Here is a 72,089-nt window from a genome sequence, read left to right on the forward strand (position 1 = left end):
ATAAACATTCTGGTAACTACTGCATGTCTCACCAATGTGGTTTTTTTAAGGTGTTGGGTTTTTAACACAAATTTTAACACAGTGAACCCTGGATCTTTACAGGAGCACAAAAACATAACAGGTTCAGAAACAGTTTCAAACAGCTATTTTTTATATTTTCTGTACTACCCAAGCATATATTTCAGTCTGGAATATACAACAGTAATTGAGTAAAAAGAAGGTAACTGTACATTCTAAGTCCAGGAATGCCCAAATAAACCAGGATGATGATGATTAAAAGCACAGAAGCTACCTTAGATGTATCTAATTTCTATCAATTTCTGATATGATTCTTTGGGGTTTGTTTTTTTTTTTCTTTACAAATCAGGGTGCCACTGAAAGACACCTTGAAGTTACTGCTATTCAGGAAAGCAAAAATCCCCATGTTTACAGCTAAAATGAAGTTATTGATTTCAGTTCCATAAGCAGAAACACACAAATGGCAGAGCTCAGCATTTTCCGAAGTGTACTCAAGTCATGTTCCCAGCAATCAAGAGAGACCTAATCAAATTTTTTCCTCTCAAAAATAACGATCTTGGCAGATTTTTTTAAATAGCTTGCCAGGCTTTGCTGTTCCTGTGGATATCGGGTGCTTTTGGTGATCGCTGGGTGCTGAGATGTTTCTGTGCCTCACCTGCTGCATTCCCTCAGTCCCTGTGCTTGCGTCTGCCAACTGCTGAACGAGGTATTTCCAAGCCCACTGAAATTAGAGTGATGTGGCACCGCTGCCCCCAGGGAGCGAGCCCTGCTCACACCTCAGCTCTGAGCCTTCACCCAGGTTCCTGGCCAAACGTTTCCCAGCTGCTCTCGGCTCACACAGCTCTGCCTGGGCTGCCTCCCCTCCCAGTCCTCAGCCCGTGTTGAAAGTGCTCGCTCTCTCCTCTGCTTCTTTCCACGTGAGGTGAGACCACTGGAAGACAGGCCACCCGACCACTCGCTCTGCCTCATCTCAGCAGACTGCTCCTTTCTGCATTTCACATATTTTCCTACTCCTGCTTCTAAATCTTTCTCTGGTGGTCTAGTATATCTAGTTATTGCCTTGTGTGAAATGTTTTGTAGTCCTTTGCATGAAAATTACTGCAGGATAATATATTTATTTTATCATTTAGGAAGAGTGGAAGATGTCAAAAATTCAGAGCGGCATTTTCTATTTTAGTTGCCCATAGCTGGGTATCTAAATTAAGTAAGTTTAAAAATAAACAAACCCAAAACCACACCACAAATGAGACTGTCAGTGGTGCTGAGAACACCCTATCATGATTGCTTTCATTATTTTTGGAAGACGGCACTTGATGGAAAGTGCCATATAAGGAACCAAGAAAACTACAGAAAGTCTGACTGAAGACTATGCCATCTGTCCGTGCATCCTTATTTCCAGGTGAGTAAGACATCCCAGTTGGGAAGAAGGCCAGATCAGAGTCCTGGTTCTTGCTACTAGAGCGTGTGTGGCCTGTGGGTTCCATCAAACTGCAATACATGCACACGTGCCAGGAAAGTACGTCGAGGACATGGACAAGTAACTCCCTGTGAAATTTGAGTTGATTATTCAGAACTTATTAACATGGATTGGCAACATACTTGCTACAGCGTCTGAACAAGTGCTCACAGGCACCCACACAGCCACTGTGGATGGGGGCACTGAGAACAGCAGTTGTCCTATCCAATAACTGATAGAGGACTGAGGTTAAGTATCCTTCACGTCATGTTAAGAAACAGTAACTCAAGTAAAGAGATTAAATAACCAATTTCACCTGCAGAGTCAGGGGCAGCACTGGGCGCAGGGCCTGTCTCTTGTTTTCTAGTCCACCCTTCTCCTGGCTGGATCCAACTGGTCCGTCTTGGGTCTGCAAGACGAGTTTTAGCTCTCTCATGCCCGTGCCTCAGACACCCACAGGGCAGCCTTCCTCTCAATTTGGCCAGCTCTGACAAACTTGGCAATGGTCTGAATGATGTCATTCAACAATTAACTAACTGGGGTCAGGGCCACTGCTAATCACAATTTCCCATTCTGGTGCTCTGGCTTTAAGCACAGGTGTTGCAGGTCAAAAGACCTCTAAGAGGCTTTCCTGTTTCAGCAAGACACATGTGAAGGGAGAGACTCCATCAGGCCACATGTTTGTTTAGACTTCTATCCAAAACTATCATTTAAGTACATTTTAAGAGGTGCCCTTCCCATTAGTTCTTCTGAAGCATGGCCTTATTGATCCTATTTCAGAATAACAGATCTCCATGCAAGGGATTTATTTGACTGCCAAACCACAACGCACCAGCAACCACTTTTGTGCTCATAAAGCTTCACCTGCTTGAGTAGGTTCCATGAGTTAATTGGCCAAGAGAGGGTATAAAACTTCTCTGTGCTCTTGAGAGCTTACCCTTCCACATTTCTTTCTTTATAAAGCTAAATATTGTGACTGCATTTTAAACCTAAATAGTTTGTTGGTATCCCTTTAACTGGTTAGTGAACTTTAAATACTGGCTATACTTTTATCCAATGCATTGATTATGTTTTCAAATGAGTTGTGGTGTTTGCTATACTACTCCAAAATATTTTCCCCTTTAACATCAGTTAGGATTATATTTTATATATTTTTGCCTTTCTCCAAATACAATCTTTATATTCATTTCTTAACCTCTGTGTTTATGTATTTTATTGAATTTGTGGAGATTGGATTCATTTTCAGCATTTGATTTGTTGCAGTGACTTTGGGCTGGCTGCCCAACTTAAACATGGCTGCTACTCTTGGATGATGGCCTGACTATTAATTATTTCCCCGCTGAAACTGCATTACCACAAAACAAATTTTGTTATAATGACATTAAGTAAAGACCATAGAAACCTGCCCAGCATTAGAAATTTTTTCTTGGCAGCTGTTTTATGCTTTTTCCTCACATCATCTAAATCAAGAATGAGGTATCATGAATAAACAGGCCCTCTATTTTCCTTGATGTAAATATAACAACATCAGCATTGAAGTAATTATCAAGTCACAGGCATTATCCTGCAATCTTTATAAATTCAATCTCCCAAATAAGACAGCATGTTCAAACAAAAGGGTAGAATTTTATAGGACTAAGATTCACAGTGTCACCATCCTTGTTTTACAGGATGTGATAGTTCTTATTTCCTTCCCCCTAGACAAGCCTTGATACATAAAAAAGGTTTAATAAAATACATATTACTTATCTTTACAAATAAGGTAATTCTTAGTGACAAAACAGTTTAAAAACTAGTCAGGAATGGAAAAAAGCATCTTGGGATGAAAAGCAGGGAGCAAGAGGAAAACATGTTTGATTAAGAATGAATATCCTATAGGTTCACTGTTACCAAAACTGAATGACCAACAACATGTGTTTTGGTTGCTAATGTCACAACTATGAAATTATGCTAATACACAGTAATATCTTACCCTTGAAAAAAGTTGCTTTCCTCTGTTAATTTAGGAAGAAGACGAGTTATGAGCTCATATGGTTTGGTTTTGCTGTTGGTGATGTCGTTGTGTCCCTGAGCAACAGAAAAAGGATTAATTCTTATACTTCCACCATTTCAAAGTCTGCGCCCTCAGAGCATCCCCTTTCCCTTTAAGCTATGTACATGTGGAAAATTTTTCCAGCAGAATATTTTTAAGGCAATAACTGCAGAGCTGTGGATTTACCCCTGAGAATATAAACAGTTAGAGTCGGAGACAGTCATCTATATCATGTCCTCTGCTACATTAATTCAATTCCATTTTAGCTAAGGGCAGCCTGATGTTCATTATCCTTCAAGAAGGTAGGGCTTGCTTGCCAAAGATATGCTCGTACAGTAGTTATTATGCTTCTGAATATTATTTCATAGTTTTCTGTTACACAGTTTCAGTGTATTTTTTTTAAATAATCATATTCTTATTTTTTTTAACTCTATCATTAGTTTGAAATCTCTCACTGCAATTTAATGATGAAGAATAAAAGAAGCAGCAGGGTAATACAGTTATGGCACATGTCCTCGATTACTTCAAATCAAAATTTTTTTCTCAATTCCAGACCAGTAAAATCAGTGGGTTTTATAAAATAGTACTCAAAAAGGTCATCATAGTAGGTAACGAAGTAAGTCTGACTTTTTGCCTTCTTGTTTTAAATAGGGGTTTTATTACCTGCTCCTGCACAACCTACAGCCTATCTTTTCTCTTTATCTTTTGCCCACAAGGGCTTGGCTGGCAGTCTCAAATTTTCATTCCACCACAGAGCAGAGACATTGTTTTGCACGTGGTTTCGTGTAACACACACAACTCACTCGCCAGTTGTGAGACTTTTCAGCTGCTCTGGAGTACAACCTGGTACAAAACCTGCAGCACCAGCCACATCCAGAGCTTCACTGTGCTTGATGCTGCACAAACAGAAAGGGAAGACCGAAAACTTACCACCCGAGCAACTCGAGCAGACAAGTTCCAAAGGGAACAAAGTTCAGTGTGAAATAACAAGCAAGAAGCAAGGGAGAAAAAGAAGTATTCAGCAGTCATGCCAGTCAGCCCAGTCTCCTTTCACCAGGCTGCGTTGTCTCCCTAAAAATGTTATGCAGAAGATTATCATTAGTATTTTTCTGATTTCAAGAGGAAAAATACTCACGAAACCACAACACTCAAAGCCTGACCCATTCCTCAAGGTGCTGTTTGTTACAAAATCACTTGTGAGAGCTAGGATTGTTTAGCTCCTTTATGTACATAGCCCTGGGAAAAATATGTATACTAATGATTGGCCTAATAATGACACTGAGATACTCTAAGTACATGGAGCTATAAATGGTCCCGTTCCATGTAGCAAATTCTATTTTCTTTTTTCATTTAACAGAGGTAAAAACCTGCTGTAACAGGGCGGAGAATATCAATGCTCATAACAGTAGAAAAGCGTTTTCCCCAACTGATGTTTTTCAATGATAAGTTATCAAAATATTTCTACCTGGTTCCCACTACTGCGTGTTCATTAGTTTGGCTTCTTGAGCCCACTTTGAAATAACCATTGTTATTTATCTGTTTCTAATTCTTTCTATAGCAGTTGTTCTTCTCTAAATTTTGTAGCAATTTTATGACTAAAGTAGCAAGAAAACATACAAGTATATAAACAACAGACTGCCTTCATCCTTTCATCCAAATTGCATCAAGAGGCTAGTCTGTGGAAAGAGTTAATGATCCAATCAGCATAAGAACATATTACAAATTGGAATTCTAATAGATAATCTCTAGATGCAAATTTATCATGTAATTATACAGTTGGAGAAATTGAGTATTTTTACATGAGTGTTTTTTTCTGTTGCTGTAGCCTCTTGCAATGATCTCTTTAGCATTTAAATTCCTAGTTGCATTCAACAGAGAGGGCTTTGAATGAATGTTACTCGAGAGGGTGGCTTTTATTGAGGAAGGCAGGAAGGTGGCAATGAGAGAAAAAGGATGCTACAAATAGGTACAGAGGGACTGTGAGCCATGGGATCCCTTTGCATTCTCTGTTAACATGATGCTGGCAAGTTGTTTTCATGTAGTTCCTCGGCTAATGCAATCTGTATATGATATAGTCCCACAACAGTTCAGCAGACAAGCAAAATGAAATGACAATACACATTGAATTAACTGTCCCTTGCTAGGGCTTTCTTAAATGTGGGGCTTCTGTAGCATTTGAATTCCTGCCCTACAAATGAAACACCAGTCTGTTTCCATTGCCAATAAAATCAGAATGAGGAAATAGCTGACAGAGCATGGCTATACTTACTTAGTCATAGACCCACTGGTTTGTGCCATGTTATGTGCTGTTCAGTCCCAAGAGCCCTAAAAAAGAAATATAGCTACCTGTGAAACAAGGGCTAAAACAACAAGTGCTTGTCCCAATAGATATTACAAGTTGTATCTGATGGAAAGGACTGTCTGTTGGGGATGCTTGGAAACACATTGTAAGCTTAGGGTTTCAAATATATCTCAACAGAAATGTAAAACTTAAGTGAGTTCTACTCTCTATGTCTTATTCCATCCTCCTCACAATTTTTACTCTAAACTCAATCAAAACGGGGTAACTCCTGGGCCTTTCTGGGTGCTCAGCTCTGCACAGTTGCATGAGAGCCCAATAGCCAGACAGCAGCACCCACACACTCCCTCTGCTCTCTGCATCAGGCTAGGAGAAACATCCCTTTTTTTTGATCTTTGGAGATACCAGAGGTGCCATACCACCCACACACCTTTGCTGGCTGGTTTATTGGAATTTCCTTCCAAGAGCCTATCAAAACTGACACAGCACAACAGGCAAGAAATGGGCTGTTACCATTAAAGTGGTTGGTCCCATTCCTATATAGAAATATCAGCCATGACCCTTTTTGCTATTCACGAAACTAAGAGCCAAAGACACAGGACAAAACGGACTGCTGGAATTGTCACTATGCTTTTATTTAATAAAGAACTTTTCTTATACATTTTCTAAACAGGTAGTGTTATTTCAAAGCAAAACATCAGAAACAAAGTCATAATCAAAACCACACCTATATAATAACTTAAATAAATATTTTTCCTTTTGAAGATGATCGAAGTATAGGATAAATAAAACATATTCTGGACATTCTCCACAAACAGTTCGTATCTAATAGTTTCTTCATTAAGTATTCAGATAATATATATCAGCTAAACTACTCTGGCACTGACTGGGTCTTTAAAGGAACAATCTGGCTGGGGAAAAAAGAGATTTCACTAAAAGCAAACCTATAGAAATTAGGTTTCTTAATGTTTATGCATCCTTAATTCTCTATTCCTTAAGAAATGCCTTCTCTCCCTTCTCTCTTGGACTTAACCTAGAGCAAATTGGTTTTACCTGAGCAGGGCTGGAAGCTGTTGGTGCCACTACTTAGTTCAGCTAAGGGCCTGAGCAGCACTGGAAGACATCAAGGATCATCCACAAAGGTAAGATCAGCCTACTGAGGCTAAGCTCCTGAGAAATTCTCCTCAGAGTTGATCTTTGCTCCTATAGAGGTATGCATTGAGTTGATTCACCCCAGAGACATCCCAACATTAGCTTCAAGCAGCTGAATCTAACATCGATGATCCCAAGGGTCTCTTCCAACCTCAATGATTGATTCTATGATTCTATGATTCTATCAGCGAAGATCCACACACTGCTTGCACAAGCAGAGATTTTTGCTATAGTGAAGAAATTCATCTAGGTCAACAGCATGGAGGCTGTGGGGTCAATCATGCACAAAGGCTTATCACACAGTTCCTATAGGTCCTATTTTAGCCTGGTGGTTACCACTTAGATCAACTTGGCACCTAGGGAGCCCACCGTACAGCACTGCATAGACCAGAAGAGCAAAATGTATCTTTGACTTAGAGATCTCACAGCCTAGGATAATGTAATAAATAACAGCCCTTCCCTGCAGCAGACCAAGACTGCAGCAAGTGGAGCCGTTTCCTCTCTTCATGCCACCTCTCAGCATAATCCCAATGTCATCGAAGAATACAGCTGTAAATAACCATATTTAACAGTAACTAGACAGGCAAAGAGACCAAATTTTAGTTCGCTGCATTAGACATTAGCTTTTTCTTTCAGAAACTGAATTGAAAAATCAGTTTCCTTCTGGCCTTTCTACAAAATTAACAGAAAACACTTCAGTTATATACACTCCACCTAAAATAACTGAGCAGCTTTGACAGTGATCAGCTCCATCCTAACCTGAGCCTTAATACAGTCAACATTTGTACCTGTTTTTCTGAGAATGCCTTCTCTTTCTTGTCACTAAAATATTGCCAACTCTATTTCACCTCACATCTTATTTAGTGTCTACCCTAAAACCTTAGTTCCTGTAGGCAAGTACTTAAAAGAAAAATCTTAGTTTCCCTTTGCAGAGTTTCTAGGTCTCATACTTGTGGCAAAAGACTTGAAAACATGAATCATATCAGCTTAAAGAAAGCAAATAAAAAATCCTCAAAGGCACTTTTCTAACAAAATTCTCACAACTTCTATGACAAGCTTATAATCTGAAGAGGAGAGGCAAGCGTCTGACTCATGATTTCTAAGTCCTTGGTGTTCAAATGTAAGAGTTTTCACCTTCCTGCTCCTCTGCTGCTTTTCTACCCTTGCACTCTGCATGAGGAACGCAGATGCCCAAATTTCTGGTAGAAATCATCTTCAGCACGATTCAGGGCTTCCTCATCGATGTAGACAGCTGGTCTCCGGGAGGCCAAAAAGTACTGCACTTTCCGCAGGCTCCATCCCACCACGTACTTCAGCCAGCCACTGACAGCAGCTGTAGACCTGCCAACGCCGGCGTTGCAATGAACGTAGACCGTGTGTCCATTCTCCAGTAGCCCGTGCAAGAGGCAGACAGCTTGTGGCAACATCTGTATTCTCCCTAAGGTTAAAAACGAGACACGTTCATTTGCATTTGAGAAAGCTGGGTTCAGGGTTGAGATTATGTCTGTGAAGCCCGATGCACTGTGAATCATAATGGCAAATCTGACATATTTTGGTTTTTTTCTTGTTTTTGTTTTTTCAAATGACCTTCTACCCTAACCTTGGTTTCTTCCAGCTACATAGATTCAGATCACACAAAATCTGTAAAATGTCCCAAGTCTTCTCTAAATATACATTCTGATTAACACTGAACATGTGTGGCATATTAATTTTCACAGAGACTGAGATAAGGCAGAACGTTACCTCAAACGGTACATCTTAGATAGCGTTAAAGTTAGCACGCCAAAAGTGCAATGTTTTTTAGTACCAGAGGTCTGTGAAGCTATCTATCTACTGCTGCTTTCCAAAATGTAATGAAGGCCATTATGTCAAGAATAAGGGAGGGAGAACAGAAGAGTATTTTCCTGTACAACTTAATACTGTAATGATTTCATTGTCTGCTAAGCATATGGTTAAACAAGACAGAACAGTCATTCTCACTCCCAAAGGGATGACTATTGCATATTTCCTGATGCCTTTCTCCCTGTTACCCTGGGAACTGAAGCTGCAAACATCAGAGCCTAACTTTTCTGCATGGCACAGATGAGCACTGACATTAAGCCCTTTCAAATCCCTGTTTTAAGGTCTCCTATCTTCCCTGATGTTCTGTTAACTGATACGACAGTTCTCCATTCGTGGGCAGCAGCATCTCACTCTACTGAAAGCGCTCTCCTGGTAGGCAACTCACTCAAAACTACAGACACTTTCTAATCTACTGGTTCAAAATAAGATTTTGAACTCAGCATTCCAACAGAGAAATAAAAATAATAATTTATGTCATGACATGAAGTGCTATGGGCATTCCAAATTAATTACAAATAATTATATAAATTACTCTACTGAGATCATTTATCCCAGCATCAGACTTGAATACTACAGTTAAAGAAAAATGATTTGCTGGGGGAAGGGACTAGCAGAGATGGGCATACAGCACTGTCTCTCCATTTTTAACCAGCAAGGATGGCAACTTGTCCTGCTGTGCGAGTTTACAGTCTTCCACCTCCACAGCATATTTTCATTATACGCCTGAATTGAAGCTGAAAGCAAAAAGAGTCAAGCGGGTATCAATGTCAGCTGGCTTTAAACTCAAATACACATATACTGCCAGACACAAAGTCCTTTAGATGGCCTTTCCGCCCACAAAAAAGATGACTCATTTCTTAGAGACAACACATACACAGAAATTACACCTTGTGCATTGGCTATATTTTTACGCAAAATTTACGCAGAAAATAAAAAATAATCCAGTAATGAGTGATGGATTAGTGACTCAGAACGTTTGTTATTATTCATTTATCTGCAAGATAATTGATTGTTACCTTCAGTGCTCATGTCTGGCGTTGGCATCCAGACATAAGCAAGACCTTCCTCTTTATACAGCTTCATGAGGGTTTCGGGGCTCATGGGTTCAGGGTAGCGGTTGCAGCCCCAGGAATTCTGAACAATGTCCCACTCGGTCTGGAAGTTCATCACAGCCGTAACACCCAGCTCGTGCTTCAGCTTGACAGTCACGTGCTCCAGCTGCCGAGGGCAACTTCCCAGCCAGATGTTTGGCAGAATTCTAGCATCGAGAAAACATTGCAGGGGGATCGATTAAAAATAGCTTAACAAAGGAACTGCCAAGTTCAGCTGCGTTCTGGCTCCAAACCTGCTTAGCATCATCACACGAACACTGCAAAGCACAGCTTTTTCATGTCATGCAGTAAGCAGCTTCTTATTTCAGTACAGTCAGTAATGCTTGATGCTGGCCATCAAGTTCCTAACCTACCACAAAGAGCCAGACAGTCTGAGAAAAAATTCAGAGCATAATTAGTAGCACAGGTCTCCAAGGCATCCGTCATTAAGCCTGCAGTGGAACCTTACTAACATCACAGATTAGAATAAGAAAGCTCTGAAGATTCATGCAATTTGCACAAAAAAAGAGACCTAGAAGATTCACATGATCCAGATCTGAACCACTTTAGTAATAAGTCACATGCACAGAACTCTTCCAGCTTTGTAGCTACCACTATAATGAGGAAAGCAGAGAGAAAAAAAGAGAAAAAAACCCTAACTACACTTCTGTGAGGAAACTCAAAAATGAATAAGCAATTTTCTTCTCATTTTTTCTCTGTTCTTGTGGAGTCTAATGGGAACCAAATGTAGAATTACAATACCAGTTTAGGTTCCCTCAAGGCCTAAAGAAGCAGAAATTTTGCAAAAAAAAAATAAATGCTACATGTGTAGGATGGGTAAACATCCATTATTTCTGGTACTTATCTAAATCAAACTTCAAGACTTCCACGGTTTTCCCATTGTTAATTATCATAAAACTATTGTATGTCTCAACAGATTTTGACATAAATATAAACTGAATATTAAGAAGCTTGTTTTCAAATGAGGATTTTTAATGTGCACATGCAATTTAACTGATGGTACCTACAACGGATTATTTACATGCATAAATTATTAGTGATCTACTTTTAAATTTTTTTTGTTTCCATAAATTTCTATTTTGAACATGCCATCCACAAACTACACAAAATATCCCTGCAGTTGAACATGTAACGTTGCAAACATTATTAACTGCAAATAAATGAAGCCAATCTACAACAAAAGCAAGATCCTCAAAAATAAAATGTCTTCCATGCATTTCTTATGGTCTTATTTTAATCTCAGAAAAAATAAGAAATATTTTATGTTTATTCAGGAGCACTTACTCATACAAATAGCCCTTAAATCATCAGGCAGCTACTTCTATTCCACTATCACAGTAATAGATGTTTACTAGCATTTAATTAAGATCTGTAATTGACAGTGATTAAATCCTGCTATATTACTACTGAAAGATTGTCAAAAAGAAAAATTCAAATCCAGAAAGTACTTCTTCTTACTGTTTCCTCTATTTGAGCTGCCTCCACAGAGAGTTACATACCAGCCACACAAACATAATCTTTGGCTTTACAGCCCCTGTTTCATTGAGACAATAAACTTAATCTCAGTGTACGGTAACTGAGTCCCAGCTTTCTGGATCACAGAAAATGAATGAAAACCTGAAGATTTAGACAAATCTCTTACATTGCAAATCACCATTTCAACTGTGTTGCTCTGACTGTGAGATTATTTGATTTCGTTGCTGTTTCACATCCACATCCGGGTCTAGAATGCGGTGAGAAACTGCTAATAAAAAATACAATTGTTCCTACGCAGGAAGCAAGCTTTAAACCAATATTTCAGAAATTAAGATATACCCCTTGAAGTCATTTCCTTTGTGACTTTTCTCACACTTCTGAACACTACCTTTCTAAAGGAGAGAAAACATGGGAAGAAAGAAGTTCTAACACACAGACTCTGAATATCTTAAACTATAAAAATAAATTCAAGCTGTTTATTAAGAAATACCAATATTCAGTAGACTCCACAGCAATCTGAAGGAAATGCAATAAACCACAATTGTGCATTACCATTATGTTTAAGTACAATCCCACATGCCAGTCCAGGAAGGGAGCTTCACAAAATTGCCCAAAATCCAGCATAACCAGCTTGAGCATTCCCACTGATCAGAGGGATCAGTGAAGGCCCACCGCAACAATTACTTCACTGCCCCATTTCCCACGCGCCAGGCCCACAGCAAACCCAATTTTAACCTGAAAGTGACCCCTGTCAGGCTTCTGCCACAGGAATCCATTGCAATGATTAGAGCATTTCAAGGAGGCGAATGCAAGTTAAAGCGCCCTACAGAAGCCGATACACGGCTGGAGATGAGTAATGCCCACAAAACTCCATAGCAGGGAAAGAAAAATGGCAATAAGACTAATATCTGGTGGCAATATGAGAATATTCTTTCAAGAACAAGAACACTAGTATCCTTCCTTCAAAGGCTTTCCTGGAGACTCATACATATGTAATTCTCTTGATACTTTGGGAAATATCTAATACAATAAGTTACCTTGACAGGAGAGCAAAAGCGTATTTTCTAGCATTTGATTGAATCAGGAGTGACTAAAGGGTTCCTGAGATAAATAAAATTCTGGGTAGTACTCTTGCTTACAGATAAATCAATGCTTTATAATTTTTTCCTCAATGATTATTTAGTGGGCAAACATCACAGCTGTGCTGTCTGCAAGCCCACTGGGATATACATCATGTGTTTATTCTGGTTTTGTACCCTACAGAGTCTTGTCCATGACAAGGCCTCCTGTATTTCACAATAGCAATTACATTTACTGAAGAATCTGGTGGGTCTACCAAGTTTTTATCACTGTCTTTCCCTGTAATTAAGCAAACTATTGGTGGCATTCAGAGACTGACCAAAACAACATATTTAGGACAGCCAATTCTTGTTAATTATTTTTCTGATCATGTCCTAGAGTTCAGCCTTTGAAAGTATCATGATGCAGGCTTGACCTTGGTCTTCAAGCCCCTTATTTATCCACCTCTAAATGACTGTAAAGTCTTGGTCTTGCTAGACAAGGCTTAACACCTCTTTTACCAGAAAAACAGTCCATTCAGAAAACAGCACTGCAGAGCTGTCCTACTGGCCAATTTATCTAAAAATCCTGTGATAATCCTACTGCATATGTCCATTTATCTTTATCTGTCTCATACCTTGACTTTGTCTTACATCAGAAGGAAAGAACAAAAGGGTCAGCACACATGCAAATACAGAAACCGATGAAGAGGATAGCACCTCTATTTTATATATAAACTTTTGATAGCCCTACTGAGGGCTTCGTTACACTGAGCACCAGGGAAAAGTACATATAAAACAAAGACAAACAGTGGTAATTTCATTTTTACATCTCTTTCCTTAATAATATGACTTTTAGTTTTCCTTTTCCAATGAGGCCCTTCTTCTTTAAGTTGCCACCGCACTTCAGTGGGTAACTAGATTTCAGCCACAAGAGCATTTGGCATGGGAAAGAGACCTCTTTTGCTTTTCCCTCTCAACTGTCAAGTAATAGTGCTCTCAGATCTTTGACAGCTGCTGCTTTCCAGCTCACATGTAGTTGTTTTCCAGCAACAGCTTAAGTGATTCCTACATGTAGTTCAAAAAACATTTAGGGATTACATGTGATCAATAAACCTATAAACTTTTCAGCCATTAACCCCTACCATATACCCCAAATACCACAACAGGATGGTGTTTTAACAAAATTCCACTTAGAATTCTGTTTTAATATAAAAATGTCACTTTGTCATTGTACCTGTTAACTCCCTGTGTTACTAAGGATAACAAACCATGCTTGGTCCCAGGAGACATGGCCAATTCAGTCACAGGCAGTTTATCAATGAAGAAATAGCCTAGAGTAACATGAAAAATATTCAGCTAGCTTCAGAGATTAAAACTTGCAGATTACCTAAAAGTTCTTTCTTTAAAGCTAGTTTCTGTAAAGTTATTTTCAGCCTGCCCTACACTTCAGTTATACACTGCTAATAAAGAGAAATTATTTATGTACCTTAAGGGGACTTCTGGGGATTAAATGAAGTAATGAATGTGAGAAGCTTGAATTTGTGGTAACAAGGATCAAATGTTAGGCAGGTATCTGCTCAATTTACTTGATTTACAGATCCCTGACTGAAGGCTGATGTGCTAAAAACCTGCCTTTTGACTTGTAAACTGAGAAAACCAACAACCATTTATCATTACCAGGGAATAAATATGGAACACCCTGAAATCACTTGTACGGTTATTTTCCAGCTGTCATCACAGTTAAATTATTTTTAATGATGCAGATATATATTGCATTTGGTTGTTTCCCCCCAGGACCCTGCACAGCCTAGATTAAATTATAACAATTCACCATGAATGCATCTGAAACAACAAATGCATTCCATTTAGTCAATGCATATGCAAATAGTCTTCCCATCCTTAAGGAGTAAATGAGTCTGAGGCAATGAAAGATTAGAATTCTCACACTTTTTTTTTTTTTTTTAATTGCAGATTGTAACTTTCAGGCTAGGGGAAATGTTCCCAAAGTGTGACGCACTGAACCTTTGAATCTTAGACCTCCATAAATAGTACAAAACCAGTCCAGCACCTGTAGCTTATGGATCCAATTCACAATGAGGGTGACCTGCCCTATGGGAAGATACTGCATCTGGCTGTCAGCTCCTCCTCCACAACACAGATGGAGATGCTGCTTCTTAAGCAGCTCCTCTGTTACCTTTGTTGATAGTGGTTTAAGACAAATGGGCACCAAACTCACATTTCCTTAAAATGCTGAGCTGTAAACTGGGATGACTCCAGTACTGTTTTCAGATCGGTTCAATCATCAGTGTAGTAGGAGCAAGACATCTTACAATCTCTCCTAAAATCAGCCAGCCCTTCCAAGCAGTCACAGCTTTTACAGAAAATGGCAAGTTCAAGCCTTTGGAAACACATTTCATCAGAAGATTTATCAGGGACAATATTTCAGATGTCCTTTTATCTCTACAGTTGCCAGCTCTAATCAAGAAAGGGGACTTCGCCAAATTAAGGAAAAATACTAAGGTATTTTTCATTGGTTATTGGAAACTGAGTGATCCATCAACCATTCATTCTGTTTGTACTGGTAATATTTTTGACCAAGGTCCAGCATATTATTTTAAATGAAAAGCGATGGATTTATCCTTCAGCGCAGGGTCGAGATGTAGCATGATGTTCCAGCTTGCAATCACTTCAGTTATTTGCACCAGTGTTCCTTAGCTCCCACTAAACATCTGATGACAGCAAGATGAGGGCTAATATATACATATAACAAGACAGAGTAACTTAGCTGAAACAACAAACAAAATAATGATTAAATCGGCTGTGTCCTCCCTTAAGCTTTTATGTCCTGAAGGTGTAACATGCAACTACAGCTACACGTAACTTGCAGCAAAACTTATTCTGCATTCCCAGAAGAGCAACATACATAATTCAGTCAATTTACCCCCAGCATTTTGTGATACTTGTATGCATACAGAGTGGTTTTTGTACTGATGTAGTGCTATTACCCTGACACCGCTACAAGCAAGCAGCCCAAGGGGAATGTAGGCCTGAAGTACAACCCAGATGGAGATGTTTTTGCAGCACTGTAACTACTGGAGACTGCTCCCAATTACAGTGCATTCCTATTCCCTTCCCTGGTGGCACTGGAGTAGAAACTGGTTCAGAATTTTTGATAAGGAGGATTTTTAATGAAAAATGATCTGTCAGAACCAAAAGCTCACATTGAAACTTGCTACCAAATTTAAACCAGTTCAAAGACCAAATGACTCATGAGAAATAAAGGGAGACAAAGGGATGGCAGCAAAGAAATCCTACCTCTCTTTCCCTCTCTCTCATTTGACACAAAAGAGATTTCCAAAAGTATTGCTTTGGGCATATGCAAAATGAGAATATAGGAAATCCTACCAGCTGTAGCTGAGATGCTCTTTCATCTTTTCTCTACCTTCTGCCTGTGACAAGGCACATCACTTTAGATTGGTGATACCAGTGGATTATGATGACCCAGAACTATCATCCTACATGTGCTCCTTCTTTTGCCATTGGCATCATTTTAACAAAATATAGCAGCTTATTCTTAGGTACATGCATGCCTCTTCTGGGCTTTCCATGTTCTTTTCTCCTGAACCTGTGACAGTGGAAATACTAAGAGCACTTGCTAGAAATCAGATAAGGTTCCTGCACCTTTGTCAGAGCAATCTACAAACCCGACCTAGATTGCCATATAATGTCCTGAAATGCACTTACAAACACAGAAAGATTTTCAAGTGCCCAAATTCTGCTCTCCAGTAGAAGATCTGAACACTTTCAAATATCGCTTGATATGTAGAAAGTGCACTGGTGACTACCCTTGCCCTCAGAAATTCTTTCCTAATGTCCAATATGAATAGTGCAGGTCACGGTGACTTCTTGTCTCCATAATGGACACAAAGAACAGATCATTCCTTTCCACTCTGCAAGATCCTTTTACCTATCTGAAATTACTCACACACACATACCCTTAGCCTTGTATTCTTCACACACACACACTTGCTTGTTATATATTAAAAGCATCTGATGACCATTGTTTGCCTTTGGACTCTCCAGCTGGTCAACATCCTTCTTAAGATGTTATGCCCAGTGCTGGAAAGAGGTCTCAACCTTTCAGAGCCGAACTGAAGATAACCTCAAAGGCTATATCCTTCTTTACCGTTCCCTCGCTGTCTCTTTACAACATGACACTGTTGACCTATATTCAATATGGAATTCTGCTTCCAAGTTAAGATCTCTCACAAGAGAGAAGTCTACTCAAGGAGAGGGTAAATCTGCCTGAAACAGAATTATTTAAGATTTTATTAGTTACAACCGCCAGTTGTATCAAATAAAACTAAATGAATATGCAGCAAAGGAGTAGATGAGATTCTCAGTTGATGAATACATCTCAGAAATACATCTTGGAGTAAATAATCTCACACACATCACTGGGTTTTAAGTTAACTATAAGCAATTAGAAATGGAAACAGCATATACTTGTAGTGATGCTTGGTGAAAGCGCTGCTTTATAGAGAGGTCAAAGTGGTAATATTAGCCTGTACATAGAAGGGAACTGAAAATAACAGAAAATTTATAGTAAGCTTCTAAAAATCAATGATTCCATTTTATGCACTCCAACTTTGAACCTAACTCTGAACTATTTTGCTGTATCAGAAAAGATACAGGAAAATTATAACATCCAAAATATAGGAGATGCCAGCTGTTTCTTGTGAAAATACTTTTTAGAGTAAGAGTTCAGCACATTTAAGAGGGAAATGGATGACTGCTTAAAGATAAAGCAGCGAGGGGAGGGGCAAACCAACTGGCCCTATCTACATAAAAGAGGTAAAGAATATCAACTTCCACATAGTTTCACCTCTAAGCAACTACTAAGAGATGAGAAAAATGGCAGTTTTTATTTTATCGTTTTTTAATTCTTGCATCTTCCTTCAAAATACTGGCAACATAGTCAGATATCAAAACAGAGGACTCCGTGGTTTGGTCTTGTACAAGAATTCTGGTTTCATTAAACTCTCTTTAAATAACGGACAGAGAGATCTCTCAGCAAAATGCCTCCTTACCAATGAATTAATAACGTAGAACTAAGGGGTTACGGCACTGACATTTCATTGCACGTTGCACAGGGCACATGGGTAAATTGCTGTGGTCTTAATCCCTTCTCCTGCTGACTTACTGATAAAGCCTCCTTGCAGAAGGGAAGCTGACGGAGGCTTTGTGATGAGAGACTTGACTAAGTAGGATTGACTGAACACAGTCTGATGCACTCAACTGCCCAGCACGCAGACAAGCACTACTGGCCCGAGCAGGGGAGCAAGGTTTGATGATACTGTGGTCTAACTCACAGAATACCAAGATCTAATAGCCAGGCTTAATAAGATCACGCTTATCAATAAAGATGGATTAAATGGCCATAACCTTAGCAGAAGTCATCAGAGAAAAGCGTTGATTAATGATAAAACTATATCCTACTGAAACGACACAGCTGCAGACCTTGTAAGAACTACTTGTATTTTTGAACAAAAGATTACTCTAACCTAAATGCCAAACGTAGAAGGAACACAAGTCATCACTTAGAAATTTGTTCTGCTTTACCACTGAAAGAGCGCAGTTTATTATGAAGTTAAGAATTCTACCTCAGGGCTTTAAATGGGGAGAATTAAACAGACTACAATGTAGTTCCAAGGTGGTGTTTTTTTCCTTCTTCTATTTGGCACTGTGATGAAAAGTAATTAAGCTTTGGCAAATTTTCTTCTTAGATGTAATTTGGACTACTTATCTAGCCTCTCACATGGGAGCAGACTCGGCAACTAAAAAGAAACACCTGCTTTTATCACTTCAGAACAATACTGTGTCAGCTTAGCAATATGCGAAGTTTCTCAAGCCCTTGAATTCTGAGTGTTATGCTTAACAGTATCTTATTTATTCCATGTTCACAAATTTAGGCATGAACGTGGCATTAAACTACCTCATTTGCTGATATGCAGGGCAAATAAGCCATTAAGTTTTGACCTCAAGGTGACAACACGCTAAAATGAAAACAGGTAAGAATAACACCAAAGCGATAACTGAAATAGAAGGTTACACAGACGTTCAGCTACAAAGCAGTTCCAGTGGTGCACAGCTCACAGGTTCTACTGTCTCAGGAGAAGATTTCCATAGCATCAGCTTGATGGCACAAAAGAGCTTGGTTGTCACCTCATCATCCACCAGTCTTCATTTATGGCAGCAGTATCTTATTTATTCCATGTTCACAAATTTATGCATGAACGTGGCATTAAACTACCTCATTTGCTGATATGCAGGGCAAATAAGCCATTAAGTTTTGACCTCAAGGTGACAACACGCTAAAATGAAAACAGGTAAGAATAACACCAAAGCGATAACTGAAATAGAAGGTTACACAGACGTTCAGCTACAAAGCAGTTCCAGTGGTGCACAGCTCACAGGTTCTACTGTCTCAGGAGAAGATTTCCATAGCATCAGCTTGATGGCACAAAAGAGCTTGGTTGTCACCTCATCATCCACCAGTCTTCATTTATGGCAGATGGTACAGTGCGCTCTTCAAGCTGTGAGACAACGAGCAACCATGCTAACACCTAAGCACAGCACAGCTCTCCTCCTCATTCATAACCTTCTGGTGGATTCTGACGTGGGGGAGGCCTGTGGGCTATGACTACTTTATGGATTGTCCTTGCTTTGAATGCACTAAGGATACAGGATAAGAAGGATACGCGTCAGTAAAAGTAAAGTCAATCCCATAACAGAATTTTAACTAGATGGATCTGCAAAGCTCTCTGTTTATGGCCCATTTTCCCCTTCCACAGCAACCTCAAACATTCCCTTACAAGAAACATAGAGTATTATTACAAAAAAACTGATGAAAACATCTCATAAGGACAGCTGCAGAGATCAAGGGCATTTTTAAAATCCTATACCCTGCCACAGCGGGGGGTGTATTTGAGGAAAACATCTAGACAGCTGGGAAGTAAACCACATCCCACACTGCAAAAATGACAATAATACTTGGATAAATAAGGAGTAGCACTATGCCTGAGTCACAAAATAATCCTTGTATTTTATTTAGTACTGGTAGACTGTCACCAGGAGGAATGGGAATAAGGAAGAGGAACACCTGGAGAGCCCAGCAGAGGACCAAAACAATCAGAGATCTAAAGGACAAACTTTTAGAGAAAAATCTGACAGAACCAAAATTTAATATCAAAGTGAAAATACTGAGATGTTCCAACCTCAACTCTCTGTGATTCTGTGAAAAAGGATACGAGTTTCCAAGCATGTAAGAGATAGCTATAAAGGGGCAGGATCCTAATTTGTTCTCTAACTCTGCTGTGGAAAGGACAAGAAGCTGCTAGGGAGACTTCAGTTAAGTTTAGAAAAGCTTTTTAATTGTAGGAATAGTGAGGTAATTGAAAGGAAGAGTAACAGGGCTGTTGAATCTCACCACTAAGATGAGATCATATTTAAGATCAGGCTGGATAAACCTGGAAAGATTTAAATGTAATTGAGACTAAGTTAGAGCAAGGAAATAGACTGGATGCTTTTTGAGGTCTCTTTGAGCCTATGATCTATGATACTATAATCATAAACTTTAATTTCCATCTCTGGGATCACTACCTATATTAATTTATCAAGATCCATCTTGAAATAATTTAGGTTCCTTGGCCTCTCTGCCCTACTAAAAGGTCATGCCAGAATTCAGACATCATTTCTTTCATGTCAGAAACCTTGCTCTAATTTACACTCTAAATTCATTCAAAAGCAATTAATATCCATTTGATCCTAAAGCAGGTTCAATTTCAATAATTCTCCTTCCTCCCTTGTACTACTTCCTGAATGTCTTTTACAAATTGTAATATATCCTCTTCCTCAGTCTTCATTTAACTATGCCATCTACCTCAGACACCAGAAATAGTTAAGCTATTGTAGCATTGAGTTCCTTGCAAGCCAATTTATTTTGCTCCAACTGCAGTGCCATGAAAGCCACACAGCCCATGGAAAATGCCCCCACTCGTTCCAAGTTAGCTCAGGTATCTCTGATTTTCACTGCAATTCGTGATAATGGCATATCTTATATCAGGGAATCCCAGACACAGAAACAAAAAAGAACGTTACATCATTTTGCATTTTAAGTGGGTTTGCAAAACCAAATTTGCCATTCCCATTTCTTTCATGATACCAAGAGGATGTGAAGTTCTCCTAACAAGAAACTTTGGGGATCCCTTTTTGTGAGATATGCCCTGACCACAAATTTCCTGTCAAAAGGTAACACAGAAGAGGCAGTGTATCCCCATTAACAGAGATTGCACCATTACCTCAAAGGTCAGTTTCTGACAGATGAGATAAAGCAGCCTGATACAGCTGGTCTCTTTCATGCCAGGACTAGAACACTTTCCAGACTTGTTTCTTTCGGGAAATTTGTTTACAAAGAGATTTGTAAACAATCTTTGTTCTTCTGTCAAAATAACAGATCAAATGATATCTAACTTTGTCTCTAGGATAAGTGGGCATTCTCCAATAAAGTCAGTGGAATTGCTCTCATTAAGCTTGCAGTACATTTGAATCTATCAGGAAAAAACCACACTATAAGCTCTTCTCCTCTTGTTCACCTCACTCCATTGAAAAGCTGAAAGCCAATGAATTTATATCTTATACATTTTTTTATAATCTATTTTATCTGTATTCTAGAAATTAGCTAACATAACTTGGTCACACAAGACTTTATGTCCATTACCAAAACTAAATTGTGAAAGATAAAATTTTATTCTCTCTGTATTCATTGAAATATTTTATGTCATATTTCACTATGCATTTCTACTGCATAGATAAAAAAGCAATCATTCATATGCACACCAATACCTTGTAGCACAGGGTCTCCAGATCTAGCCTTATATGACTTTATCAGACTTTATTTTTCAAACATGCACGTAAAGTTTGTACTGATGCCTAAGGAGAACCCTGTATGCAGCAGAAAGCGGGATTTGCCTTTGTAGGGAATGACTCTTCTCGTACTTTCATTTGTATAAACATTATCTGAAGCAAAGGATGTGCCAATTGCAAAAACACAGCCTGAGAGGAGAATCAGGTTCCAAGGCTTGTACTGAACAACCTGGAAAGGACTCCTCTGCTGGCTTGTGAGGATTAATACTTAAACGCTCCAATTATAGGCTCTTGTCTCATGAAACCACGGTTGCCAATGGTTACTTCCTACAACGTCTCCGTTAGGTTGCCAACATTCCCATTTGTTTTGAATTAGAACAAATACTCGGAAACATGAGAACAACAGGCTGCTAAACTAAGCCAGATAGTAATGAGTCACGAATCTCTTGGCATTAGGAATGAGAATGTCTAACATTAATGCTTAGCAATGGGAATCATGCCACTGCTGGCACCTTTAAGTTAAAGTATCTTGACAAAATTAACTTAAACCACTACAAGTCAGAACTTTAAGTCAGTGTCCAAGAAGTTCCAGGAATTGTTGGTAAAAATACCTTTTGTCCTCTTTTAGAGTTTACTTACTAGTAGCTGCTTAGAAATCCAGACTGTGAAAATAATAAATGATGAACCCATTTTTCAAAACGCAGCCTTTCAGATCCAATGGAAATGCTTTCCAATGCTTCAGAAACAACCACCTATTCATTAAAATTACATAACGGCAAAGCATAGTTTATTGAAAGGTGGCCTTGTGATCCACATGGCAGCACACGCACATGTACAGAAGAACTACAACAGTCAGAGGAAGAAGCACATCCATCCCTGTGGTACCATCCATATAAAAGAGTCCTGGTGGGTTCTGTATCTTCCATGTTCATCCCAGTTACGATATTTATCCAGAATTTCTAAACCCACATCAGCTCATTTATATTCATTTTAAAGAGGACAGACACTTTCTGGAGTACCACAGGCTGGAGGATGACTTTTTTTTTTTTTTTGGTGGTTGGACTTGATGATCTCTGAGGTCCCTTCCAACCACTACAATTCTGTGATTCTGCGATCTTAGAAATACTGAGAAAAACTGAATCAATGCATCACCACACTCAGCTATATAAATATCTAAAAGAAAGCGTTCCCACAACGAAATAAAATAAAAGGGACAACAGCTGCATGGTGCTCCTGTAATGAAATTGTCAGAAAACTTCATTTTAGCTAACATACTTAGTTATTAGATTATAAACATAAAATTAATAACCCTGATGGATGAGTTGCCAAGCTCAAAGGCTGATGCTGAGACTGTAATGAAGCTACTGAGGCCCCAGAAGGATCTGTGTAAGTCTTTTTAACACAAAACTGCAAAGTATAGTGGGATCTCTTGAAGAAGTCTTGGATGTTGAATGGGGGAAAAAAAAAAAAATCACAACTTAAATTTTACCAACTAACAATGCTGCAGTTTTTATTGAAGCCCAAAGATTGACAAGAATTACCAAGGGTCATCTATTTTTTTTAAACTGACATTTTTTTTTTAGGTTTCTTTCTTCTCCTAGCAATAAAATTTTACTTGCTTGGAAATTGGAATTGCAGGTATTTGAATAAATGTATTAAAGTGATCTACTGTTACTAAAGTTTATGCAAATGTGCTTCCATTCTCGGTTGAAGCTTGACTTTGTAAATTTGTAAAACATTACTCATATTTGATGGCCTTATTACCTAGACTACAAATGTATTTGAGAAGCTTTTTCCCCCTTTCATCTCCCTAGATTGATGCAACTCAGTATTACAGGAAACTGAGCAATTCTGTATCCTCCAGTAAAGGAAGTGGTTAAAGCTGTGTTTAGGAATGGTCTGCACATGGCCAACCCTTCAAGCTGGCAGCTGGGCTGCAGAAAAAAGGAACACTAAAGAACTTATAAGAGAAGCTGCATAACCTCATTATCAGACCTTCACCTTGGGAAAACAAAGGCACTGGATACTACTGTTCTGCAGAGTTTTGAAAAGGTAGTCCTGGCGAAGCTAGATAAACTAAAAAAGTCATTTTTAAAAACAGTCTCTACAAGTTCATCAATATCTACACATACATATTAGCGCCCAGCATCCAGCCCCTGAACTGAAAGACAGCCAGGGAGAATCTTGCTGCTGGCCCACAGCTGATGAATGACTTTCTGCAGGAATGCTACCATGCATTCCTGCTGCTCTTTAATTAATTACTTACATTATAGGTAGGTAGGCAGACAAAAGGAAGGAAAGAAGGAAGGGAGGAAGGAAGAGCAACCTTTACTTCATTATTGATCTTTTTTATATTCCACATTTTCTTGTCTCTGTATTAAAACTGAAATGCATACTTTCCCCTTTTCCTCTTCTTGCATGCTTAAAATCATATTTTCTATTATTAAGTTTTTCACATCAAAGAAAAAAGACATTTCATTTAAGCTTACAAACCGTGATGTCTATTGAACCAATAAAGAGGAAATCCATATTTTTTATAACTTGGCAACATCTATGACATTTGACTCAATTTTTATCATAGTTCACAAGAGGACATACATTAAACTTATGAACAATAGCAGGGATTATGCACCTGACTCCCTGAAATTAAATTTCCCAAAGCACAAGCATTAGATGAAGGAACAAGAGATTTTCAGTTCAGCCTCTTAATATGTTCCCTGGGAGGACAAACACAGTTCATTTCTTTGGTGGTTTTTTTTTTTTTTTTCGGACAAACACAGTTCATTTCTTTGGTGTTTTTTTTTTTTTTTTTCCCTAGCAGAGAGAAAATTATGTATGGGAAAAGACAGCAGCAATTTGATAATCTCTATTTACTCTTGGGAAATAAAATACTTATGTTTCTGAGACAAGCTTCAAAGAAACTAGAGCTATATTCAAGTTTCCTCTCTTAGAAATAATTTTTTTATCCTTTAAATAGGATTCTCCATATTTTCATATGGAGGAGCTTTTTTAAAATTATCTTGTAAATATCTAGAGCATTTAAAAATGAAAACTTGCATTTATATCTCTCAGCATTTATAAAAATGACTCAAGATAGCAGTAATGTAACATAATAACTTCAGCTTGCTACTGTTTTAAATGAAGTATGTTTTACACTTCCCTCATTTTGAGTTGAAGCAACAGTTGTTTATTTCAGGTTTTTCTGACTTGCAGGTTACCTGTTCCAGAAATACAGTGCACAGTGAGCAAGCCAACACCAAACCAGCTGGTGGTAATAAACTATCTGATGGTGTCACCTTTCACATTTGGGGAAAGAAAACTCTTGTTTTGAGGCTTTTTTTCTGTAAGTCAGCTGCAAGCTGCCTGGGCTAACCTGCCTGGGCTAACCTGTCCTAGGAGCTGTGCCTGCAAAATCCCATGGAAGAGGGTCTACACTGCACACATCCCTGGTTCAACACTTTCACCACCTGTAAATTATGGAGTTCTCTTAGTGAAGTTCTTCCAATAACAACCAATATCTGAATTTTCTCCCTCCTGGTAAACTAAATAGGATAAGCTTGAGTACACAACCTCTGCCTTAGAAAAAGAGCTTCTGCTATCTTTATATAAAGTATATTTAAAAATGCCAGTGATTACAGGGCACCTAATAAATGCATGTAAAAGCCAACAGGAAATAAATATCTGCAAGAGAACTGAAAAATCATCTTTGGTAAAAGAACGATGCTGCCCCTTCCCCGTTGTCCCAGCTGTGAGCTAAATTGCCCAGATTTCACAATCTCAGTCAATTCTGTTCACAGCTGGCAATGCCAGAAAATTTCTTTCCAGTGGAGACAGAACTTTACTCCCTCGCTGACAGCCTGAATGTTAAAGAGTAAAGAGACAGGAAAAAGGGCTGAAGACCTCCAGAAGAAATATAGACAAGGGACAGGGAGGCAAAGTAAAACAGAAAAGACAAATTAGAAGCAACAAGAGCTTTCACTCCCTACCAGTGATACCCCACCTAAAATTCATATTTACTAGACTATCAACATTTTCCTGTTATATTCAACAGAGAAAAACAGTATTCAAAGTGCTGTGGAAGCCATTTCTTTCTAGTACAGACAAGTGCTAGGCTTTACTTTGGGGGATTCGGTAATTTCTGAACTGTGAAAATACTCTGTGTTTCATTAGAAATGTATTGGATTTCATCAAAAGTTAATTCCATACATCACGGTGATTTGCCCTTATTGGACTCTCAAGAATTATTCTAATTGCTCTATAACCTAAAGCAATGAAATATTCCACATTAAATCATTTTTTAAATGTTATGCTATTTAGACTGTATATATGAACAGTTCACAATTATTAATTTATCAATAATGCTGACAACATACAGTGTAGCTTTATAGAAAGGGGAGAAAATGCTTAGAAAAGCTGGTGGATATTAATGACACCTGCCATTTGAAAAAATCACTGACATAACAATATTAATAGTTCACAAGTTTGCTACTTTTCAGTCCCATTTGCTGCCAAAATCATTCCCTCCCCCAGTTTTTTCATATTTATGAAGATAATTTACCATTTATCAGCCATTGCTTCAACAGTGTCATCCCAATGTAGACAGTACTTTGTGTCCCTCAGCTACAAGAGCACATAACAAACCTGGCAGCTTGCTGGCTAGTAGTCATTCATCAGATTTAACACACCGGCCACTGTAGGTAGAAGTAACACTGGGATGATAGTCATGCAAAAACCTTTAATCTAAAAACTTCAGGATTTTTTCCCCTGGCAAAATTTACATCACCCATTCAAGTGCCAGATTTTCCTTGTTATTATGGCACATACAAGAAACGTGATTAGAAATGAGTAACAGTATCCAGAAGTTCCCATTTCAAGATCCTTTGAAGGTAGGTCACGGCACAGGAACCAGAGCTGTGCTGACAACAGCCATTTGCTAATACTCGTGAAAAAAAAAAAAAACCATTAAAATTGAGTTTCCTTGATGCAATTCATCTACTGTATTAGAAGGGTACCACGGTCTGCGACTGCACCGCTGGTACATCCTGACTGTATCCCTGGGCACAGCTCAATGGACTGGGATTGGCAGGTACCTCTCCGACAGCCAGGCTTAGGTTATCCCAGCCAGCCAGGTGCCACCCTGCCCATGTAAAATCACAAAACTTGGAAAAGCAGAATCAATTTTCAAGTTTTAAGCCATTGTTAAGGAGGGTGCTGTGTGGGAGGTTCACAAAAGGAGACACTTTGTTTGGAAGGGCAACAAATGTGAAAGAAAAACACATTTCTTACCCAATTCAGAGATACAGCCAAATTATATAAATGTAAACAAGTAAGTACTTGAAAAATTGAGAAAATTCCGACCTCATAATGTTTATCTTTTCACTCTTGCTCTTATTTCCTCACACTCCCTTTTAATTTTCAATAACTTAAATAAAACCAAAAAGCTTAAAAGTCACTTCTTACACTGATTTAAAACCCATTTTCTTCACAGCAGAGACTAGCAAAAGCATTTCACAGCTCCAGTTGAAGAAGATATAAAAAAAAAATGAAGATATAAGAGGGTCAAAAAATAGAATTAATATTTAAACCATACTACAAAAGATGATTCCCATTGGTAAGTAAACAATGGATCTCATTTAGACTAGTGTAAGACTAGAGCTCAGTATAATAAAACGAAATTCAAATGAGTGTTTAAATGTCCTAGTTTATGGAATAAACATATCACAAAACATGGCTTAGAATATTTTCATTATTTAATGTATAAAATGGCCAGATAACTTTAAAGTTAGAGCCCCAGGTACTGAAAGCAAGTACTGAAACCCCTATTGATGTTAATTTTTTTAATCAGGGTTTTTTTATTAGAATACAATCGTAGACTTTTGTTCTGGAGCTCATTATTTCTTATTCTTTTCTCCAATATTGTTACCAGAAGTATTCTTTAGGCACACAGGACACCTAGTTCTCGGCTTTTAATGTTAATTATGGTAATCTCCATAGACATCATCACCTCTTAATTCATAATATAGGCATAAAGTATCAGTTCAGTTTTCTACAACAGTAGCATAGTTCACTGCACCCTAGAGGTTTTTTTGTGACAGCTTCCTATTTAAAGCTTTTTTTATAATTCAGGTAATATAAAAATTACTTCAGACCTAAAACAGAAGGGTATTTTATTTTGTGAATGAATTAAAACCAGTAAGTCAGAAGAGAAGTTAAAGAGTAAAACAATAAATAAAAGTACTCTCTCTTGTATTTTTTCCAGTTGCATAATTCAAAGGTAATTCTGACTTCATATTGAACTGGATGGACATTATTCATTAATATAGGCTAAGGATGGGATACAACATCATGATGAAGACACCTAGCCCTGGTTATCTACAAACAGGTGTCTTCAGGCACAGCAATGCTCAATGCACTGCCTAAGTACAGTTTCTCACTGACATCTGAGGTGTCCTGTAGCATATGGAACGCCTGGATGGGGCTCACAGAATATGACCAATAAGCTATAAGAAATTATGTTCCTATAGCGTGGCAGCTGGAGGCCAGACAGTAAACTCTAGAGCATCTCAAACGACACTCTACATCAACATTCAAGCAACCGGACAGGCTGTTTAACATCTCATTATAAATCAATAGAGACGTCACCAGCATCATCAGTGGAGTTTGGAGATGAATTCTTCAATTCTCTCTAAAGTAGACACCTAGTTGCCAGTGAGGTGAATTACTGTATATAGACATACAAATTCAATCTCCTTAATCTCAACCTGAGTCCCACCACAAATGTCTTCAAATATATTTTTTACTTTCATCAATCACAGCATAGTTCTAACATTCAAATAGAAACAACTGGGCCTTGTATGACCCAAATAAATTAACAGAAGTTACATTATTCCTCTTCTTCAGTGATTCTCACGCAAAAACATACTCAAGTGGCTTCTTGTTTTCCCCCCCAATTAAAGATGCATGTCAAACAAGTAAATGCTCATTTTCTTCACAGGAGAATTACTACAGACAAAAGGAAACTCAGTGCTCATCAGCAGAACAGTGCTCTAGTGCCTCCAGAAGGTAAACAAGAAGTATCTGGACTTTGCTCTGGATCACTTCTTCTCCACTCACCTATCTATGTTAACATTTTAGTGCAAATCAGAAGCACGCATTTTACCGACTCCCCTAATCGTCCCCACTTAACTTCAATAACAACCAACACCCCTATGGCAATGCTGAAGAAAACCATCTTACCCACAAGCTACAAAGCATTTGTAGAGACTACATCATAAATTAAGTTTAATTTGCAACCATCAAGAAACAAATTAACAAAAACAGTGTTTCCAAGCGAAAGGGTTTATTTTCTTTTATCTTTTGCTTCATTTTGTCTTAAGGAAAAATTAGGGGCATAAACAGTGATGATAGCAACACATTCATCAACTTCACAATTTCTTGGCTTACATCCAGTTACAGGAACATCCCACTCACTCCATAAACACGAAATATTAATATTTAATGGCCTTAGTATTCAAGGGGAAAAAAGCTACTATAAAAACCATACCTCAAAAAATTGTTGCCAGGACCCATGGCTACCCTCACGTAGTGACTGCCCTGCTACATTCTGATTGTGTACAAGCTGATTGCCTATTCCCCTCTAAAATATTTAGAAGCCATAACAATACTTCAATTAGAGATTATCTATTGTTGTCTGAGGAATTCACTTATGGAATCCAGTTTAGTTGCATTTTACATGCAAAGCACGTAAAAACTATTTTTCTTCATCAGATTTAGGAGATGTGACCCACAAAAAAGCACACACAATGAATAAAACCACAGTTATGAAGACAAAATTTTAAACATGTATTATGAAAAATTAGACACCACAGATGGCATAAAATACATGTCCTAAAATTAAGAGGCGGTGGTCACACATTATACTCAAATGAGTAGGCAAAAAGGATAGGAACCCACTACTTACCAGTGGTGGATTCAGGAACCTAAAATTAGTCTGAAAATAGAAAACTCTAACTAGATGGCTTTTCCTCGCAGTGATATTCTTCCTGTAGCACCTAATTCTTCCATCAAGCATCATTGTCTCCAACATATTATTTAAGGGGTTTGTAATTTCCAGTGTCACTCCCTCTCTTGCTCTTATGCAATGCCCTTCTTCTGAGAATTGCAGAGGTTTTTATATAAATATTAAGGTATAAAACATCTATGAATTAGGAATTTCCACTTTTCACAGATGGAGCTGAAACAGAGCTAACATGCCCCAGATTTAAAAATTTTCTGAAGTCATCTTCTCCCAGAAAAGATTACAATAACTCTAATTTGCTTTGGAAAATTACTGTGTCCTAAGTGAACTCTCCTGCAATCTGAAGGCATCTTACTGCAGTAATGTCTAACGCAAAAGAGAAAGTGACTGTTATTTTCGGATTTCGGTGATAGGTGTCATTACGTGTCCAAAAGTGAACACTAATGCCACAGAGGTATCAGTCATGACTCTGTAGCTGCGAGCAAGCTCCATTTCACACCTTAAAAAAATTAATTCAAATCCCGCTATGCTTAAAAACCACATCATATACTCTTCAACCTGAATGACCAACACAGAGTTCTCTAAATATAAGCTTAAATATAAATTCACTGATTTAAGAGTGAATACATCTATACCCAATAAGAAAGGTCTGATTCCTCAGAGCATTGCCGTCAGCCACAGCGTGATTCAGAATGATTTTTGGCAACAGCGGGAAGCAAGTTCTTCTCATCCTGCTGCAGCCCATTTAAAGTTTAAGCACATGTTCTATGAAGCAGCAAGGTGTTAGCGAAGCTTAGAGCAACTGTTTCTAATTGTTGTGATTAGACAGAAGACAAGTAAAATCAGTCCAAGGGCTCATGTGGGAGGCCTTTTTGACAGAGATAAACTTTCCTCCCCAGCTAATTCACGCATGGAAATCCTATTAAGTAGAGCAACACAGAGAAGGGGCTCTCCTCAAAAGTTTTCACTGATAAATCACTTCTCTCCAGCCACCACTGTTCTGTAAAAATCCTACAGCTGGTGACAGGACTCAGGATTTGTCCTCATAAAGCTCCCCGTGGCACTGCTGCCTCCATTACGGTGCAGAAAAAAATCACCTTAGCTGGATAACTGTGATCTGATCACACACAGAGCTTTCAGCTGTCCAGGCAGAGGGACTGGGCCTTTGCTTCTGATTTGGGATGTTTTTTGTGGGTAGGTTTTTTTTTTCGGTTTGGTAATCTCCATACTACTCTTCTGAATCAATAAATCCATTACAAAATAAAAGCATTTTCATCAGCTCACTTCAGCTGCTTTGCCAAAAAAAAAAAAAAAATCCCCTTAATTAGCCAGTATTTTTGGGCTGCTTTGTTATAACAAGCAGAATGGTGAATCTGCCCCCAACTGTTAATAATTAAAAAGTCAGCTAAGGCTGCATATCTTCAAAGTACGAAAAATAATTATGTGACAGAACTGTTATGGGGAATACTAACTTCATATAGCTCAAAGAAGAGAGATAAGAATTCCTGAAGATACATATATAAGGTTGCCTTGCAATGAAGGGGTGTGTGTGTGAGAGGGAAACGGAGAAATGAGATCCTCATCTGGAAAAGACTACACAACTCAGAAAATTTTCTCCAAATATTCTTTAGTGGAATCTGCAGCATTTTACCTAATCTTGGAAACACACAGTCACACAGATAAGACAGTATTTAATGGATCACTGCTGCCTCTGGAAAGGAAGATAAGTTAGCCTTTGGTGCTTGGATATTCGCTTTCTGACAGCTGTTCTTCTTTCTCACAAACTTCCTCTGCCAAGCGAAGATTATTTGGGATTGACAAGTCTGTGCTTCGGAATAAACAAGATCTTTTCTCTGACAGGGCGTTAGAAATGGATGCTTAAGATACAGATAACAGTATAGTCTGTCAGGAGTATTATCTAGCTTGAGGGGGTCTCGGGAGAAAGGTATCGAGTCACACACAAATACCTACATATGCCCCACAGTGTTTATGAACTCTTCCAGAAGATACCAAGAGAAGGAAATCTTTCCCTCATACACTGCAACTCTGATGAGAAAAAAGACAATTCTGCTTCCTACCCTGTGGGAGGGTGGAGACAAAAGAGTAGCAAGAGGAGACAAGACGGTGAGGTCAGAATAGCTGAACCAGTAATCTGGAGAAATTCACACAAAGCAATGCTACAACCTAATGAAAGTAGGAGGTGGTTTGATTTCTTCCAAAAAATACCTATCCCTTTGGGATCATTACCTGCTCTGCAACCAGTAACACCAGCTGCATGTCGCATATCAGGGCTGCCAGCATTCATGCAACCATTATCAATCAACAAACTTGCTACCACATCCATAACTGGAGACGGGGAGAAAGTTACAAACGGTCAAAAATTCCTCAGTGCCACTTTGTGAATCACCAGGGCTTAGGCTGCTGCTCTAAATACAGCCTGTGCTTTATCTGCAGCCCCATATAGTGGGTGATCTCTTCTCTTTAAGCTTTACTGACTCCTAATTCAGGCCACACTTTAAGACCTGTCTAAATTTTAGCACATTTTTTTTAAATGCATGCACGAAAGCAGAAGTCATCCACAACAGCTGCCACTAATTGCAGTTGCTGCCACATATGAGCAATAAAGTGATACCCTGAAGTTCTGGTGCCAGAATATATTCCTTTTATTCCCCAGGGGATGTTCTACAGCAAAATAATCCCAAACCAAACACATTACAAACAAATATATTTACATGTTTATGTGGACAAGCATTTGAAAATGACAGTTCTTCATAAATTTATCCATAAATTACCACTAGTCATTTTCAGGTGTGATGCAACTTAACACACCTGTACTGGCTGTAGGTATCCTTGAAGTCAGAAGAGGTGTTGAATCTTTGTTAAACTTTACTGTTACATACATACTACTATTCACCACTTCAAATTCAAAGGTTGTTGACATTATGTCAGTACAGATTTTCTCTTCAAATACTTGACACCAGCCGAGCCCTGCACTTTTCTTTTACCTGGAGTAATGGATAGCTTGATGTCCCGCAATATTAAAATAGAAGTCAGTTGTATGTTTCATCTCATCAGTATGTCCAGAGACTTCAATCCAGTGTGCTATTGGGAGGCAGTAAACTCCATCTACTATGTTGCTCTCATCATAAACACAACTTCGATCATGATGGGGCCCATTACCTACAACAGAAGAAAGGACAATTGCAAGCTGTATACCTGGAAAACAGCAAGATTTGCAGGAGATGTGAGCTGAGTATTTAAGGCAAGGAGTGGTGTTTGCTGCCTGTTCAGACTCCGTTTCTTGTAACACATTATTAATACCTGAATTAGTTGTAACAGAAGTGCTGCCACAAAGCAAATGCTCAGCATTAAAATCAATTTTTGCAAATTATTTAGAAAACATTAAAGCTGTGTAAGACTCCCAAATCATCAACCGTGGCATCTACAATTTCAAGAATAATTAATTTCATTTAAGTTCCTCATTTGATACCTGATAATATGTGACCTCCCCCTGAGGGGTCCAACTTGCTGTGGCCCGAGCTGTAGCTGTGACACGGCACAGCAGCACCATCTTGCCTCAGGCTCACTTCCCAGGAAAATGCCAAGGTACAAGAAAGACCTCACAGAAGGCACAGGGTACAGGCCGTGCGAGATCAGAAAGGTAAAATCACAAAGGTAGGCCTGGTGACACTGGATTTCTTACCAGCCTAAGGATTCAAGAAGGAAAACACCATGGTGGAAAAGGCATCAAATCCCAAAGAAAAGCAAGCTGGGACCCAGCAGCAATGAAGACCTGTTTCAGGGAGCAGACGAAGGTGGTCCTGCTCCACCTCATCCACAGCTGCCTGGCCAGCAAAGACTCTTCAGGTGTCCTGGCAGGGACAGGACGCACACTGATGCCTAGCCTAAGAGCTCATTAAATCCTACCTGTCTTTTATCTTTTCTAACCAAAACCCAATCGCTTTATACTTTTCAAATGCTTCAGATGCACATCCCACTTACAAGGTCTGCACAAATACAATAAAGCTGCCCAAAGTGACCCAGAAAGACAGGCCAAGTCTGCAGTGCCAAGAGATCACAATTACTGAAAATGCCTTTGTCTAAAGTAAGAAATTTTTCTTACAGTTTTCCATTATTTAATATCCTTTACCCCTTCTTCTCTTACAGCAATTGTGTGAGCTTTAGTACAGAAAACCAATTTTTAACAGCATGCCAGAGTAAGCAATTTGAATTGAACTGGGTCGTGTCATCAATCAAAAGGTTATCTACCCTCCAAAAATTCAATACATATATATCCTCCCCCCTCCATCATTTTTACATACTTATTGTAATACTAATTGCCATGTAGGAACTATTGTGCAGATTAGAAGTGACCTAGTCTATGGCTTGCTTTTAATGTAAACCTGTTACACTTATACATTATTAATTATGTTAGAACATTTCTGAGTAAAATTATGCCCGAAGGAATATCCTCAATTTCACACTGCATGTAAATGCATGACCAGCTTCCAAGCAGCACATTTAGGGAAATTTGCAAGATCAAGAGCATTTTGGGAGATGTATTAATGCAATGATTAGAGAGTAACACTAACATTCAGCAGTAAAGCTCAAACAATCTCCTTATTTCCAGATGACATACAGTACTTTCTATCGTAATTGTGAAATATTGTTTACCAAAAAGAAAATACTAGGCAGGAAACTATTTTCTCTTGCTATATTGCTGAACCATTATGTATCATACGCAATGGTGTGACACAGCTTTTGATAAATAAGGTGAGCAAGATCATTACATAGCTCCTGAAGCTACAAATCCTACCACTGTATTCTTATCTCACTTTTCTAATTGTTTATACATTCTTACTACTTTTAAACAACATTTGAAGACAGCAGTATACATATCATCAAATACAACAGCGTAATGAAACCCACTGGATGTTTATGATGCTTAATTGACTTCATGTATTCAGCAAAATCTTCACAACCACAAAGAAGACACCTTGCCTGTCCCCACGTAGCAATGCACATCACCATGGCCCTGCCCAGCCATTGCCAGGCTGTTCCTGATCCTGACCCCCACCCATGGGCTGACATCCCACCCCACACTCAGCCTGTTCCCATCACAAAGGAGGTGCTTGATGCCTGGGGCTGCCCTGATGCCCCTGGCTGCTGGCTCCTGGCTGACCTGATGCCCCATGGGGTGTCCTGAACCTTTTAGTCCCCAGGGAGCTACCAACCCTCACTGCACCCTGGAAGTTTTGGACCATGTTTGGACCATGGCTCTTTTGCTACTCCCGGCTCGATGCTTCCATGAATGCAGGTGCCCCCTGCTCTTCACCCCTACCAATGTTGTCCTTCTGCCAAGGATCCCCAAAAGAACCTGTCTGTCCCCTTATTGCTGGATGACACCTCATATACACTCTGGCCCCCTCAAGGACTGCCCCTTCCTCCTCCAGCTGTTCCTCCTCTCCCATCAGGGTTTCTGCATCAATTTCTGCCATCACAATGTATGATGTGATGGCAGAAATTCCTGCTTAATTTCTCCTTTGCCCAAGGTGATAGTCAGTCCTACAAGACAACAAAGCCTCACTCTTCTTTGTCTTCACGATCATCTTCACGATCTCAGTTGCGTACCTCCTGCTTCCCCATTTCCAACTGCTGCTGCTTGAGATGCATGTCCTTCTGTCATTCGCCAATTTTACTGTCCATTCTCTTCTCCTGCTTTAATTCTTGGCTCTTTTTCTCCTTCCTTCTCTATCCTCTGCCTTCTTACATGACAGTAACCTCCTTGCCTTGGAACCTTTTTGCTTTCACCATCATTCATTCCCTTCCCAGGCCTGCAACCACAGGAGAAAGCAGGCCTCTATCCTCTGCCTTCTTACATGACAGTAACCTCCTTGCCTTGGAACCTTTTTGCTTTCACCATCATTCATTCCCTTCCCAGGCCTGCAACCACAGGTGAAAGCAGGCCAAGAGTGAATTGCCACAAGACATTTGTTCCATTTGCTCCCTCAAGCAGGTTTTGTCAAATCTCATTCTGAAAAGCTTCCTCCTCTAATTGCTATTTATGGCTGTTGATTTTTCTGCACCACTTGACCTCACTTTCCCGCTGTGGCCTACAGTCAAACAGGAATCTCAAAAGGTATGTTTCCATTTTGGCTGTAATACTCAGGAAAACAATGGCAGCTTGTGCTCCTCACATTTTCCATGAGAATTGCACAGCTCTTTACTACCCTTTGTGTTATAAACTGATCTATGAATCAGCAACCCGCTTATTGAAATACGATGTCTGTGAAACAAAATGTATATGAATATACATTGAATATATATATTCATGTGTGTATATATTTTCATGTATATTGTTGAATATATATTCAATACATACAGTGATATTATTTCAGATGGGAAGGGGAGAGTGCTACAATCTCCAAGAAATACTAATTTAGAAAACAGTATGATCACACTGAACTGTGTTCAGGAAGCTGAATTCTCTATTCCCCTTACAAGAGTTATGAAAGAAGGCAATTACCACAAACGATTACGATCTCGCTACCCAGGTAATATCCAAACGATACACAAGTACTTCTCACCACAGTTTGCTTCACAATATGCATTTAACAAATAAGTTTCAAAAAAAGATAAAATTGCTGTATCAGTTCACATCAAGCTTCTGCTAGCAGTTTGTCACAAGAAAACCATAAAATTTTGAATGCCATAAAACAACAATGCAAGAAAACAGTTTCAGAAGTACTGCCAGGTGACAAGTTTCGAGGAGTAACACAGAATTTACTGATAATTTAGAGCTGCCATAAAAGGCCTGAAGATTGAATTCTCTCAACTTTTAACTTTCCAGAGTCATTTAATACAAAAATAAAAGTCAGCCAATGAAACCAGCTTTCATTCAAGGTAACCGATCATAAACCATGTTTTAAATAGAAAACAATTAGCATCATATACATGTTCTGGGAGAATTTTAACAGCATTTCAGCTTTTCTGTTCCTAGCACCAGTAGTAAAGCAAATAAAATCAAATCTGTTTTCCACTCGCCTGTTCATCTTTGAAGAAAAGAAAACAAGCACCAGTGCCCTTTGAAAAAGGGCAATACACAACAGGAAACACCTGTTTTAACATCCCAAACCATTTCTAAATTAATACTTTTCTTCATCTAATACTTATTCATATTGTTCCTAATGGCAAAACAATGTTTTATTTATTTTTGGGAGGCAAATACACAGTCATTTGAAAACATGTAAAATTCAATCATAAAAAAGGGTTAGTTAAATATCTAAACAGTACTAATCCTCCTGTTAACTGATCATGTGGACCTTCCTAATTAAAGAACGAAGGGAATTTGGAAGAGTTTATTAGAAGATACAGGTTCTAGTTTAACTGGTGGGGTAGCACTCTTTTTCCTTCAGTAAAGTCCAGAATTATTTTATTTAAATTCCATCTTTGTGACTCTTCACAGAATCACATGGGGTTGGAAGGGCCCTCTGGAGATTATCTAGTCCACCCCCCCTGCCAAAGCAGGTCGCACAGGAACTTGTCCAGGCAGGTTTTGAATGTCTCCAGAGAAGGAGACTCCACCACCTCTCTGGGCAGCCTGTTCCAGGGCTTTGCCACCCTCACAGTAAAGAAGTTCCTCCTCATGTTTAGGTGGAACTTCTTATATTCAAGTTTGTGCCCATTTCCTCTTGCCCTTACAGTGGGCACCACTGAAAAAAGACGGGCCCGTCCTCTTAACACCCACTCTTTAGGTATTTATAAGCATTGATTAGATCCCCCCTCAGCCTTCTCTTCCCTTGACTAAAAAGACCCAAGTCCCTCATCCTCTCCTCGTACGGGAGATGCTCCAGGTCCCTAATCATCTTTGTAGCCCTCTGTTGTACCCTCTCCAGCAGTTCCCTGTCCTTCTTGAACTGGGGAGCCCAGAACTGGACAAACAGAACTGGACTCTTCACAGAAAAAAAAAAAAAAACTTACCTGAAAGAGAAACATAAAAATAAGTTTCTAGGCATTACATTATAAAATCCCATTGCTTTTGCATCCCGCTTGTTGCTGTCTCTACTGCAGATGGTTGTGTAGTGGGATCCACTGATGTGGGCAGGAGAAGAACTGCTGGAGAGAAAAATCAACCAGGAGCCCCGTTAACAGCTCAAGCCTCACAGCGGGCTCGCTCCCAGGCTGCGCGACTGCACGTATGGCTCCTGGATTAATGCAGATGATGGATGGATGATCAAAGTGGCACACAAAGAAGCTGGCAGCACAACCAAACAAACAAAAGATTAAAATCAAAGATTTCCACATAACTGAGAAATGGCACTGGCAAACGATGGAGACAAGAATAAAACTAAGGAAAAATCAGGTGAAGACACAGTAAGAAAAAGACGTCGAAAGATCAAGGACTGGAAGAAAATAAGCAAGGACCAGAAGAGGTTCTCCTGAAATTTGAGCTAACCATATGCACTAACAGAATACAACAGAATACAGTTACTATTTTGTTACAGCTGTACTGCAGGGATGTGAAAAGTATAATCCAACAGTCTGCCAACAGCACAGACTCATCTTGACAGAGATGAGAACTGCACACAGATTGCATAATGTTCTGGAAGAGTCACGGTGGTGAAATTATCAGCTTGATCTTAAAAGATAATGAGAAAAATCTGGGTCAATGAAATTTCTCAGCACCATTAAGCGCAGCGAACAAAATAAAACATGAATGAATGGGGGAAAAAAAAAAAAAAAGAGAGAAGATTGTCTTTTCCACTGCCTGTGCAGAGCTCTTTGCAGCAAAACCACTCAGTGTACTGCTCGGCCACCGAGGCTCTCCCAGCTTGTTGCATACTTTGCTGGAAGTTCTCGTTTTTTCTGTTTTCTACTGCACAAATGGAGGTGTTTAGAAACTCCAATAAAGGTGCTGGGTATCTCACCCCAGCCTTAGCCAGACCCTAAACCACAGGCCTGCGACTTCCAAGCCTCCAAACCTCAGCAAGGTCAGCCTGTTTCTCCGTTCACTGCTACCTTTGAAAAAGCACAGGACTACTTAGATGACCTTAGATACACACATCAGCTTCAACGGCAATTAATAAATCCAAACAGCAAGCAGCCAGGCAATTTTCAGATCACCTACTTACAAATCAGTAAGAGGAAAGACTTACTTTTTAAATCTTTGTCATAAATTTTGCGTGAACCAGCAGGCTTTACACGTCAAGTCAAAATTTTAAGTACGCCTAAATATTGTGAGCAAGTACATCTGAAATATTAAGCGACGCCTTTTTAACAAGGTAAATGAACATCTTGACTTCATGCTTAGAAGCTCCCCCGGAAGATTTTAGTAACATCAGAAGCGCTACACACTCTGGGAACAGAGGAATGGGAGGGGGGTGAGGAATAGCAAATATTTTTTAAAAAATAGTAACAGAACAACAGGAACTAAAGGAAACATATGGGGAGAAAAAAATCTCCAAAAATGAAGGATTTAAAAGATTAAGTACTTGCCAGCTTCCTAATCTTTTCTTTCATATCAACATTACAACAAAGAAAATCTTCAGGTCCTATTTTCGACCTGATTCTTGCAGTTATCTGCATATGCTACTGCAGTGTCATTATCAGACACTAATTGGACTTCCATCACTACACTCATTCAATGGCAGTATTCAAATTTACTTACCCTTTACACCAGATTCTGTCATGAAAGTCTCCCTACTGCCTGACTGTCTGAATGAAATTCAGTCTCTGATGTCTTGAAATCAGACCTACCTCAATCCCAACAAGGCTGAATTGCTATCGATTGTCAAAAAACCAGAGGTCAGGGAGGCTGAATTGGCCTCACTGGAACTGAGCGGGGTTGGGTATTTCGGCAGCCTGAGTCCCACTGTCCTGAAGTCTCAGCAAAGCTGCTCTTTGTTTTTACACCTCGGACAAATAGCACCAAATTATGCATTTGAATTCTGTATGTCATGTACTAACCCTTACTCATATGCTTAATAGAAGTATATTTACTCTGCTTTTTAATGCTACTTCTTCTGCTGTCAATAAACTGTTAACCTTAACTGTTAACTCTAAACCTTTAGAGTCTGAAACAGCAGATGAATTTATTGTATTACTTAAATACCTAATATTACTGTAAGGCAGAATTGTTAATTTGCCACACCTAGCTCACTAAAACCTTCATGACTAGTTTGATTTTCAGAAATGTTTCCTTGCATTTGTCAGCCCATAAAAGATATCCAAAAAGCAGAAGACCATCTGTATCATACACCACATGCTTACTTTCTACCAGATTTAAAGCAGACTGTTTCAACTTCTCATTTGGTGGGGCTGTTATACATAACCAAGGAACCAAGTTTTACATCTACTAAAATCCAGGTTACATTTGAGATTTTTTAGACTATTAGTCTACTCCTACGAGAATTCTTTTTATGGATATTTTTTTAATTATCCTAGAATTAGAACTACATGATTTATAACAAAGCTCTCGTCAGCATTTAATGCTGTTAATCAACAAGGGTTTTCCTTTTTTTTTTTTCCTTAAATCAGATATGAAAAAGTAAGAATTTTCAAAGGCAACTTCCAAAAACATATGTTTTATTTCTTTCTCTAGGTCTGCTTAGGCACAGGTGTTCCTCAGTGGGAGCTGCTACTGTACTAAGAGTTTTTAACCAAATGCCCAGCCTAATGATGTAGATTAAGCCAGAAAAAAAGCAACTCAAAGGGAATTCAGCTCATGTGTAAAAGTTGTTCTTCTCAGACAGATGGTGGAAATAAGAATAAAGGAAATGCAGATGATAGAATAACGGCTGATAGTGACCAAATGTATAATGTAATACATTCTTCCTAACTGCTTTGGAACTCTGTGGCATTGTACTGTATATTACTGATTGTTACTCTCTACCATACCAGAAAAGACCACTGAACTACAGGCAGGAAACAAGCTGCGTCACAATTGTAGCCGTGGCAAAATCTTAAACCAAAGTGTCATCCCAGTTACTTATCACTTCTCAGTGCTTCCTGCCACTGAAACTAAATTGTCAGCCCAGACTGCACGCTGCTGTCACTTGGGAGTGAAATGAGGGATGGGGAAAATGGTAAATAAGTATTTGCATAAACAATGCATTTATTGTACTTTTACCATTATAACCACAAATGCTTTAATTAGGGTCTCACAGCAGTCAGAGCTGGCCCCTGATTATCTCTGTGGGTAGAAAATGACACATACCTGCCAAATCCAGAGGAATGCACGTGTACATACTTATTTTTATTCTTCTAATTTTGTGGCTTCATGGGCAACGCACCGTTGTTTTATTGATTTTTAGTAGTCTGCTCAGTATAAGTTGGTTAATCCTGACACACATAGTTAGGAAGCAATGAAAACTTGCTACCAATTAATTATACCATAATCCATGCTAAATATAAGTCTTGAGGGGGTTGAAGAACAGAACATCAGGAACTATTGCACTTTGTAAACAGAAGCTTCTCTCCATTCATTAAAGAGGTGCTGGCCAGCACATTTCAAAGTTATCCACTTTACTCCTAAAGTTTCCTCACATCTGAAAGGTGTTAAAGCAGCTGGCATCACGCAGCAAGCAATACCCTTCACAAACAAAGCACGTACTATGCACAATTATTCAACTTTCAACATCCAATTGCACTTTACGTTCCATCCCAGTCACTACCTACTTCAGATCAAGACTGGGATGGGAGAGGAAACCAATTAAAGCCCTGGATTATTGTCAAAGGCAGACCATATTACACTAAATACTGATGAAATGTGCGAGTAGCTGCAAGCTGCAGGCACTGGCTATTCACAGGTAAAATGGCGACACCCAGTGGGGACAACACTACATAAAATATCTGCGTTAAAAGAGTGACAGAGACATTATCATCTCCAGGTTTTGGGGTGTTTTGGTTTGGTTTTCTTAAAATAATAGAACTGCTACCTTATTTGGGGATATGTAGATTAGCTTTGGAAAAGAAAGAAAGAGATGCAGCTCAGTTACAGAAACGTCTGCGTTAAAAGAGTGACAGAGACATTATCATCTCCAGGTTTTGGGGTGTTTTGGTTTGGTTTTCTTAAAATAATAGAACTGCTACCTTATTTGGGGATATGTAGATTAGCTTTGGAAAAGAAAGAAAGAGATGCAGCTCAGTTACAGAAACGTTGCATGCAATTGTACTTCTCCAGAACAGCCTGAAGACTTTTTACTTTCCTTTTTCCTTCTATGGCTTAGCCCCAAACATTTTTTATTCTGTTACAACCTCTCCAATGCAAACGCTAACTAGGCATTAACTTCCCATACAGCTTTTAAATGATCTTCCCCTTTAAAATAAGAAATTACACATGTTTCGTTCCACAAATAACGTTGCACGCAACTCTACTTCTCCAGAACACCCTCAAAACATCTTTACTTTCCTTTTTCCTTCTATGGCTTAGCCCCAAACATTTTTTTATTCTGTTACAACTCCCCTTTAAAATAAGAAATTACACATGTTTCGTTCCACAGAGTTGAGGCCAAGTGAGATTGTTTTAGGTTTCAACAGACTACCACTTGAAAAATGAAATTTTGATGTGCTTTACTATCACCAATGTTCTCAGCCGATCAAGTGCTTAGCCCTTGAAAGCTACAAGAAAATTTTACTTCTGGTATTTTCACTAGTTATATTACAATATTATGAAAACCTTTATTACTCCATAAACTTACTGGTCTTTCTGAAGTATCATCAGAAGCGTACATGGTGCAACAGATGGCTAAAACTGTAACTAAAAAATTCACAGGAGCAGAAAGTGGAACTGTTGGACAGCCAATACACAGGCCATGTAACCTAATTGTTTCTTAACGAAACTGTGTTGTATTATTTGTTCTGGGCCCCCAAGAAGCCACAGAGAACAGCAGGTAAGTGCAAACAAGACACCTTCTTTTCTCTCCTCCCCCCATTCCAAAACTAGAGATGCTTTTTTTGGAAGGAATAGGGCTCTGCCCACCTGTACAAATCACCAGAATGTAGGCTGACTCTGCCTTTTCAGCTTTTAATGGGCAACACTGTACTTGCCAAGCTTCAAGCAAGCACCAACTACATCAACCTAATGGTTACATGAAAATGGACCAACATTTTAGCATATAAACTTACACTTCTTTATAGATATTTTTCCCCTTCTCAAAATATAAGGTGTCAACAGCCTGCCCTCCATCATCTCAAATGCAGTTTGGGGCATAACCTTAGTAACTCCTCTGTCCTTTTATGGAACATGTATCTTGTATAGTACCTACAGTTTACTTGGACCAGCGTAAAGGGGATAAAGGCAAAGATGAGTAGTCAAACATAAGCTCACAAAAATAAATTCAAACTTATTTGAATAAGTTTCATCTTGTATTTATTTAGTTTTGACAGTAGGCACAATATACTTTAACTTTCCAAGCTGAGAGAGAGAGACATAAACCCAGTTCTGAAGAATCTACATGAAAAATAAAGTACACAGAAAGACACATAGAATGCAGTTGGAACAACAACAACAAAGTACACGTTCATTTATTTTTTCAAATGGGTAAACCTGTCCCCAGATTCTAGAACTCAAGATAACCAACCTGTCTTCCACAGATTCTGTAGCACAGTTCATATCCCTTCTGGGTAACAGGCCTTTCAGCTGAGTTCATGGCAGGTAAGCAAAGTACCATCCCTGAAGAAACCTCACTTGGGCCACCATGCATACAGAAATCACTCAATTTGAGCCAGAAGTACCCAATGGCTTTAAGTGACAGCCCCTGGATGCACCATCATCACACTGGGACAGCAGAGGTAAGAAGCACCTGACCCTTCAGGAGCACTGGAGAGTCTTCTCTCCCACCTCATTCTCCTAGAGAGGGGAACAAGTTCCCTCCAGACACAAGCAACAAGCTCCCTACCCAACCACCTGGCAAAACTCAAAAGCCACAGAACACTCGCCCGTGACATTGGCTCTTCTAGCCCACAGAGACAAAAACCATCACTTTATCTTTCAGCTACCCCATTGCACTGGAATGGCTGTAAGGATGAGCTAAATTTATACTCAAAACATATGATGCAACACATACTGTAGTATTATAAAAATAATATTGCATTATTAGTGGAAATCTCACACAAGTATACTGATAAAAAAACTGGAAGCAATTTTTTTAAATATGGCACATTATTTCACATCCAATATATGTAAACATCTGACTTCCATAACTGGACAGGAGTTTCTCTGGTTACAGATTATTGCCTCAACTCAAATTTGGAGCAAATATCGCTCTGCACCTTCCTGTATCCCTCAGGACCCTGTCTTCAGAAGTGCAGATGTTCTGAAACTGCTAAATGTCTCCCAAAGCACATTTTAATTCTAAACACATAGGATGCTAAAGAGTCAAAGCATAGCATTTGCTAATCACTTAAAAAAAAGTTTTGTTCTTTATTTTAAAAAGGTAGGTGTCTTTTCAAACTGTGATTTTTTTTTTTTTTTACAAGAACAAGCAGATGACAGCCAAAAACTTTTATTGATCTACAACTGGAAAAAAAAAATCATTAAAACAGATGACATCAAAAAAACCCTACAAGATATCACTTAATTATTGGATAGAAAAACATGCTTAAGCTCCCTTCATGTAATACACGAAGAACAAAAGATGTCAGGGTTTAAGCAAATTTAGCTTTTTCTGGAAAACTTAGATAAAAAATGGTTGATATGAATGACTAATTAAAAAAACTCCCCACATTTGGATGATATGTCCATTTGTTTTCTATCATTCTAGCTCAGCATAAACCCAAACCCCTGAGCATTCACAACCACAAGAACAAAATCCCACACAGGTTAATCCTAAAAGTGCACCAGTAGCACTCCTGCCAAAGCAGAGTATGTTTATTATTCAACATTTACTAGATGTGCTCCTAGGTATGGACAAATACCTTGAGATACCATTATCTCCAAACTAGAAAATAACCATCACCTTACAATTTCCGATTCTCTACAGACTGGAACATGCTATTAATATTCCTGTTTCTGTGTGGTGAGGATCTCTTTATACACCAGCATCACTGGCATGTTATGTACAGCTTGGCACCTTCAAAAGAGACCCAATTCTGCTTCCTTGGACAGATGCAAAGATTTTTATTCCATAAATTCACTTTTCCTGCATTTCTGCAAAAGAAAAACATGGTTAAAACAGGCAGAATGTAGTATTTATTTTAGCTACTAAATTAAAAAATTGCTACTACATGTTGTAAATAGCACTTCATGATGTAAACTTCTGTGAATGCACTATTAACAAATAATCTTTTATTAGCATGAGAAGAAAAAACAAATACAGCAGTTATGATGACATGCATGTTTTAGTCTGTCTGACAGACTGGCAGTTTAAAAGCCAGATATGTATTCTTAAAATGAGTGAAGAGCAACCACTCTACAATGTGTTATTTCAGTATGTGGATTATAGAACTATTTTCTAAGTTGAAAAAAAACCTCACAAATTACCTAGTCAACTGTCTTGCTTTCACGGAGTTCAGTCCATTCCTCAGTGTCAACAAGCATACTTAGAGCTTTATTTGACTGACCACACGATTGTATGAATGTTCTCTTTTATTTAAGAGACTTAAATGAAATATACGAGATCAGTGCATGGAAATTGACTAAAGTTGTTCAACATTGTCAACAGAGAAGACAAAATCACAGTGAAGTGAAACAGCAAGAAGACTGGAAAAGCTGTGATAAAACTTTTTGCTGGTTTTTTTTTTTTTTTTGTTTGGTTTGGTTTTGATTTTTGTTGGGTTTTTTTTCCAGCAATTCTGACTGTAAAATCTACCGGCCTGAAACCTCCACCATGACATCTCAGCTTTCTGAAATCAAGCAACAAACCACACGTTAACGCACAAGTAGGAAACTCCGAGTTCTTTACTTCTGGGGAAAAGAAAGAAAACAAAACATCAGGCAGAAGGGGTGCCTCAAGCAAAAATAAGTATATAAATAAATAAAATAACGAAACCGCTCCAGGAACTTTTACCAACCTAGCAGACCAGCCTCCTCCTGCACTCCCTCTCCCCCGTCACACGGGTAAAACACAAGGTTTTTGCTATCGAGCGCTCACGCCATGTCGCGACAGCCTCTCTCAGGCCTCCCCCCCCCGGCTCAGGGGGCGGCCGGGGCCGTCCTCACCGACACCCGTCCGGGATGCGGGGACACGGCCCCCGGCCCGGGCGAGGCCCCGGGGAAGAGGCGGCGCTGCCGGGGCCACCAGCGATCCCTCAGGGAGGGGGAGCTCCCACCTGCCCTCCCGGGACCTGACCGAGGGCCAGCCGGGGCCCACCCGCTCCCACCGGCCGTACCGCGGCCCACCCCGGCGCCCCTCCGTTACCTTCCCAGAGGAAGTCACCGCCCCGCCGGAGGAGGAACTTGTACCAGAAAGGGCTGGAGGCCTCCTCGTCCGGCAGCACCGCCTCCGCCAGCCACAGCGCCGGCTCCTGGGCCGGCAGCGGGGCGGTCGGCCGCGCCGGCTTCATGGGCAGGGCGCGCTGCGGGTCCCACTGGCCCAGCTCCGGGCGGGAGCCGGCCAGCAGGAGCGCCCCGCTGCCCTCCGTCATGCGGGCCGGCAGCACCACGCCGAAACGGAACAGCATGGCGGGCGGCGGCCTCCTCCTCCGGAGGGGAAAAGCCTTCTCCTTTGGGCCGTTCCGCCTGGGCCGCACTTCCGGAGGGGCGCGGGAGGCCGGGCCCGGCTCCCCCCGCCGCTGAGGTGGCGATAGCGGGGCGGGCAGCTGGGGGGGCGACGGACTTCCAAAATAGCGGTTGGGAATTAAAACAATGGCACCTGCCCCGCCTGGGATCCGGCAATTAGGGCTGGAACGGGGAGGTCTCTCTGCAGGTGTCCGCGTTGTGAGGGCCCGAACGTTAACGTGTGGTGACTGTCACAAGTGAGGGTCATTACTTCATTAAACAAAGGCACTGCAGTTACTCCTGAGAGCCCAGCCTTAATTTAGTGCAGCACAGACATAATGCAGCACGTGTGGTGGTTGGAACAAGGGTTAGCCTCAGATCAACACCCAAGTGTCCACAAGGCTCAGCCCTCCACAGCCAGCCCTGGCGACTCCAGAGATGTGGAATATTGAGGGAGCTTGAAAGGCTTTTTTTAAAAAATGAGTAGCTCCCAACGGCGTGCAATTCCGTTCTGCCCTTCTGGCTGGGATTTGGCAACTCCTGTACATATCAATATTCAGGGCTAGCAAAGAATGACTGAGAAAGAGGATGCGATCCAGGCATTCATAGGGCAGCCCTTGTCTGAAGACACCCATTTCAGAAACGTTTAAGGACGGAAACAGAGGGGTGGTGATTTTATTTAGGTCAAGTTCTGGGAACAGGATGAAGGCCTTTCAGTGAGTCAAAAGAAATCCTGCCTGGGAAGATGGCTGCTTGTTTCCTGCGGTGGGGGCTGATGATGCACTGAAGCGTGTGTACTGCCAAAATTTATTTTTAAAAGTGCTTTAGCTCATTTTCGCTGATCCTCCTTGAACTTGTGAAAGCGATAGGCCGCCACTGTGCCAGACATAACCAAAGCTAAGAGAATTCTGGCTGTCCTCCATGCATTTTGGCTGGCAACAGCCCTCGCTCTGGCACTGCTGCTTTTGTGGAACACGGCATGACATTTTAATCTTTGCTTTTGCTCAACTTTACCCATAACCTATCTCGTAACTGCCTTTCAAATATCTACCCCTTTACCATACACCTTTGTTTTAGTATTTTGGCCAATACACAATGTAACAATGAACTTTGGGATTTTATTCCAAAGTTCAAGCTTGACAGTAGCCCTAAAAGCACTACTTAAAACCATATGTCTGCTTAAAGTCATGTGTCTACTTAAAACCATATGCTTCTGCTCATTTCAGTCACAGTCCCAGTTTAAGAAATTGCAGGATCCAACAATACATCTGGTGGATAGTTTAATTCCTGGCTGTTGTCTAAGCCTCAATGTAAAGACATCTTTAGACAAACCTTAGCTTCTTTTTCCTTGTAAGTACCAAGTCCTCACGTTAGGCCTGTAAACTGTGTGGAACAATAGAAAAATTTAGCCACATACTAGCTTTAAAAATAATTCAGTCAATTCCTTCTCTAGGCTCTGCCTTAATCCATTTTGTGTCTGCCAATACTGGGTGTTAGATTAAGGTTAAAGATGACAGAAAGTGACAAGCTTGACTTCCTGCTCTTTCCTCAAAAAAACTAGTTCAGATTAGGGTTACCATTGAGAGATCAAACAAGAAAGGCTGAAAAACTGGATTTATTGTTGGATTCTATAAGAGAGGGATAAAAACGAGAACTGGAGACTGGCCTGGGGATAGTGGGAATAGAAGAACAATTTCTATTGATGAATACTACCATGTTGTGGACTGAGTGAGGGCTGCAGACAGGCTAAAATGGATTATCATTAGATCTGAGACTGGTGAGCCATAGGTGCCATAAGGTTTGGGTATAAGCTAAGATACAAAGGCAAATGTGTGTTTTTTCCATTGCTAGATTTGCACAGCCTATGGGTTTGTCATCTCTAAACTGGAGTTTTAGCAGAGTAAAGGTGAGGAGGGGGGGGATGTAACAGTAACATTTACTGTTATTGCTTGGGATTGCAGGAATTGAAGCACTTCCACTGTTGGGCCATTGCCATAACCCTAAATTTAGTTTTAAATGTCACCCTAAGCCTCCTCAGGAATTAACAATGAACTAGTTTCCTCTGTCAAAATGATCCCTTATTCAAGTACTGCCTGACCAGTGCTCTTACCCTGCAGTCCTCAACACTATTTTCAAACCTAAATGCCTTCCTTAAAATCCAATCATCTTTTACAGCTACAAAACTAAACATGATTTTTCCCTCTTTTTTTCCCTGTATTAAGTCCTTATTCCAATTTGGCAAGCCTCACAGGTCCCATGAAAAAGCTTTGGCATAAAGGGGCCAAAACCCTAATAATCAAGTTGCTTTTAACTGTCTCAGAGACATTCCTGTGGGAAGAAACTACCATCTCAGTGGTCTGTCTGAATTATAATAATAAACGTTGTGCCTTTTTGTCCTTAACAGCTGTTTAGGATCTAGCAATATGCTTATCTACAACATTGACTGTGAGTGGAAGCCTCAATCTACCCCAAGTCTAAGCAACAACACAGTGATGCTTAGTGCCAAATGTATTACTTACAACATCAACTGTGAGTGGAAGACTCGATCTATCCCAAATCTAAGCAGCAACACAGTGATGCTTAGTGCCAAATGTATTTTAAAGCCTTCAGTTTCTTGTCACTGGTACCATCCCAGGTGTTTGTCAGCACTGACTGCATTTCTAACTGACTAAATGGGGAGAATTGTATGAAAAAGACGGATTTTTCCACACCTTGAGTATCCAAGAAGGGGCTCTAAAGATTGCAATCTTTGCAAGAATCAATTGGTTCGTGGGATTTCTCCCGAATTGTACTGATAGGTCTAGCCTTATGTAATTTCCAGCTAATTAGCCTTTATGTCTGGATTATTATGCAAAATTTGTGCAGGTGGTGGAGATTTCACAGGAGGAGTCACTGAGGCTGTGTACCAGCTTAACAGTTGTATCTTCAGTTTCTGCCTAATTGCTGTAGATAAAAGGGTTCTAAGGAAAAGTTTGAAATTGGAGCTGTGATTGTATTTACGAACATGTAAAACATGTTTAAAGGTATTTTCTGTGTCCAGAAATTGGAGCTGTGATTGTATTTACGTACATGTAAAACATGTTTAAAGGTATTTTCTGTTGCTGTGCAATAAACTTTTGCAGAGTCACAAATCTAAATTTCTACATAGAAATGCTAATGCTGAAGAGTGTGTGTTCATACAAATCCCATTGCTCTGGATGATTAACCAGTCAGGAAATATAAGTTTGTGGTTTTCTTATGCTACACAAGTCCCTCTAATTTCTTATACTGTCTCTTCCTGGCATAAAATTGTTCTGGTATTTTTTTGAACTCAGAGTTTTGAAGCATTTGTTACATTCAGGAAATTTGGACAAAGTCTGAAATCAGAATAAAGACACTAATCAAATGTTGCTGTGCAATAAACTTTTGCAGAGTCACAAATCTAAATTTCTACATAGAAATGCTAATGCTGAAGAGTGTGTGTTCATACAAATCCCATTGCTCTGGATGATTAACCAGTCAGGAAATATAAGTTTGTGGTTTTCTTATGCTACACAAGTCCCTCTAATTTCTTATACTGTCTCTTCCTGGCATAAAATTGTTCTGGTATTTTTTTGAACTCAGAGTTTTGAAGCATTTGTTACATTCAGGAAATTTGGACAAAGTCTGAAATCAGAATAAAGACACTAATCAAAAAGTTTGACAGTATACAGCAGTCAAAAAATCCATTTTCCAAGTAGAAGGACGTATTTTCCTTCACAATTTTCTTATTTGAAAAGTGTCTGCTTGGACAAAGTATTACTGTCTGAAATCAGAATAAAGACACTAATCAAAAAGTTTGACAGTATACAGCAGTCAAAAAATCCATTTTCCAAGTAGAAGGACGTATTTTCCTTCACAATTTTCTTATTTGAAAAGTGTCTGCTAGGTACAGAAATAGCACACAGCTATCTGAACAACATGAGCACTACTGAAATGACAGATTAACTTAATACTTCCGCGCTGGGGTAGCCTGTGTCTGTAGCGTACGTGTGTTTTACTGATTACAAACTTTTACACCACAGGCCAGTCTGCTGCTTGGCACAGCTTCATCTGTTGTTGCTGTACAGTGATCTCAAACGATAATATCTCCAAGTAGGGAAATCTGTAGTGAAGAACAGCGTTTGAAAAACAAAAACAAAACGCAAGTACTGAAAGGATCTGGTTGGAGAAGGGAGCGGGGGGTGGCTGTGTGTCCCCGATTGCAAGTTGTGGGTGATGTTTAGATTAGCTCTGCTCCTTCCTAGACTAGCCTTCCTTCCCTTTTTAGGTCATTTTCTTTCTTGTAAAGATAGGGAGAAAGTGTTGTTGCAATTTCCAAATGCTTGTGCTAATTATAGAAAAGAGAAAGGCAGCACACTGTACAGTCCCGCTTGTAAAAGGGAAAACATTTATATTATATGGTAAGCTGATTTAGATGTATTAGTGATTGGGGTAAAATGTTCATTGCTGAAAAATTCAGACAGTCTGTGTTTCTTCAGAGACATTGAACTAAATATAAAAATAACTAGTCTAATGTGAAGAATTTAAGACCACTGTTTAAGTGAAAGTTGATTCTGTTGATTAATAATCTAATCAGTGATCTGTGAATCCAAGGCTTCTAATTGAAGTCTAAGTGTCCTTCTTGTGACAACTCTTACAGAAGTATGAACTAATACTTTCACCGTTTGTTCTAATTTGACAGTACAGCAGCAAAGAAAAGAAAAACTGATATTTTACCCTTACAGTCTGAAGACTGAAGAAAGACTAAGCAATTTAAGAACCTATTACCAGATAAGCACTGCTATTATCAATTTTTTAGTTTTGGGTGCTGTGTCAGAGCAGTGGAAACTGCATTAACTGTTTTAGCTGCTAAGTGCTAGTAGCAGCCTTTTATGCAGACTCAGCTACAGAAGTTCTGGCATGACTGACCATTTTAGGAATTGTGTTGGAGAATTATGCTGTAATAATAGGTAGGACACTACAGGAGATTATTTTCACTTTTGCAGGGGCTTTTGTATAGCATATTTCCTTAACTGAAAAAAAAAAAAATAGTTTGTTATTTTTAGAAGTAACTAGGCAGCATAAATATGCAATAACATTACAGTAAACACTTCAGGAACACATACAGGAATAACTGTTCTAGCGGGTTTGTTTTTTCAAAATCTGCATCCTCCCCAGCCTGAGATGTCTCGGGAGCTGGAAAAGGTCCCAACGTATTTCCACAGAGTGCCCTTTGCTGATTGAGAAGTACCTTGGACTTCTTGAGTGAAAAGTAGTATGTAACAGTAAATCGTTGCAATGCCAACCTGTTATAAGGTACATTGTTTGAAATGAACCTTTTACCACCAATGCTATGTAATTTTTCTCATTAAAATGTCTACTTTGGGGAAGAAAAATCTTTTGGCCCTTTTGAAACAAGACACAGTATAAAACCAAATACTTGTGACAGTGTGGAATACCAGAACTTTGTTCCATTAGTTAGGAGAGTGCAATCTGACCCCAACTTGATGTTCAGTGTGGCAGAAGATTTTTTAAGTGGAAGAATATGCCTTTTTTGTGGAGACTTGCATAATCCTTCCTCTTTCAAAAGCAGATGCACACAGACCATAGCAACCGTGCTCCAGTCTAATGCACCATCTGTAACTGTAAATTTCAGTGTTATTAGGACCTCCAACAAATAATTGGTTGATAGAAAGTTCCTGTATGTTATGCTCCTGTGAGCATTTTAAGAAAAAGTTGCCATTTTGTTGTCATTGTTCGGACTTTTTTCTTGCAAGTGTGTTAACGTGTGACCAACAATACTTCAGAAAGTCACACACAGTGTTACCGGGCAAAACATTTGGCATAGTCTTTAAGATTATAATATCACTTAAGTATTGTAAATTACGCATAATCTGTTATCTTCAGAATATAAATGAGTAATTTATTGATCTTGAATTTGGCAACAATAAAATTCCAGTTGCTGTCGTGTAAAAGGTGAGAGAATGCACTTCTTAGTTTGTGAAGCAACCACAGGAAAGTAAGCTAAACAAGAAAAGTTTCTTCTCAATGTGCTCTTGAGCAGTACATTTCTAGCTCCAAAGCTGAGTAGAACTTAATATACAGTGTTAAAAAGATGGAACTATTGCAGAAAAGTCTTCTGACTAGATTTTGAGGAAGTTGGAAATGGAACCATTTCATTGTATAGGAATTAAACAGCTTTGTTCCTCTTACCGTTTAAAAAAATAAAAGTAAGCAAACACAGACTGAGGGATGCCATCCCTAAAGTCATGACCCCTATAACAGAAAAAGGAGCAGAGGATGAAACATAAAGAGATGATTACTGATGTCAGTATACAATTCTCAGTGGTTATTCTATGCTCCTCATAATACAAGAAATCCAACTTATTGGTGACTGACCTTACCAATCAATTTCTTTCTCCAATTGTATTAAAAATAATAACAACTTAAAGCCTTTTTTTTTAGACTGAAACTGGATCAAAAAAATCCAGAAGTTATCTTTAGGTCAACAAATTATCTTTAAGGTCTATGTAAAGTGGCAGCAGGAGAAAAAAATAATCTAGAAATGACCCTGCTTCCTATTTGACAGGCCCACCACACACACACACAAAAAAGAAGAGGTTGTATCATCAGCCAAATCTAATAAAGCAGCAGATTTAATGCTCAAGTAAAGGAATCTTGAGTATCTACTCCGTTATCTTCCTCCCTTGTACGAATACGTTGCTGTATCCCTGTACCAATCCAGTACATTGCTGCTGCTTCCTCTTCTTGGATTCATGTATTTACCAATTTTTCAACAGTACATTTCTCGTCCATCTTTTAAAGCAACTTTATTTCATCTGATTTGTCAAGCTTTACTGAATTTGCTTACCTGACCCACAGACAATCCTTGCTGAGGAAAATAACCCACTATTTTCATCCAGGCATAAAGAAACCCTCGAAAATAGGAATTGCAGTCTAGAATGAGTGTACGTAAACAGCCTGCAACTTAGCAACCTTCCACAGGTCGCGGCAACAGCTTGCAGCCAAGAACCAGAAGATGTGTGTGACATATTTTGGAGACTAGATCATAGACAGGGGACTCCTACTACTTAATTTGGTGTGTGTATGTTGCTGTGTACCATAGTGACCTGTTTCCACTTCAGCTCGAGTTCTCCCACAGATGCCTTTCCATTAGCACAGCCAGTCCCTCAAGGTAATCCCAACACAGAAGCCACAGCTGGCTCCTCAAGAGCTGTACCCGGCCCTTCAGTCACCAGCTGGCCACTTCTGGGTGTTTTTAATTCACCTGTTTTGAAGGAATAACAGAGTTTGGAGATCAGCTCCAAAACGCATCAGTCGAGTTAATGAACAATATTTCAATAGCCTTTGAAGTAAACAAGTATGTACTTCATTATAAGCATATGAATAGTCTCCTTGTAGAGTTACACCTTATTACACGTACTTACAGCGACGAGTACACTTCCATTTGCAAATGACATCATCGTTCTCAGTACTTAACTTTTTGCTCCTTACTGCACGAAAATATAAATATACAAGCTGTCTGAAATTCCTTATGTCTTCTCCCCCCCACCAAGTGGTTTTAAGTTTACTGGAAAATAGCACCGACCTAATCATCCTACTTAGATTTCTTCTTGCTTTACTTGAATACATTAAATCATCTACACACTTATGTAGGCACAATATTCTCAAACTAAGATCATTATTGAAGGTTTAGCACTATAAAAAAATTTGTTGGCAAAAGCCTTTCCTATTCTGAGATAAACCTAAACAGAAAAATTTATAGATTCACAGATTAGAAACAAGAACTAATTTGGAACAAAATTGAATAGTTCTTTTGTATGTCCCTCATGACCTCAAATTCCAGGGAAGTGGAATTATTTTCTTGAATTATCAGAATTACTTTTTTCTTGATAGCAAATCCCATGTTTGGGAAACTTGTAGAATAAATTCTGATCTCTCACTTTTCAGGTGAAAACAATGAAAGGGAGTTTTTAAAAATATATACGTATGTGAATTGCTGGAACTAGTTTGCATGGAAATAATCCCATGCAAACTTCCAAGCTCCTGCCACCCACCCACCCATTCTTTGTAGCGTGTAGTAGTTAATAAATGCGTCTAGTAGAATACTGTGGTCCAAGTTCTCAAGAGCTTAATCTTGTTTAGAAAACAGTTCCTTACACTTACATTTATGAGCATTTTTAATTTATTACTGATTACAACTATCCCAGTGTTTAAAATATTTTTAAGGAGGGAAAGGGGAAGGGAATAGAGCTATGAGACTGGCGTGATGGCCAGTCTGGATTGACAGGGGCCACACAGCGAATCCCTTGATGAGCAGTTACTAGATTTCCTTTGAAGCATCCCCATTTCAAATGGCTTAAACTGAAAGCAACAATTGTGCTCTGTATTTTCAGTTCTACTGTATGAATGTGCAAATTAAGTGACTTTTTTTAATCTTATTGATCAATGATACTGATACTGTAAATATTCACTACCCTGATTGCATTAAATGTCACACAAAATAAACCGTATCGCTCAGCATTTCGAAAAGATCTAGATGTGATAACTCAACCTATGGCTTCCACAATGAGAACTTCTGAGAGTAGCAGTCCTGACCTAACGAACGTGACTGGTGCTATTCCATAGTTCCTCCTCACCAGCGTATTGTGAGGTACAGACTGCGTTCCAACTATCACAGACCACTTATTTTACCTTTGCTCTCTGAACTACTCTATTTTCAGCTATACATTCATTTCTTTCAAACTACATAGATTCTATCGATATATAATAATAAGCTAAAATAACTGACAGTGTTTTCTTCAACCCTTATTATTTCTGAGGGATTAAGCACACGAAAGGCACACTCAATATTTGCATGTTGATCTGCATGTTCCCTTAGTAACTGTCTACAGATACTTGTTTGTCTGCATCTACCATTCTGCTGTGGGATGGAAGTAAAGAGTCTGGCAACGTTATCGATGTCAATACCTTTAAAAATAAACCCAAGCCTGTTGCTGTGTGTGATCAGTTGAATAATCCATGCCACGGGATGCTCAAAGCCAAGCACTGCAGGTGCCATGGGAATCACAGACCTATCTGCATTCGTACACAAACAGCCACCTGAAGGAGAACAATGTCAAGTATTATTTTATTCCAGAAAGATCCCATACTGAACAAGCACGGGACTTACCTCTTTTTAGAGTGAATACTGCAAAAGCTGAGGCCACCACTGTTTGCCTGGAAGAGTAACTGAGCCAAGGTGGCGTCTTCTGTTTGAACAACTAAATTAGATTTATCTTCTAACGCTTCTCCTTGTAATATTTTTAAGGAGAGAGCACAAATCAGTATTCATATCATTCTGCTCTGTGTCTTTGGAAGCGAAGTTAAGCCAATCTGTTTTACCAAATAAGGTTCTCTGATGTTTTTAAGCACTAAACCTTAGAAGGTAGGTGGTTTTTTCTTCATATTTAAAAAGTGCAAAATGCAAACCACTGAGTGTCAATGCCTTCACTTACCACTAGAAAGATTCAAAGTGACTCTAGCAAAAGCATTCAGATTTGGAAGCCTAAAGCTAAGACTTTACTGATTTTTTTTTATTTTATCAGCATTTTAATTTATTTTATCAGATTTTATTTTACCCCTTTATAAAGGATTTTATAATTTTATAATCCTTTATAAAGGATTAAGTCCCTCTGCATACACACCTTTCATTTTATGTGCTTTTAAGCCATATATTTGGGTATATAACATTGGTACAAGTTTCAACGTAAGACTTCATGAAAATAGAACTAATTGCTGTTTATAAATCTATTGAAAAATGGTCTTTCACATATTTACATATGCAATTTAGACTAGCATGAGTGCAAATTAGAAGTCTCACTGCCAGTGGGATATTATCTTTAGAACAATGCAAGGAAAATAACAGATATTAAGAAAAAAAGGGGATGGTGCAAAGAGACTGTTCACTGTCTGGACCATGTAGACTTCAAGAGTGGCTAATAATTTTTCTGTTGCTGCTCACAGTTATGCTTTTTGCAAAGCTCTCTGGATTTCATTAAAGTTCACAAACAATCAGCTCAAAATTTAAAGGGGCTAATTAGACTTCAGCTACTGATCTGGATCTTATATAATTTTTTTTAAGCATTGCCATTCTTCTCTGCCTTTCAGAAATGCTTGCAAATGTAACAACTTTTTCTTTAGGGACATGCCATCAACCAGAGAACTATAAAAGGGAAAGCTACAGAACTGTTACTTGGCAGCTGACTAGAGTGATGGATGAATTACACATTATCACCCAGAAGAGCTTACTTCAGACTTGCAGAACTAGTACTTTGTTCTAGAATTGAGACATATTTTAAGCAGGAACCAGTATGACCTGGATTAGAACACTCTGAAAATTGCATGGAAGTCAGCTTGAATACACTCATTTCCCTACAAACACCTCTTTTATGTAAATGTAATAATAGTGTTATCATATGCCAGAACATGAATATGTACAACACGAATATTCCTGTAGCTAACAAACTTAAGACTGTTCTCCTGAGACCAAAAATACTCAAAAAATCTGTTAAAAGTTGTATTTACATAACAAATCCAGCTGGCATCACTTTTCACTGGAGTGCTTCTAAGTCAGATAAACAAGTTGCTGGCAGTCTTTCCTAAGCAAACAAGTTCTGTTAAGGTTTCTGCCCGTACCGCTAGAGAATGAGTGGGTTTGTATTACATTTATTATGCTGTATTTATTAATGCTTGTTTTGCTGTAGCGCATCTTTGTTCAAACATTACTACAGGCATAAATTCAGGGAAGTAGAAACCAACATGTTTGATATATTGATCCAACTAATCATAAAATGAACCCTTCGTGAATCTCACAGAGTAGTCATAGCTTTAGCATCTCACTTCATTTCAGTGTAATTACATCTATATGATCCATAGGGAGCAATAAATAACGAGCGACACTTTTTTTTCCCCTCATCGAAGCTGCATTATGGATGGGTTTGTCAGAACATCCCCCTGAAGCCAAACAGCAACTTTAAAGGTCTGTAATATCTGTGTTAAACAGTGTTTTGAAAAAAAAATAAAAATCATTACTTCTATTGCTAATCCCACTAACACTGATGTAAAAGAACAATTGACTTGCATTTAATGGCACAGAGGGAAACAGAAGTGACAGCAGATCTGCTGGGAGAGCACATTTGGCAATGCTGGGATCACTGACAGTACAGGCCGCTTTTTGGCTCCTGGCACATCCCGTGGCAATTCCTCAATCAAATTATCTGCGGAGTAACATGTCATTAACTGAATTGTGGCAAATGACCCAGCAACTTCTCTCATTCTAAGAGAGTGAGAGAATATACTGCTAAGTATAACACCTCTGCTAACACTACCATGATGTCTCAGCTGATTAATGGTACTGTGGTAGCTTGCAATTATAAGCTACGTGGTCACATATGTCTGGGAGCAGGGAACTCCCTTATCATGGGTGACTCCCCAGATAATGATGTGTGGCTGGTAGCATCCTCCATACTTTCTTCAGTCCCTGCTGAGGTGAGTTTCAGCTTGAGCACAACTCTAACACTTTACCTCCATGGATGCAAGTAGTCGCTCTGACCTGAAATGCTGCATCAAACTTTGTAGAAAAAACATTCCCTTATGATCTTCACAATAACCTTCACGTACTTGCTCAAGATCCAAAGTGGCACAGCATGCTTCAGCTGGCCACACGTTAACTCTGTTAGGTCACCACAGCTGCGTGTTGCTCCCAGTAACTACCATAACTAGCACTATGTTGCTCATTCAGTTTCTCATCCAGGAGAGAAAGCTGAAAGCAAGAGAGAGCTCAGAAGCAGCTCTCGCAGTGATGATGATGTGAGAAACTGCGCCTTATTATTGAATGTTCATTCTCTGCCTGATTTGGAGACAAGACAAACTGGATCTTCCACATAGGAAACACCTTAAACCACTCAGCTGTTGTTCTGAACACCAGTATCCTGCTTGCTTTCTTGACATAAACCATACCCAGAAGTTTGTGTTTCATTCCAAAGCAGAAGGAAAATATAGATAAAAACCTCATTTTTTTCCTTCTGCAAAACAATTACAGCTTTCCAATTGAATGATATTGCTGAGTAACATTAAACTACACAACCCACTTTACTCCATCATTAACACTGCAACCCTGATGACAAATGTAATTAAGGCTTCAACACCTACTCTGGATCAAAACCCTGACTCAAAACCATTCAACCACTTGAGTAAGAGGAAACAAGAGAGTTGGTTATTAAGAAGTGACATCTTTTGAGTGGTGCTATTGTTGCCAGTTCATACTATGACTATATGTGCATTCCGTAACTTAAAACCAAGTACTTTTTAGTCTGAGCTAGAGATCATCCTCTCTTATGAGGAAAAGGCTGGGACATCTGTGTCTGTTTAGCCTGGAGAAGACTGAGAGGGAAGCTCATCAATGCTTGTAAATATCTAAAGGTTGGGTGCCAAGAGGATGGGGCCAGACTCTTTTCAGTGGTGCCCAGCAGCAGGACAAGGGGCAATGGGCACAAACTGGGACACGGGAAATTCCATCTCAACATGAGGAAAAGCTTCTTTACTTTGAGGGTGACACAGCACTGGAACAGGCTCCTCCGAGAGGCTGTGGAGTCTCCTCTGGAGATACTCAAAAGCTGCCAGGATGTGATCCTGTGCAACCTGCCGTAGGTGAACCTGCTTTAGCAGTGGGGTTGCATGAGATGATCCCCAGAGGTCTTGAGGATCAAAAGGACAGCAAAAAGATGACACTGCCAATCACACAGCTTCTGTAAGTGCATTTTGGTTTGGTTTTTTTTTTTTTTTCATTAAAATAATGCACTTTCTTATCTATACATAGTGAATTTCATTTGAACAAAACATAGAAATTGTTTTCCATTTACTTGCCAGAGTCTGCTAACAAAGATTAATGAACACTGTCTGTATACACAAACAGGACAGAAATCCATCAATGAGAATTACTCTAGTTGTTGAAGTGTTCTTGGCTTTTGCTGTTGTTTTTTTTCCTGGTTGTTTTATTTATTTGTTTTTTAACCTTTAACATAAATGCTTCTGTGTTTATCCAAAATGGCATCAGCTGAAAAACACGATTATGAGTTGCAGCTCAAGTGAGCTAAAGTCAGTCACACGTCACTTAGACTGAACCTGTTTTACCACAAAATATTGAAGCAGTTTTGTGTTGTGTACAATCCCATCTGCTGAAAAGTTAGTCTTACTGCACTTCAAAAACCACATGCACAGTGAGATACCATATACAACTCTTCTTGCTTAGAAGAAAAGCCACCTTCTTTAGGCCATGAGGTATCCACTCATCCCTTACTCTTGAAACACACAATGACGTGGGACTCCAAACAGCTGATGCTCATAAACAGCTGCCACAGTTCATAACAGTCATATTTTACCTTAACCGAGGTTCAAGTCTCATTAAGCGGCACATTATTTCCTGTTTGCTGCAAAGGCCTCCAAAATCACATGTGGAACCCAACTATCTAGTTACAATACTACAGAGTACACAACATTCAGAAGATTACACAACACGAAATGATCAAACATTAACACTTCCAACCAAAGTCCAACATACACAGATGCCGGGTTCTTGACTGTTCGTTTGCTAACCAGCCCCATAATCAGATTAGTTTTGTTCTGCAGCCTGCCCCTTTGTTGCCATGTTCCTGTGAAAATACTAATGCAACCCAACTTTCACCTTGCCAGCACAATTCTCTCCATTGAAATCACAATAAGCTTGAAGACTGCTCCTTTGTTACATACTTTAGCTCAAGTGAGCTAAAGTCAGTCACACGTCACTTAGACTGAACCTGTTTTACCACAAAATATTGAAGCAGTTTTGTGTTGTGTACAATCCCATCTGCTGAAAAGTTAGTCTTACTGCACTTCAAAAACCACATGCACAGTGAGATACCATATACAACTCTTCTTGCTTAGAAGAAAAGCCACCTTCTTTAGGCCATGAGGTATCCACTCATCCCTTACTCTTGAAACACACAATGACGTGGGACTCCAAACAGCTGATGCTCATAAACAGCTGCCACAGTTCATAACAGTCATATTTTACCTTAACCGAGGTTCAAGTCTCATTAAGCGGCACATTATTTCCTGTTTGCTGCAAAGGCCTCCAAAATCACATGTGGAACCCAACTATCTAGTTACAATACTACAGAGTACACAACATTCAGAAGATTACACAACACGAAATGATCAAACATTAACACTTCCAACCAAAGTCCAACATACACAGATGCCGGGTTCTTGACTGTTCGTTTGCTAACCAGCCCCATAATCAGATTAGTTTTGTTCTGCAGCCTGCCCCTTTGTTGCCATGTTCCTGTGAAAATACTAATGCAACCCAACTTTCACCTTGCCAGCACAATTCTCTCCATTGAAATCACAATAAGCTTGAAGACTGCTCCTTTGTTACATAAAAACCATATATTACAATCTATTTCTTGTGTTCAGTCCTCAGTTTTATATTGTATCATGACACTGTCAGACTGAAATAATGTTGTAAGGTCATTGCAATTTTGCTTGAAAACATACCTTATGGGGGAAACAAAACGGCCAATCTTAAATGTAAACCATATATTACAATCTATTTCTTGCGTTCAGTCCTCAGTTTTATACTGTATCATGACACTGTCAGAGTGAAATAATGTTGTAAGGTCATTGCAATTTTTCCTATTACTGTTTTCCTGTAGTTCATTCATATTATGATTTAAAATAAATGGTTGTCACCACAGTTTAGCATAAAACTAAGCACCACTGATTTCCTATTACTGTTTTCCTGCAGTTCATTCATATTATGATTTAAAATAAATGAATAGTTGTCAGCACAGTTTAGCATAAAACTAAGCACCACTGAAGTACTCTTAAGGCAGAAATCACATTTTCTGACTGATTCTATAAATCTAGCCATATGTGAATCCATACCTCATGACATTCTAGCTTTTTATTTTCTATATTTTGCAGTTAAAATCATACATGCTTATTTTATATACTTTTTATAGTACCTTGGGCTATAACCAGTCTGCATACCTACTACCCTACTACTGCATGCAGCGCAGAATTTGGTTTGTCAAAATGGCAGAGGTGTGGCCTTTTGCTGCCACATTTCAGAGTGTATCTAATGATGATTAATAATGCTTTCTTGATAGCAGGCCATTAGCAAGCTATAGTGAATGCTATCAGTATTCTTATTTTGCTCCTTGCATTCCCTAACACGTTTTTGCTTCCTTTTTCTGGCAAATACTGATGGAAACCCAAGCAGATGAATTTTTCTATTTTTCTTACCAAACACTGCCCCTGACACTACCAGGAGGTAGAATCTACACCGAATACATACCTTGCATTCAGTAGACAGGCCTGCATTCAACTTAACCGATACAGAAATACAGGCAGCCCTTGGAGACCGTTTACAAGTGAAGCACATTAGAGCTCAAGTAGCGGCAGGGTAATTCCCACTGTCAGGGAAAGATTGGGAAATCATCAGTAAAACAGGGTTGCCACACGCACAAGTCAGAAGCTCCCAGCACTCTCACAGTCCCTCAGATGAGTGTCTATGTCGGGACTGGACGCCTTCGTTATTTTAAGCCTCCTTCTCCATTCAGTTTTCCTCTCCAGTTTGGATTACTGCTGCAATATTCACCACATGCCCAACAGTCACACTTTGAGAATCCCATTCTTCAAACAGCCTCTGCTTTACATGCCATAACTTTTTATATACGCTATCTCAATGCTATTTTTTCCTCAGTGCTGTAAACAGCCACTAGATTTTGCTCATCTGGAGATGATCAAAGATGCCTGAACAGACACTCTGAAGGAATTTAAATCAGCTTTCTGATATTACAGCAAGCATTGAATTCTTCACTGACCTTAGCTCTCGTACATTCAGCAGGTAAGAGCCTATCAAGATGGTTTTAGCAGTAGTATTCTCAGAAAAACAAGCTAAAACATACAGGCAAATCCTCTAGAATACTTTAGGCACCAAGAAAGTTAAAGTGAAACACATAGTGTTTCCTTACACAGCAGAGTATCTAATCCACTTACAGAGAGAGAAAAACAAAATGCTAATGTGGCCTGTCTGAAAAGTGAAATAGCCACAAGCTTGTAATGGCTGAAATTAAACCATGAGTCACACCAAGTTACTCGACACAGTTTAGATTAATTTATTATCAGATTTATGTAGTATAGGTACACTTTTATTTATAAAGAATATTAGCATACTCATATTAGCAAATGGCAGGACAAAAGGTCAATTTCTGGACAGTCTTATTTTAATGAGGTTTTATGCTTTGCCATTCCATAAACAGTCTGAACTACAACTGTCATCTAAAAACCACCCTAAATTCTTGCTTCTGTACCATTTTAAGCAACAACTTTCTACAGAAAACTTTACTCATAAGACAATACACTGAAAGTGTTCTTCGCAAACTGGTAGTCTAAGTGCATATCATATTGATCAGATAATCTTGCCAATTTATTATTCATAAAAACCAATTAAAACAAACCTATGAGGTACAATATGAGTCTGCAATGTTGCGTAGTGAAAACTTTAATTGTGGAAGGAAATCTACGCTGTGTAATAGACCAAAGCAATAGAAATAGGTGTGTAGTTTAAAAAGGAATGACTGATCTTCAGACCTAAATGAATGTGAATACCACTTCCAAATTATGCAATGTTTAAATGTAACTAGATGCCTTTATATAACTGGATTTTCTGAGTACTTACTGGAATTCTATAGGCAGACATTGAGCACCATGTTTAAACACTGGAAGGCTGGTGATAGGCTTTAATAAAAGTACAATCATACTGAAAGAGAAACTCCAAAAGTTTTATTAGGATTTCAACAGACATTGCAAAAAAATATTGCATAATGATTGAAAACATAATATTTTTAACAAAGTAGCAATGTGGTATCAAGTAAAAGAAAGACTGGAACAGCTGTCTATATGTGCTGTAAGGAAGATGTACCAGGAAAGGATATGACATTTTTAAAATTCAAGGGCAAATGTGAACAAGCCACATTTTGATAGACTGACTGTACACCACAGATGTTTTACAAACTGCATAGCAGTGTAAAAAAAAGTTTTTATCCTAACTATATTGTAGTCCTGCATTTGGAGCAGTTTACAAGGCAGAGATTTTGTTTACAACATTGATATTTTAATAGCTCTGGATTCTCATAAAAAATAAAACTAATTTAACAAAAAAGCCTGTATCTACATTTGAAAACAAAAGTGCATGTATTGAGAAATAGTGTTATTTCTTAAGAAGAACACTAAGTACTTAAAAAGTTCATTTTAATAGATCAACAACTGATGACACTTTAGATGTAGATCTGCACTGTGCTACAAGCGAGATTCTACCACCACCAGCTCCTCTAACTGAGCACCCTCTTTCCCTAAGCGGCCGAGACACGGATGCCTACCGTTCTTGTCAGGGTTCTGGGTAGTTACAGACAACGCCAAGTACCAAACCACCACGTTGCTGATGAAAAAAATACCACTAACCCAAAACAGATGTTTTGAAGTAGGTTTACCCATGAGCGCATGCAGAAACTCCTCAACATTCAGGATCCCTTTCAGTCACACAACTACTTTTAAACACTGGAGAGCAGCAGCAAGCAGCCATTAGAGCTAAAAGTCAAGAACTGATGAGAGTCTGTCTCCTGCCTTGTACTGAATAATTTGTGGGTAATAACCATTTCAATGCACTCAGAGAATGGTGGACGGGATGTGTGTGTGAGGGAGTATATGTTAAAATCCCTACCTAAAAACCCAGTTGGTATAGTCAGATTTGTACGTGAATCTGGATTCTCCTTTCCACATAACTGTGGTAACAGCTAAGAATTACTGCAAATAAAACTTCTATAGAAGGTTTAATACTTTCCTCTCTCCAAACAAAAAAAAAAAAAAGAGGAAGTGTGGAAAGAGAACATGTAGTTCGAAGATCCAGGCAGAACTCCTGTTTGAGTTCTTGTAATTTCAACTCATGGCACTGAAGAACGAGATTTAATTTTTTTCTGGGCACCTGTAGCACTCTGGATAGAAAAAGGCAGTGAATGTTTAGCTGGACTGGACCCAGAGTGGGAAATGCACAGATACCGCAGTTGTGAACTGCAGCCAGACTAGCCATAAACAAGTGTCCAGTGCAGAAATTACGAGTAATAAATTTAGCCATTTTTGTAAACATCTCCTTCTTACTAATCTCTTATTTTTTCCTATAATGGAAATGCGTACTCTATTTCTTTGTTCCAAGCTCTGGTTTGTTTCTGTTTTAGCTTTGTGGCACAGTTGCTAAGTGCAACAGGCTAGAGACACCAACACTAATACAAACAAGTTGGAAAGTCAGTTCAAGTTATTACAGTTTTGCTATACCAGGCCGTTTCTCTTAGCATGTATTCTCTGTTCACAAATGCTTTGTAAGATCTTTTATTATGGAAGACTGGAAGCAAATTGGAGTTGTTAATTTAACAGATGTGGTTGAACATACATTTCTGATATGCCTTATGCAATTAACAAATCATGTCTCATCTTATGAAGATGATACATTTGCTATACATACCAGTAATTTAAAATGCTCCTCAAAAAAGCAGCATTTTTATAAACAAATTAACAGAAAAGGAGACAATACATCTCACAATACCATATAACAAGTAAAGCCCTTTCATTAGCTGCATTATAAATTCAAAACTGTTCATCACATACTTTGAATTCTGACTGCTCAAGCAATTTAATCCTCAGCCAACTGCAGGACAAGGAAAAACATTTTAAACATTTTGTATTGATGTCATTGTAGGTGTGAAAGTAAAAACTAGTATTCCATGTTTTTAGCTCTAAAAGTTTTGCTCCCAAAAGTGAAATAACTGTTAATAATTCAGAAGAAAAATAATCATTGTTGACATGTCAAAAGGAAGTTGTACTAAAAATTAAGCTGCTGTAAATCTGAGTTCACTTAGATCATTCCTAAAAAAAAAAAAAATTTAAAAAAAGCTGATCCTAGATCACCTGTTAACTAGGAAGAGCACTAGAACACCAATTGCATGAGAAAAGATGTGCTTAAAAGCTGTGTTCAAGACACCTACTATAATGTTTTGGATTTTTTCCTTATCTTTCAAGTATTTGGATTATAATTTGTTAAAAAAAATAGACCAAATACAGAAAGTACATTTGGTCAGGATTTTCTCTCACTACAATTCAGTGTTCCGTATCTAAATGTGCATACCATTTAGAGGCCATTTTTGAAATGTTATCAGTCAACAGCAACATGGGCACCAGTGAATCAGAAAACACACCTTAGGATTTTGTTCTTAAATTATATAAGTTAGATAAAACTACCCTGTCCAGCAAGTTCCGAATTTTTCAAACATTAAGGCAACTTTCATTACTTTCCAGCTAAACAGTATTATAAAAAATAAATGTCACTTCAAACCTTATATACACAGTGACAGAGTAGATTTAGCCAGAAAGTATCTTTAGTACATTAATAAAGTGTCACGTAATATTACCGAGGTTATATCAGGTGCTTGAGTGTAGGTGCAATTGGAGTGGTTGCAAATATTTAAAGTACTGGTTTCAAAACAGAGCGCAGTGAACGTCCTTCTTTAGTGAGTTCTCGTGTTACACACATACACGGCAGCGGAACGGCCTCCTCTCTTCTCTCCACAGCATTGTAGCTACATTTCTTCAAGTGGTCAGCCATGCTTACGATGTCAGCAAACTTCCACTCGTTGACAGTACAGAAGGCTGTACTGAAGCGCCAAACCTAGAAAACAGGTTGCACTTAGCCTCAAAATGCTTTAAAATACCTCAACTCAGAGCAGGAAATCAAAGGTGTGCTATAATACTTTCAGGCAACGTTTTGCGGCTACTATAAATCATGCTAAAATCAACATGACAAAAATACACAATGCTAAACTTTGTAGAGCCAGTCCCAGGCTGATTCAGATTCCAAGCCAACTATGAACACCGGGAAGAAGGGCAGGCAATCCTTTTTCCACCTACAAAGTAGGTGCAATCAGAAGTTAAATGATAAAGTATTGCATGACCAGTCACAATGATCCATTTCTGAAATGATCACTTCTTCAATTCCAAATGATTGGTGCAGATACTCTCTATTTCTGGAGGGGGTGGGGAATGGTGAAAACTCTACTATACAAAGGTGACCCAAAGGCTGTAAGAATTATTTACACACTGAAGGCTCTCAGTATCGTGGTAAAGGGACCGGAGCTCAACAGATGAGCAAAAATTAAAACTGCTGTAAACAGCATAAAGGCAACAAAAGCAAACTTTGTAGGTAACTTTCCCCCTTTCATGGAATATTGATATTAAAGAAAATAATGACGTAATCAATTAATATTTTTAAATCTTGGGAAAATCAGAGGTTAATTTATTTACATCAAGTGAAAACTAGACAGATACGACTTTAACTTCTATGTCTTCGAGACTGGAGAAGACTGAACCAACCTGCTAGCAATTTTGATTAATTGTTCTATATGACAATCTTTGTATTTAAAGGCATATTATAGCAAAAATCACCAATAACAATACTAATCAAGGAATAAACTAAGGGAAAAAGTTTTTTATATTAATTTTTATATATATATATATATTAAATTAACCCTTTCACCTTCAAAACAACAACAACAAAAAACCCTTACCTTTTCTTTTATCTGCCAAGAAGAACTTCCATCTGGGTACTTTCTCTTCTCCCAAAGCAGTATCACCATTCCACGTGCTTGAAGCAAGCTTCCACATACATCTCTCATTAAACGTGAGACTCTTGAAAGCTGACATAAACTAAAGCCATCTAGAAAACTAGCAATGTGCTGCAGAACCTCAAAAGGTAGACTACTCAGATGGTCATTGTGCAGTCCAATTAAGCAGCTTTTTGCTGGTTCTACTAATACTGTGGATATACAAGGCTGAACTCCAAATGACCGTAAGTGGCGGTCATGAATAATTTTTGCCCCTTGTGTTGAAGGGCAAAACCTTCGTTGAGAATATGTACACCCATAATATGCCAAAGGACACCTCTGCTCCATCCAGCCATTAAGGCCAGCATGAATATCACCATGCACATTCTTAAAATGCGATGAAAATTCATTCCTCCTAAACAACTGTCCACAAACAAATGTAAACATTGAACGCTGTTTTGTTTGGTATCTAGCCACATATTCCAATACCAAATCCAGTCCAAGGGTCTGAAATGGACTCGGATTTGAGAGCTGTGGGTTGGCATGATCACATGCAGAAGCTGAAGCTATTTCCCCCACCATTGTATTTGTGGCCAATATAGCAGATGGGAGAGAAAATGTCTGGGTCCCAAAGTCAACACGATACACATCGACAGCGCGACCTTCTGATATCCCCCTACCTCCAGGAGAGTCTCCTAGGCAAAACAACAGAGCTGCAGTGATTAGGTCAATTCCCTGAAGACCCATAGGATCTTCTGTTATCTCCAAATCTGATGTATCAACAGCTTTGTCTTCTTTTGGTGTAGACCAAAAGTGGTTAACAAGGAATTTGTATGATCGATGCCGTAAAAGTGAAAACGCATCTACGTTTCTCAACCTTTCTTGTTCTGCTTGTCTCTCTAGCATTTCTTCTTCGTTACCATTACGTGGAAGTAGTACATGATTAACATTGCCATTAACTAAGTGATCAGCTGATATTACTTCTTTAAGTTGTGCTGTTACAGGTAAGGAACTGCAAGACTGTAATGCTTCGTCATCATGAGATGCAGTACATTCACCATTTGCTACACTGGATGGTTTTGAATTAGATACATCAAGATCTTCATTCTGGTCCAACACCTTTGAACACTCATTTTCTACATGAAAGCCATTACACAAAAGTGAAGAGTTACTGAGGTTTAGATTTAAGTCATGTTTTTGCACTACATCATAACAAGTATCACTAGAACCATTTTGCTCCATTTGAGAATTTTGACTCAGGCTATCAATGTTAATTCCCCCAACTGCTCCTATGTTCTCTTCATCTGGATATTCGTGGTCAGAGTTTTTATCCTGAACAACGCCATTAGAAGCATGTTCTTTAATCTCAGTATCTTCTTTTATTTCCTGTGGTGAAATGGAGAGTCTTGAATTTAACATATTAATGTCCCTTGTAGCAGTGTTCAGGATATCCAGAGCAGCAGCTAAACTCCTCGTTGTTTCTACAGTAGCTTGATAAAGTGCACCATAGGACTCTTCATCTACAGGCATCAAACCATTCGAATGCACTGTGTCTGGGGCACTTGATTTGACAGAGGTTGGCTCTCCGGATTCTGGTATTTGATCACCTGCTTTTGACATCATAGTTGCTACTTTAAGTGATTCTAATAACATGCGCTGGTCTTGGAGGGCTAACGCCATATCTAGCTGTTCCACTTCATCAACGTCTTTACTCAGATTTTCGTAAGATTTTCTGTCTGCATAACTGACTGGCCATCTATTCCACTCCATGGTACAACATACCACACTTGCAGGACAAACTTCTAGATGATCAGCAATTTTATTTCGGGCTACTACGAAGGGACATCCAAAGCCGCTATTCAAACAAGGCACTCTTTCAAGTGGACATAACATGCGATGTTCCTCAGCTTTACATGAGTGAAAAACTGCTCCACAAACCAACGGGCAGCCAATCAAATCACAGGAAATGCCAGGCTCTGGTCTCGTCATACAACGACGGCTGACACAGTTCACACAGTGTAAATGTTGCTGATGTTCCTCCATGACTGTAAATCCAATTCTGGGTGAAGAGGAAGGAAACAAAACCATAGAATATTAATTCAATATTGTTATTATAGCCATTTTAAGAGAACAAGTATGTGACATTTTATCTCAAAGAAATGGTATTTAAAAGATCACCTGAAAATTAAAGATACACATGTGTATCAGAGTGCAAGGCATAGTCTATGCATTTATTCACCAGGTATAGTATATGCAACTTTGGTAAAAAGGTTGTATAACCTTTCCCTCTAGAAGAGCTCTTTTCCCCTGCCCATTGCAAATCGATGATTCAATGCAAAACAAAGCATGATCGTTGACTATGGCCTACTACCCAAAATCATAAGCCACACAACTCTACAGAGTAGAGAGATGAAATAAAGCTAGATTCATTCTCATCTCCATTTCTCTAAATTAAATGGAGGCAACATATTCATTGGGCTGCTTGCTACCACCTAAGCTTCTGATACCCTCTTCATGCAGTTCTGTTGGAAGGCAATCTCAATGCCCTGACATGTCCCATTCCCTCTCCTCCATGTTTCTGACAGACAGCAGTACTTTACAACAGCTCTTCACCCTTTGTTTTTTTCTTCATCTATAGCCTATAGCTCCTCCCTTATTTTTGCAGTAGCTGTTGCATAAGGGTAGCAATTATACTACACATTAAATAAGCTGCTTTGTTATATTGAAAACTTTTACATAAAACTTTACTACCCAACGTGGTCCTATGTATACCTCCATTTCAACCCACAAAAGTTAATTTTTTTAATGCATCCTATGACAAACCTGATTATAATACCAGCAGTTCAAAGTGTAAGGGTAACACAACAACTTTACATAACAAGGCCAAACAGCAATAAAAATCCAAATAAAATCAATTGCATAATCCATTATAACATGTTGACAGAAAGGAAAAAACACACAGTTCTTTGTTGTGGTATGGAGAAAAAAAAAAAAAAAAAAAAGAAGAGATTATACTTTGCATCTTTGTACCATACTTCAATCAAGAAGCTCTGGCACTGCTCCTTAGCTGGAGCACAGGCCCATGCAAGTGACCAAGCTCCCCTCTATGCTCTGGCAAACTCTCTCTCAGAAGTGATACCATGAGGGATTACAGTTCACAGATACCAGAGAACAACTTGCACAGAGCCAACTCTCAAAACAATGTGTCAAAATACATTGGTCGGTTCCATCTTTTCCTTGCTCCCCACCCTACAGCAATTTTCTGGAAAAATAAAATGCTTACAGAATTTAAAATTAATAGAAATGGTTCCTTATCTTATTCAACTAGCTAACAAGTGCTCTCATACATTGCCTTCAGACTAAATACTTCAGTCTTATTGCATTAAAACTTCTTAAATTAAAAATACTCTAAACTCTAAAAATAAAACTAATTAATATTATTCCTTTTGTTCAAACTGAAGGTAAGAGGAAACAAAACTGCCTTTAGACACTCCACTTTAAATAATTTCAAGCATTTAAATAGAAATTTACGTGACACTTCGCTCACTTGTATTCTTTTAATACTGTGAAATTCATGCCAACTTTAAGTAGCAATCAGTCCTCATCTCCCCATCCGTCGTAATCTGGATAACTCAAATATTTTAGCCACCCACTCTCCTGAACGCTTCTAACAAAGCAGCATATGTGCTACACTTAGCAGGCAAAACACAGCTGAGTTTTCCCCACCATACTTTAGTATTTATATACTGAGCAACAAGTAAGTTTTGAAGAAATTGTCAAGTGCATCAGTCACTGAACTCAGTGACTGACTGACTTGCTAAACATTATAGCAAACCCTTCTACTTTCAACTTGCATATTGTCAGATCACATCTACCACAAAGAGCTGAAACATGTTCAGTAAAGAATGAAAAAGAGAAAACTTGACTTCTCTGAGATATTTTTAGTTGTTCCAGCAAAGTCCTCTTTAAGTAAATCCTGACAAATACAGCAGCCAACCTGTTGTTAGATTTGCTTTGGGAAAATTTCAGCATTGCATCAATACTGAAAACAAACTCTAGTTTTCCTCAAGAAGCAGGTAGGCAGAGATCAAAAGGAAGCTCTTAGATTATGTGTGTATTTTGAAGTGGTTAATACAAAATGGAAACAGCCCTGAAAAAGACAATTGCTAGTTTATAATGCAACCGCCCTCACAGAGCCCAGCCCTTGCTTCATGTATCTAAACACAGTCCTGCTCCCATAAAACAAGCAGTCTGGTAGCAGCAAGGTTTAATGTAATCAATTACCCACAGTTATATTTTAAAATTAAAAAAAAAAAAAATATTTAGATATATTGTTTACCTAATTTGCAAAAAAGCTATGCACCCTGCTCACTTTAAGATGGCCAGAAGTGAGCCACTTTTGGAGGCGAGGGTAGGTGTGTTAGCTAGCCCACACTGCTATGGCAGCCCTGTTCTTCTCTTGCTTCTAGGCCACAGCTGGCCCACACGAAGACAGCTCAGAATGCAGTCAAACTGAGCTCGTGTTTGCCTGCACTGTTTGTGCAGACATACCCTAAATTAGTCAACCATCGGTAAATACTATCTTTAAATAGTCCATGTGAGCTTACACAGAAGACCATTCTATCAAGACAGTAAAACATCCTCCTCCCCAGCACGCTGTCCTGGTCTTTAAAAGTCAGATTGTGAAACCAGAGTTGCATGATGATACTGGCTTTTCTCACGCTCCTGGACTCCTTTCACAAGGGAGCTAATATTCATCAAAACTTAATGATTTCATACAAGCAAATGAAATTTTGCAGTGTGTAAGAATACGACAAAACCTGGTGAAAACATTAAATACCACTAACAGAGTATACAGAAGCAAGAGCAGACACTAAAATACCAAGTTTTACCAACAGGTAAGAAGCAGCTACATCTGTGATCAATTAAATAGCTGAAATAATCTATTCTCTCAGATTCTGCAAATAAGAATTTTACTGGTCACTAGTAAGTTTGATATTAATTGCCATTTCCCTTAAAATACAAATCCTTTGGCTCCTTAACTAAATATATAATTTAAAATTTCTTTGGACATCAGTAGACCATCAGTAGGACATTCACTAGGATTCTGTGTCCTGCTTACAAGCTTTAACTTCATAACACCTGCTGCAGAACATCAATTTAGTCAAGATCTCACATTTTATTTATAGCTTACTACAAAGTCCTTTTATATATATTAAATGCCCCTTTTCATTTTTAATTTTAATACCTGGGCTTCAAACTCAACAACTGGTTTGGGGCAGTGATGAGTTT

At 38.9% G+C, this 72,089-nt stretch overlaps 2 protein-coding genes across 4 annotated transcripts in view; both read right to left on the reverse strand.

Moving 5' to 3' along the window:
* Positions 1–7,820: 7,820 nt before the first annotated feature.
* EPM2A (epilepsy, progressive myoclonus type 2A, Lafora disease (laforin)) lies at positions 7,821–46,059 on the reverse strand. Its single transcript, XM_014951084.1, has 4 exons — positions 45,749–46,059; positions 32,396–32,570; positions 9,816–10,057; positions 7,821–8,395 (listed from the first exon to the last, which is right to left on the reverse strand). The coding sequence occupies exons 1-4, from the start codon at positions 46,008–46,010 to the stop codon at positions 8,115–8,117; spliced, it is 960 nt and encodes a 319-aa protein (XP_014806570.1). The 5' UTR covers positions 46,011–46,059; the 3' UTR covers positions 7,821–8,114.
* A 16,852-nt stretch (positions 46,060–62,911) lies between these two features.
* The window catches only part of FBXO30 (F-box protein 30), a 17,758-nt gene continuing 8,580 nt past the window's right edge, over positions 62,912–72,089 (reverse strand). For all 3 annotated transcript variants that reach the window (XM_014951046.1, XM_014951044.1, XM_014951045.1), the window contains 2 exons: positions 66,762–68,856; positions 62,912–65,866 (listed from right to left, as the gene is read on the reverse strand). In XM_014951046.1, the coding sequence (XP_014806532.1) occupies positions 65,663–65,866; positions 66,762–68,840 (2,283 nt within the window). In that variant the 5' untranslated portion in view covers positions 68,841–68,856 and the 3' untranslated portion in view covers positions 62,912–65,662. The remainder of the gene's footprint in view (positions 65,867–66,761; positions 68,857–72,089) is intronic.

Source organism: Calidris pugnax, unplaced genomic scaffold (assembly GCF_001431845.1).
Source record: "Calidris pugnax isolate Ruff unplaced genomic scaffold, ASM143184v1 scaffold24, whole genome shotgun sequence".
Taxonomy (NCBI): domain Eukaryota; kingdom Metazoa; phylum Chordata; class Aves; order Charadriiformes; family Scolopacidae; genus Calidris; species Calidris pugnax.

Excerpts from the sequence above, each read along its gene's own strand:
- EPM2A (XM_014951084.1), bottom strand. The coding sequence starts at position 46,010 with ATGCTGTTCCGTTTCGGCGTGGTGCTGCCGGCCCGCATGACGGAGGGC. Across the intron at positions 10,058-32,395 it reads CAAGCTATCCATTACTCCAG|AATTCTGCCAAACATCTGGC; the intron begins GTAAAAGAAAAG and ends TCTCGATGCTAG. Across the intron at positions 8,396-9,815 it reads GCCAGACATGAGCACTGAAG|GGAGAATACAGATGTTGCCA; the intron begins GTAACAATCAAT and ends TTTTAACCTTAG.